Source organism: Phyllobates terribilis, unplaced genomic scaffold (genome assembly GCF_046119375.1).
Source record: "Phyllobates terribilis strain yellow unplaced genomic scaffold, ASM4611937v1 Scaffold_11__3_contigs__length_659146591, whole genome shotgun sequence".
In the NCBI taxonomy this organism is placed as follows: domain Eukaryota; kingdom Metazoa; phylum Chordata; class Amphibia; order Anura; family Dendrobatidae; genus Phyllobates; species Phyllobates terribilis.
Window position 1 is genome coordinate 346,835,159 of NW_027362771.1, and position 72,089 is coordinate 346,907,247.

The 72,089-nt window shown below is 43.6% G+C and overlaps 1 protein-coding gene across 2 annotated transcripts; it reads right to left on the minus strand.

The window, feature by feature from the left end:
* Window positions 1-8,466: 8,466 nt before the first annotated feature.
* On the minus strand, window positions 8,467-53,516 carry RBPMS2 (RNA binding protein, mRNA processing factor 2). 2 transcript variants are annotated; one of them, XM_073652857.1, is made up of 8 exons: window positions 53,139-53,516; window positions 28,252-28,329; window positions 27,185-27,223; window positions 27,047-27,109; window positions 26,228-26,378; window positions 25,445-25,593; window positions 9,863-9,939; window positions 8,467-9,687 (listed from the first exon to the last, which is right to left on the minus strand). In XM_073652857.1, exons 1-7 carry the CDS (start codon window positions 53,187-53,189, stop codon window positions 9,877-9,879), a joined length of 594 nt encoding a protein of 197 aa, XP_073508958.1. In that variant the 5' UTR covers window positions 53,190-53,516; the 3' UTR covers window positions 8,467-9,687; window positions 9,863-9,876. The 2 variants fall into 2 exon arrangements, with proteins under 2 accessions (XP_073508958.1, XP_073508959.1); XM_073652858.1 differs by lacking the exons at window positions 28,252-28,329; window positions 53,139-53,516 and adding an exon at window positions 27,591-27,713.
* Between the last annotated feature and the right edge of the window lie 18,573 nt (window positions 53,517-72,089).

The window sequence follows — 72,089 nt, forward strand, 5'->3', positions numbered from 1 at the left end:
AGGGAAGTCAATCAAATTGAGTGGGAGGCGACGCCTGTGACTGAACAGAAAATGAATCCCACCCCTATGACTAAACGAGCAGGTACTATATAAGTATATAAAGTGCTTTTTATACATCATTACAGCACCATTTTTTATGAAAATAACGTGTTAGTGATGCACATTGCACAAAATTCAGGGATGTCACTTGTCAAGCTGTGTGTGGTTTACTTATAGTGAAAGTTTTATCACTAGGACATTATCCACATACTGTACACATACTGGCTGGCGACCAGTCCATGTATTATTATTTATCCTATTTAGTATATCAAGGCCGCATTATACAAAATATGTACACTTTACCTTTTGTGTCTCCCCCATTTCCTCATAGACTGTAAGCTTGCGAGCAGGGCCCTCACTCCTTTCGATATGAGATATGCTTATTCTGTATTGTCTGTATAAGTCCCCCCTAAAATTGTAAAGTGCTGCAAAATATGTTGGCGCTATAAAAATAAAAATTATTATTATATAAATTATCATTGCTGTGACTAGCTGGCACATTCCTCCTGGTCCGACTCCTCCTGTGACAAATAGCTCAATGTAATAGACTATGTACATAGAGAGTCTGGTGTGGAAGAGGACAGCTTCCTCAGCTCTGCTCCATGCTGCATCTAAGAACTCTGATTGTACCACAACTGCTGAACCCAGTAAACTAAGTGATATATCATTGGATTCAGGGTCTCTTTTTCCTACATCATGCTGCTCTCAGATGGGGTAGCAAATAATCTGGTGACAGATTCCTTCTAAGGACAAGTTTAAAAATACTGGCCCATCCCAACATCAAATTTGTACCCTTTGGTAACATTAATTTCTTCAAAGTTTCAGATGGTAAACAGGAATTTGAAACTCATGTTGTTTAGACATTTCCTTTTTTTTTTCCAATCTCTTAATCTTTAACTAAACTAACTGTATTAGTAATTGAATAACTCGTCGCTATAGAAAATTCCATGTAGTCAAATGAACGGTCTTTACTTTTTTACCCAAGAAACTTTCTGGCATTTCAAATAACATTACACTCAAAAATGCTCTGTGAAAGATTACACAAGACTTGAAAATGGTCTTCAAATCACAACTTCTGACTTGGAGACTGCAAAATATGTATCAAATTCAATTATTAATTACAAAACACCATATTCCTTAGGCTAAAGGATGATTAACATGAGGCACATTGTTGGCTTTTAAAAAATATATATCAGAAAGTGGAGAAATTTTAATTGGTTAAATTGGCTCGTATATGGTTTTCAGGTGCATTACAACATATTAATTTCTAAATTCCTTCCAGTCTTATGATTTAAAGTGCAGTAGACTTCAAAATAATAGCAGTCTAACAGGACTAACCAGATTAATCACTGTTTTTGGTATAAATGATATTTCCACTTGTCAAACAATTTACCAGTTGGTGCAGTAGATTCTAAGAAAACCAACAGACCCAGCATTCATGATCGCCATGTTTTGAGTCTGTGTATTTGAATAATCAATTGATAGGGGGTGTGTTCAAAATAATAGCAGTGTGGAGTTCAATTAGTGAGGTCAATCATTCTGGGAAGAAACAGGTGTGAATCAGGTGGCCCTTATTTAAGGGTGAAGCCAGTACATGTTATACATGCATTTCTCCTTGAAAGCCTGAGAAATATTGGTTGTTCGAGACAGAACAGCATACTTTGATTAAAAAGTTGATTGGAGAGGGTAAAACTTCTAAAGCAGTGCAGGCAATGATAGGCTGTTCAGCTAAAATGATCTCCAATGCTTTAAAATGGAAATCAAAACCAGAGAGACGTGGAAGAAAAAAAAGACTACCATTTGCATGGATCGAAAAATAGCCAGAACGGCAAAAGCTCAGCCAACAATCAGCTCCAGGATGATCAAAGACAGTCTCACGTTACCTGTGAGTACTGTGACAGTTAGATGACGCCTGTGTGAAGCTCATCTCTTAGCCAGAAGCCCCTGCAAAATCCCAGTGTTAAAAACAAAAAAAACACATGTACTGAAGCAGATACAATTTGCCAAAAAACACAAACTGGCCTATAGAGAAATGGAGAAACATTTTGTAGACTGATGAAAGTAAAATTGTTCTTTTGGAGTTTAAGGGCCGCAGACAGTTTGTCAGATGACCAGGGATCATGGAACAGTTTGCATATATTAAAATACTTGAAGAGGTCATGTTGCCTTACGCTGAAGAGGATATGCACTTGAAATGGTTGTTTCAACAAGACGACCCTAAACACCAGTAAACTAGCAAAATCTTGTTTCTGGTCCAACAAAATTGAGGTTATGGAGTGGCTAGCCAAATCCCCCAGACCTTAATCAGATAGAAAACTTTTGGGGTGACATCAAAAATGCCGTTTGAGGCAAAGCCAACAAATGCCAAAAAAATTGTGGGATGGATATGGTCAAAGCATCCCAGGCTAGAATAACAGTTGCCAGAAGTTGATTGACTCTATGCAACATGGATGTGAAGCAGTTCTTATATGTACCGTATATAGAAAAAAACTGGGTCTGTTACTCAATATTAGGTTAGTGATTCACAGGAATGCTAATCCTCAAAAAAAAAAAAAAGTACATGCGAGTTTGTGAAGACAAATGCAAACGCTTTTTTTTTTTTTAAAGAACAGCCAAATGTTAATTTTTTATTTTCAGTAAAATAGTTAATTACACATTTCTCATGTTTTGAATTAGAAAACCGTGTGCTATGCTCCCAATGCATGGAAATAACTAGTATAAAGATTGTGCTTAACTCATGTGTTTTGAACTCTATTTTGAACACTATAGTGTGGAATGTATGCACCATCACTAGTAGGAACTAGCTGTAACGGCCATGTTTTGATATGAATTTGTACTGCAACCCCACAGACTGCAATCACAGAGCAGCAGCCTGTGCATTGTTTTTTTTTCTCCCTCTGCTGCCCTGCAAAATTGCATTTTGCAATTTGTCTTTTAATATTCCAGGTGAAACTGCTGCAATGATTTTGCAGCTTTCTCATCTGCAAGATCATGGGGAAAATTGTAAAATTTGACAGTGCAGTTGGGGGGATGGGTAGCAGAAAAAAAACAACACACTGCAGCACAGGGCTGCTAAGTGAACACAGCCTAAAGACAAGTGACAGTGGAATAAAACTATTACAGGGTGAGTTTTCATGGCAGACAATCTGTCATAGCACCAACTGCCATGCGTTTGTACCCAATAGCTTGCTAGGGGGTTAAAGGGTTGGTGCTGCACCCAAAATGTATTTTCTAAATATCTATCCTTACAAAAGTGGTTAGGGTGTAATTTGCTTTATTACACAACATGCTACACTTTCGTCTAGCTAATCCTTAACCCCTTTCTGGCCCAGAGCATACTAATATGTATCTATGCCCTGGGCCTTATGGGCCTGATACGTATTAGTACGCCCTGGCGATTTGGACCGCACACAAGCGGTGCGGGCGAGATCGCCGCCGGGCGTCAACTTGTTGTTACAGCTGACACCCGATGCTATGAGCAGGGAGCGGTCCCGCACCGCTCCCTGCACATTAATCCCCGAAATGCTGCGATCTAAATCAATCGCAGCATTCCAATCGTAAGAGGTGGTAAGCGCTATACTTACCTTCTCTATCGGCATCTGAGTCCAGTCCCGGATGTTGCCATGGTGACCCGATGTCATCATGACAACATCCGGGTCACCAGGAGGCAGGAAGCTACTTTGGTCATGCGCAGTGCACAACCAAAGTAACTTATCTCTGTGCAGCACTGACCGGCTGCAAAAAGTGAAAGTCCCATAGTGGGAGAAAGTGTAAAAGTAATAAAAATGAAGAAAAGAACGTGAAAAAAAAAATATATATATTGTACCCATAAATAATGTTATGAAAAAAACAAAAACAATAAAAAGTGCACATATTTGGTATCGCCGCATCCGTAACGACCTGACCTATAAAACGGTCCTGCTAGTTAACCTTTAGTGAACACTAAAAAAAAAAAAAAAAAAAAAGAAACAAAACGATATTTTATCATCATACCGCCAAACAAAAAATGGAATAAAACGCGATCAAAAAGACGAATAAATAAAAATGGTACCGCTGAAAACGTCATCTTGGCCCGCAAAAAAACAAGCCGCAATACAGCTCCATCACCCGAAAAATAACAGTTATAGCTCTCAGAATAAAGCGATGCAAAAACAATTATTTTTTCTCTAAAAGTTTTTATTGTGTAAAAGCGCAAAATATAAAAAAAAAATATATAAATGCGGTACCACTGTAAACGTACTGACCCGAAGAATAAAGCTACCTTATCAATTTTACCACACGCAGAACGACATAAAAAAACCAAAACAATTCCTGAATTGTTGGTTTTTGTTTATTCCGCCTTCTAAAAATCAGAATAGAAAGATCAAAAAATGTCACGCGCCCGAAAATGGTACCAATAAAAACGTCAACTTGTCCTGCAAAAAACAAGCCATCACATGACCCTGTCGGCTGAAATATAGAAAAATTATAGCTCTCAAAATATGGCGATGCAAAAACTAGTCTTTGAACAAAAAATGCGTCTTTTAGTGTGTGACAGCTGTTAATCATAAAAACCCAATATGAATCTGGCATCGCTGTAATTGCACCGACCCGAAGAATGAAGACGTCTAATCACTTATACAGCAAGAGGAATGGCGTAAAAAATAAACTTTAGGGTTGGATTTTTTTCGGAAGTGAAGAAAAAAAAAAAGACGATATGGCGACTAATGTTGAGCGCAAGTGCTCGCTACTTGAGTTTGCATCGAGTGCTCGGGTATGCACCGAGTATAGCGGGTGCTCGAGTGACATGCTTGAGACTCCGCCCCAAATGTTTTGCAGCTGTTATACAGCCAAAAAAAAACCTTGCGGGGATTGCCTGCCATGCACGAGCGATCCCCGCATGTTTTTTTTTTTTGGGTGTCTAATAACCGTGATACATGCGGGGCAGGGACTAGAGCATGTCACTTGAGCACCCGCGATACTTGGTGCATACCTGAGTACTCTATGCAAACTCAAGTAGCGAGCACTTGCACTCAAGACTAATGACAACTTATGCAATATGATGACCTAATGTTATCAAATTCTGTGTTGTACCTCTGGGTTCAAAATGTTCACTATGCCCCTTGATAAAATCCTGGAGAGGTGCAGTTTCCAAAATGGAGTCAGTAGGGGGGAATGGTTTCCACTGTTTAGACACATCAGGGGCTCCCCAAACGCAACATGGCTTCCACTAATTATTCAAGCAAATTTTACATTCAAAAAGTCAAACGGCACTCCTTCCCTTCCGAACCCTGCCGTGCGCCCAAACATTGGTTTTTCCTCACATATGGGGTATCTGTGTGCTCAGGGGAAATAGCACAACAAATTTTGGGGTCCATTTTTTTTCCTGTTACCCCTGTGAAATTAACATTTGGGTCTAAAATAACATTGTGAAAAAAAAAGTTAAGATGGTTTTCTTCCACATTCCAAAAATTCCTGTGAAGCACCTGAAGGGTTAATAAACTTCTTGAATGTGGTTTTGAGTGCCTTGAGGGGTGCAGTTTTCAGAATGGTGTCACTTGGGTATTTTCTGTCAAAGGCCCCTCAAAGTCGCATCAACACTGGTTTCTAAAAAAAAAAAAGTTGTAAATTGTTGTTAATATGAGAAATCGCCGGTCAACTTTTAACCCTAATAAAAAAAAATTTTGGTTCCAAAATTGTGCTGATGTAGAAAGTTGAAATGTGGGAAATGTTATTTATTTACCATTGTGTGACATCTGATTTAAGGGCATAAAAATTTTGAAAACTTGCCAAATTTCCGATTTTTTCACAAATAAATGCAAGTCATATCGAAGAAATTTTACCACTATCATGAAGTACATGTCACGAAAAAACTCAAAATCAGGGGGATCCGTTGAAGTGTTTGAGTAATTCCCTCATAAAGTGACTGATCAGAATTGTAAAAATTGGCCTGGTCATTAACATGCAAACCACCCTTGGGGTAAAGGGGTTAAATGTGCTTTACTGTACTTCCTGTGATGATTTGCTTGAAAGAAGACTTAAACATGACATCACAGGAGGCTGCGGCTGCACTCACTCCCTGCAGCGTCCATCAACCCCACAGGATGTCACAGGGAGCGGCGCTGCAGTTACTCACTCGTTTCTTGACACAGCAGCTATCACCCAGGGTTCAAGATGTTTTCAGATGGGGTGGTGTTTCTTTTTCATTTGGTTAATACATTTACAATAAGCTACATGTGCAAGGCACCGATTATATATCTCAAATACCCATCATCTAGTTACCCCCTCTGCTCATCTTTGTCAAGGTTAAGGTGTTAAATACCAGAATAAAAATTAGACATATGCAACACTTCTAAAACCTGTACTGGTGAAATCAGGATGTATGAAGGGGGGGGTTTAAGTAGAAGAGCTGTACCAGTTTGGGATGCAAATTAAAAAAAAAAAAAAAAAAAAAAAAAAGTGTATACCCTTTAGAGCATTACTCTTTATATGGTAGAATCCCCATCAGTGTTTGGTCAATATTTTTTCAGGAGTGGGAACCAAAACCAGGAGCAGGTGATAAATGCAGAATTGGTGCACTTGTTTCTATTATATCTGCTTTTCCTCACCTGGTTTTGGCTCCCACTCCTTAGAAAAAACCCCAAAACACTGAATATTGACCAAAATACTGATAGTGGGGTCATGGCCTAAAGAGCAAATCTGTAGCAGACAGAAGCTTAGCTTTAGGCTGCGTGCCCACTATGTGCTTCAAGTGTTTGACGCAGAATTTCGGCAGCAAAAGCACTTGGTAATACATGTCCCAAGGTCCCCAATGATAATCTGCATGTGTTGTGCACATGATAATCCGCAGCATGTCCATTTTTACAGAAATGTGGTGTAATTGCCACCATTGAATCACATAATATCTGCATGACATGTACAGATGTGGATAATAAGCAATTCAATGCACAGATGTTACCTGGGTCTGGAGAAGAGACTCTCCTCCAAACTCTGGTACCATAGTACCTGTAGTTTTAAAAAAAAAAAAAAAAAGTATATATCTTTTTAACTCGCCTTCTAATGGCCCCTGGTCTCCTATACAGTGCATCGGATGTCTTCAGTGGCTCGTGGTGTGAAAGGACCTTTCATGATGTCATTTAGTTGTGTGACCTATCACATGACTAAATGACATCATGGAAGGTCCTTTTACACCACCGCGAGCTGCTGCAGACACCAGACGCAATGGAGAAGGAAGGGGCCATCAGCAGGTGAGTTTTTTTTTTTAGTTACCATTTACTTTTAACTATTAACTTAGTCACACTATACAAATCCATGCCGGTTGCATGGATTTCTATAGTGTGACCAAGTTGTCAAGCACTTTTCCTAGTGATGCTAAAATGGCTTGGAAAAAGTGCTTGATAACCTGCATGCAGAAATGCATGCAAAAACGCTTGACAAACGCTTCTACCTGGCAGGAAAAACACATGTAAAATCTGCATGCGTTTTTTTCCTGCCAGGGTGATGCAGGAAAAAAAAAAAAAAAAAAAAAAAAACAACACAGCATTTCTACTTCGTGGGCACTTAACCTTAAACTTTTGCCAGGTCTAAACCCTTCTGGAAAAACTCCTCTACCTGCACTTAAATGCCATTACAGTACTAAAACTTTGAGTTGTTGCAGAGGCTCAGTTTTGTTTTTTTTATAGGGCTCACTCTTGTATAAGTCAGAATATTTAGTGTGTTAGTACTATAGTAATATCAAATTTATAGGTTTCCTATTGTGTCACCATAGCCTAAAAGCCATTACTTTTACAGCTCCATAAAAAGGAAAAAATATATCAGGGCTTGGTTTCTGTGGGATGAATTGGGAGTAGGAGGAGGGGGGGGGGTAGAGATAAAAACCTAGATGTGGCATGAGTATTGCTTTTTTTTCCATTTGACAGATTTTACAAGGAATGCCAACTTTATTAAAGAGGCATTCACCATATGGGTTAGATCATGTAAAACTTATCCATTTATGTAATTTGGTATTACAGATAAGGGGATGATTTTCTTTAGCCCCAGTGTGGGACTAAGTTAAATGAGCTAGACATGTACAGTATTGCAGTGTACCGTGTCAGTAGCCTGAGGGTTCACTAGGATGACATGTTTGTCACCCATTAGGCAATTTAGACTAGATCAGGCTCCTCCGCTAGTCACTTAAACGCAATGGTTAGTAGCAACTTCTAGCATGTAAAAAAAAATAAAGTTGTGAAATGATGTTGCCTGCACATATCTGCCTGAATGTGCACACAATGTGATTAGTTTGGTCTGTGAAGTCAAAAGATCAGCTTAATAGAAAAGCCATCTTAAAACAAGCCTTGCCCTTATGGTAGAATCACATCGAAGTTGCCATGTTTGACGAATCTTGGCAAAACCATAGAGTTTAAAACGGACGTTTACTTAGATTTTTCAAGAAACATGCTGTTGAGATTTGGTGCAGAAATGTTTTATTTGGCTGTCCCATTCTTCTGAATGGGAGGGTGTAAATATTGAAACCTTCTATGCCAAGCATATCTATTCAAGTGTGCAAAAGGCAGATGTGGCTGAATGATCAGAAGAATTAACCTTTCCATATACTTAAGTCATAAGTTTTTTTTTAACCAGATATTCCAGATAAGTCAAATCGTGAACACCAGTGTGAATTTTCCCCAAGAACTCACAGTATGAGCCTCTGGAGTGATTGAAACTGGCTTTGTTCTGCAGTCAGATGTGTGAAGTGCAGTTTCTAGTACACAACACTACAGTTTTTTTATTGCTTTAATTGATTTGAAATTCACACAATTCTTAAATATTTTATGTTTTATCCAGTATCACATTCTCAGAATCAGAGAAACAATTTCTCCATACAAGCAGGAGACCTTTCATAATACTGAACACAATACCAAGCAGAAGTCTGTAGCAAAACAAAATTGCACAATTGTTCATAGAGTACAGTAGACAGAACATACAGAATCTGAGCTCTTTTAACTGAACAATAATTTATGACAGATTAATATATTCTTTTAATTAATACCACACAAAAAAACAAACACATGATGCATAAATATTTCCTTATTAAACAAGTTACAAAAATACTGTTACTTTTGCTTCATTTCCCCATAAAGTTGCATTATTTGGCAAAAACAGACTTTCCAATGAAAATGTAGAAGTTGGAGACCAGGTTAGAAGACTGACTGCATTTGAGGTGGTGGAATGAGCAGCAGGTTAGACGCATGACTAGTTCATAAGGTCACAAGGCAGGCCTTCTGCAACTGGTACACAAGCAATAGATCTTTACCACACTTAATAGTAAATTCATGCCAGAAAAACGCAACATGCAATAAAAGGAAGTTTGTTAGCATTACACAAATTAACAAAGCATGGCCTGGCTTCAGCCATGCCTTGGCCTACCACAGTTTCAAGAGTCATTAGGTTGCTTCATTTTTACCAAGTTTATCAAAGTACCCAGCCAATTAGGATATTCCACAGAGACTTGTTAATGTAGGGGGATTAACTTGAAGACTTCATGTTGGGAGATCTGGACCAAATATTCAGAGGCATATGGAGAAATACAATGTTGAGTGAAAACCATTGTTCAGGTCTGGTACCACTTCATGGAGGAAAAAAAAAAAAAAAAAAAAAATGACAGAGTGGCTTGGTTGGGCTTTAATCCTAGGGATTAAAAAAAAAGTTTCAGCATGCTTTCATTAGACCATTTTCAAAGTTTAGTGCTTTTTACATACAGTATATAGTCCATATACAGTGAACATTTGTTCTCAAAAATATGCATAGAGTTTCCCAGAATTTGAGAGATTAGACTAAATAAAATTGTCCTATGCAGTATTACCTCCTAAACAGCCTTTAGCAGAACTGGCGAGACTTCCATCCTTGCTGGGTTGCTTCAGATGGTGGATACCAACGCATCTGAAAAGCAAAGATATGACTTTATGGAATGTACATGTGAGAGCAATGTCACTTATTCCACCACTATGAATACAGGCTCATCTCCATTACTCTGTAAAAGGGCTAAACTCCGATTCATTGTTTACAAGGCAGTAAACAAAACAGAAGTTAAAAGCACAATGGAATAAGTAAATTACAAGCGACAGTGGGACACAGCTAGCACATTTGTATACTACTTGTGAATCAACTGCAGTCTCCACAAGTCCATTAAACTTGGGAATACTGATGCTGACCCCCAGTGCATTTACTAATGGTGCAAAATTCACACCACTGGCAAGACTATTTCTTACTATAGTTGATGGAAGAAATTTAAACACCTTACCAGTTTAGTTTTAGATGTACATGGGTAGCACATTCTTAGTCTACATTATAGAACATAACATTTCATTCATTTATAAACTCAGACAAGGCTTACAACTAGTGTTAGCCAAGGCTGCATTTACACTGGCCATTAAACAAACTGTGCACAGGCACATGGAAGTGTGGCGATTGTCCAGTTTACATAGGATGCATCGTAAATCTTAGCCAGTATTTCCTGACCCACATTAGGCTTAGCCTTTTACATTTACCTGGACAGAAGAGGCATATAAGCATGTGCTTTACAGCTCTTGGCACAAAAGTGAACAACCTCTGATGACAAGATGGTCATTTTCTTCCTACCATTTGTCCAAGAGCAATAGCTTATTTTTACAACAGCCATACAATTTCATTAAGTGCTGAAAATGGGAAGAGAAAAAAATCAAAAGTAGTACTCCCACCCCCTCAAATATTAACCCCATTTACAACAAGGTTTTGAAGTTTAAAACTAGATGCTTATACCAGAAATGCAGTGAAGTGTACTTAAACTTGATTGCTTAACCATAGTGGCATCTATAAAAATTCGACAAAGCAGTATTAGTTTTACTCCTCTCCTCCCCACCTAGACTAGCAAGTCAACCAGTCATGGCCAAAAGTGTTGGCACCCTTGAAGTTGTTACACATAATTGCAGCAATTTTCTGGATTGATCAATAAATGGAGTATCTGTGCAGGTCCAGGTGAGCTAGAGGTACTAAAAGGAGGGACTGAGCGAGTGGATTAAATAAATAATTTTATTAGGTGGTTAAAAAAGAAGCACAAGTAAATGAGGCACATAAATAATGTTATTGGAATACAAAAAAACAGAAAACAATTGTTACACAAACCCCAAAAATGGGATGGACAAAACTGTCACCTCACCAAAATTGTGAGTAAACAACTTTGTTTCAAGCAAGTAATGCTCGTTCAAACTCTGGTGAGTAACAGGGGTGGTCAACATGGGGAAAAAAAAAAAGCTAGACTGCAGCATGCCAAGATGTATGCAGGTAAGCCAAAATCCTCCTGGGAAAGTCTTGTTGACAGAGGAGACCAAGATAGAGCCGTTTAGAATGATGGGCTTTACCACTGTTAGCCAAAAACAGAATGAGGCCTACAAAGAAAACTGAACCTCCACCATATTTGACTGTAGCTACTAAGAGGTTTTGGTGCCTTGAATATAGCAATCTTCAGATTTCATGTTGCAATGTAGTGAAAGGGTAATAAAGCTGGGTTTGAGTAAAGGGTCTTCCAGCAGCACAATGATTCCAAACATACTTCAAGAGGCAACCAGAAGTGGATGGAAACAAAGCGCTGGAGAATTCTGAAGCGTCCAATGAGTCTGGATCTAAGTCCCATTGAACACCTGTGGGGAAATCTTGCCGTTTGGAGAAGGCTCCCTTACAAATACTAGAGAGCTCAAGCAGTTTGCAAAAGAGTGGTCCAAAATTCCAGGTGAGAGGTGCAAGAAGCTTGTTGATCAGTTATTTTAAAAGGGTGTGCAACCAACTAGAACAATGTGGGAAGGGAAGCAAAAGGCCAGAAAAAGGCATACAGCTGACAAATACTATTGAGATCTCTGCTACTGGAAGTGGAAAAGAAGAACAAAGACAAAAAAATCTAAATAATAAAAATATGGGAGGAAGAGAAACCAAATCAAACTAAAATGTTTTTATACAAATGCACAAAGCATGGGCAACAAACAAGGAGAATTGGAACTACTAATGCAGGAAAAAGAATATGATGTCATTGGAATCACTGAAACTTGGTGGGACGATACACATGATTGGAATAAAAGGCTAAAAGGATACAACTTATTTGCAAGAAACAGACTTGATAAACGAGGAGGAGGTGTTGCATTGTATGTTAGAAAAGCGTATATCTGCACAGAGATTGAGGCTTCAGAGACTGGGAGTTCTGTGGAAACTGTTTGGGTAAGAATACAAGGAGAGAACAACGGAAAGGACACCATTGTAGGCATTTACTACAGGCCACCTGGGCAAGCTGAAGATATGGATGAACTCTTTATGTATCAAATGACCAAGTTCTCCAAAAAATATGACGTAGTGGTCATGGGAGATTTCAACTATCCAGACATTTGTTGGGAATCTCTCTCAAGTAAAACTAACAGGTCAAGCAAATTCTTATCCTCTCTTGCTGACAACTTTATCTTCCAAAAGGTAGGGGAGAAAACAAGGGGATCTGCTACTTTGGATCTAATCCTTATAAACAGGGAGGAAATGGTTGAGGAGGTAAAGGTGGCTGGGACCCTAGGAGGCAGCAATCATGCTATTATAGAATTTTGGATAACTAGAGGAGGAAGACATGTGAAGACTCAAACTTCAAGGTTACATTTTAGAAAGGCAGATTTTAAGAGACTCAGAAAGAGAATAGGAGGGATCCAATGGCTGGATGTCCTTAAGGACAAAAATGTTCAGGAAGGATGGGAAATTTTTAAAAATGAGATTCTCAAAGCACAATCGTTAACAATCCCAAAAAGTAGGAAGAATGGGAAGCATTTAAGGAAACCAGGATGGATGAACACAGAACTTAAACACATGCTAAAAAGAAAGAAAGAAATGTTTATTAAATGGAAAGAGGGAGGCATATCTAAAGAAGATTATAATGCAGTCTGCAGATCCTGCAGGGCACGTATCAGGTTAGCTAAAGCTGACAATGAATTAAGGCTTGCAAGAGATGTCAAAAGCAATAAAAAAGGATTTTGGGGGTATGTCAAAAGTAAAAGAAAAGTCAAAAAGATGCTATAGGATTTTTACAGGATGAAAATGGAGAAATGGTAAGAGGATGTTGAGAAGGCCGAACTTTTTAATTCCTATTTTGCATCTGTTTTCTCTCAGAAAGAAAATGTAACATCAACTGATCTTCACTGTCCTTTTAAAGGAATAGAGGAATCCAAGTTATCTGTAAACAGAAAGATTGTGAGGGAATATTTAGCTAACATAAATGAGTTCAAGTCTCCAGGTCCAGATGAATTACACCCCAGAGTACTGAAGGAGATCGTAGAAGAAAATTTTAGAACCACTCTCCATAATCTTTGAAAATTCTTGGAGAACAGGAGAAGTCCCAGAAGACTGGAGAAGAGCAAATGTTGTTCCTATCTTCAAAAAGGGGAAGAAGGTGGACCCAGGGAACTATAGGCCGGTGAGTCTGACTTCTATACCAGGAAAGATCTTTGAACAAATTATTAAACAACATGTATGTAAGTACATGGATAAGAATGAAGTGATTAACCAGAGTCAGCATGGGTTTGTAACTAACAAGTCATGTCAGACTAACTTAATTTCCTTCTATGACAGAATCACTGACTGGGTGGATCAGTGAAATGCTGTAGATATAGTATATCTTGACTTCAGCAAAGCATTTGACAAAGTATCTCACACCATCCTTATTGAAAAGATGACCAAGTATGCAATGGACCAGGCAACTGTTAGGTGGATTCATAACTGGCTTAGTGATCGGACTCAAAGGGTGGTTGTAAATGGCTTCACATCCAGCTGGATGAATGTCTCAAGTGGGGTACCACAGGGCTCCGTCCTGGGACCTGTATTGTTCAACATCTTTATTAATGATTTAGATGAAGGAATTGAGGGTAAACTGATTAAATTTGCTGATGACACAAAGCTAGGAGGGATAGCTAATACTAGAAGAGAGATTGAGGATTCAAAAAGACCTAAATAAACTGGAGCAGTGGGCAGCAACCAACACAATGGTTTTTAACAGGGAAAAATGCAAAGTACTACATCTGGGCAATAAAAATGAAAAAAGCATATACAGAATGGGAGGAATAGAGCTAAGCAACAGTACATGTGAAAAAGACTTAGGTATACTAATAGATCATAGACTGAACATGAGTCAACAGTGTGATGCAGCAGCAAAAAAGGCAAATACAATTCTGGGATGTATTAACAGAAGCATACAGTCTAGATCACATGAAGTCATTATCGGTCTTTACTCCTCTTTGGTCAGACCTCATCGGGAATACTGTGTACAGTTTTGGGCACCACATTTTAAAAAAGACAGACAATCTGGAGCAAGTTCAGAGAAGAGCGACCAGAATGGTGACTGGTCTGCAAACCATGTCCTATGAGGAACGGTTGCAGGATTTGGGAATGTTTAGCTTGCAAAAAAGAAGACAGAGGAGACTTAATAGCTGTCTACAAATATGTCAAGGGCTGTCACATTGTAGAAGGATCATCTTTATTCTCATTTGCACAAGGAAAGACTAGAAGCAATGGGATGAAACTAAATGGGAGGAGACACAGATTAGATATTAGAAAAAACTTTGACAGTTAGGGTGATTAATGAGTGGAACAGGCTGCCACGAGAGGTGGCGAGTTCCCCTTCAATGGACGTCTTCAAACAGAGGCTGGACAGACATCTGTCTGAGATGATCTAGTGAATCCTGCTTTGAGCAGGGGGTTGGACCAGATGACCCAGGAGGTCCCTTCCAACTCTACCATTCTATGAACTATTTGAGGGGTGCCAACAATTTTATCCAGCCCATTTCATGGGTTGTGTGAAATTATGTTCTTTGTATTCAGATATACACAAAGGAAACAAACATGTGGATAAAAATGCAATAATTCTGGGAGAGACTTCATTTTCTGTAACAATTTCAAGGGTGCCAACACTTTCAGCCATTACTGTACAATGTAATACAATAAAAAGGTGTTCAGTCTAAACTGGCCAATTTGGTCTTGGGATACATTTAATATATGCCCCACTAGCTTCCATATCACATGGAGACAATGTAGTGTAAAAGCAGCATTGCAAATTTTAATCAACTGTCAGCAAAAGGCTAGTGAGGTTTAAAAGTATTCGCAAATAACTAGTGTAGACATTTTAGATGCAAGTCAGCTAGCAGTAAGCATTCCATTTGTGTTTTATGGTGAGCAGTTTGCAGGTCCTGACAACTGGCTGGCTGCAAGAGGTTTGAGTAACTTTTTTTGCATTTGCTTGGCCACTCTTATTCCATATTCCCATGTATGCAATTGCTGTGTTTTTCCCTACAGTCAATTGTCCATACAAGACTACACAATAGCAATCTGCTTTGTTTGTTACATTTGTTTCTGAATTCCTTTATTAACTTAATGGGATGCTTTGTTTAGTTATGATAAAGAAAAAGATTTGGACTAGTATAACCCCAACCCTCACCACGGATTGACTGGAAGCAGCCAGTGTACACAGCTTCCAGCGCAGTACTGCATTTCTCAGACTAAGAGCACTCCCTCTCCCCACCCCCCCACACACACAAATTTAGGGGGAAAATTTAGTTGAGTCTTTAGACCAAATGTAACTTACCTGGTGGGTGGGGTGGAGATTCGACACTGCGCATGCCAGGGTGGTAAGAGGGGGTGTTGGACAGTCCTCAGGTGCAGGGGAGGGGGTGGGGGGACTGCGGGCATTTTATGAAATTTTGGAGCCCCTGCACTCTATGTTCTGTATGCGGTGGATGCCAGGAAAATGGCTGCCTCAGCACAGTCAAGCCAACACCTCCAGGTCTCTTACCATCCTGGGACATGCAGTGTCACACCACACATGCCCTCCTCCAAGCACAGGACCCACAGCATCGCCTGACTCCTGCCGCCAAGTAGACCTTCTTCCAGCCTGGGATGGGACTCCCAGCATCATCACGCAGCGTTTCACCTCCTGTGTCCCGCTCCACCACTCCTTGCCGGTAAGCTGAATTCAGGCCCCCATTTGATGTATTAAATCCCCCCCCATTTGCCTCCTGAAAATTTACAGTGCAACTTAGTCTGAAAAATACAGTATAGAGCCCAGCCAAGTCTGCAGCGGATAAAAGCTTTTATAAAAACTGCAGCAAGCAGCCCAGTAAGTGACATTACTAGAATCAGGGTCTCCATTTACATTATACTGCTCTCCGATGGGTAGCAAAAAAACATGGTGACAGATTCTCTAACAATGGCATGCGTTTCAGGCGTCAGACATTATGGAGGTTTAACCCCTTACCGACATTCTGTACATGCATGACCAAGTAGATAGTAGATTCATGGAGTGGGGTGATTAATATGGGGCAGACTCTCCAACAGAATGGCTGATACAGCAAAGACATGCAACCAACAGCTGTGAGTGGAGCAGAGTTCTGCCTGTTAAACTCTTAATGCCACTTTTATATTGATAATGGTGTTTAACAGAGCACTGGCATGTGGTCAGAGATGCGATTGTGGGTTGCCAATGGGTTGCTTTGATAGCCAGGGTTTAAGACCTCAGTGCCAGTCATCATGGTCCATGATGGAGAGACTTTGAAAGCCTGTGACTGCACTTCAAAGGAGACCATGATCTTTGCCATTTACAGCAATACTGTGGTATTGCTGTATTATAGTTCAAGCAGATCATTGCAGTACAACCATGTTCAGAAAAGTCAGATCAAAATATAAAAGATTAAACTTGGCGTTTTGAATCTTCTGCTTACATTTACCAAAATTTCAGTTTTTTGGCTGCTGCAGCATAGCAAAAGTATTGCAAGGAACAGTCAGAATGTCATTCCCATCCCAAATTACCATAAACTCACCCCACCAAAACACAACTTTGTTGGTAAAATAAGCAATTGAGGATATTACACAACTACTCATTAGCCATTTACAGACAGATGTTTTCTGTTCAGTCTGTTTGTGGCAATAGAAGGGGGAGGGAGCAGGAGATAACATTCCATTACTAAGCAACATCATTTTAGGAGCGAATCTACGTCAAGGGTGAAACTACAAATTTAGACAATGTTCTTGGAGAAAAACAACTAGGGAAAGATCATGCCAAAATCTAGATTTCAAGATAGAACGCTGCCTAAGTCAGTAAATAAGATATAAAGCTACATTTTATAGGCCAGAACTGCAAACTAGAGTTTTTGCTGAATTTTGAACACTTTCTATATTAAAGTTACTTTAGTCAATCCAATGACCTACAAGTTCTGACTACCTAGGGCCAACTGAGATTACAGTATTCATTTACACACTGAACCACCACATGTTTATGCAAAAGAGCAGAGAATGGAGTGCTATGCTCTCCTTTAAACTAGGGAATAGTGTCTGCACCCTGGCACATTTCTCCTGTCGCACAGCAGAATTGAAGAAATGGGCTTGAAGTGACAGGTACAGTCCAAAGGAAAGTTAGACTATGCAGTTGAGTGAGATTTTAGTATTTGTGGCAGCTGTTAAAATATTTTATGCAAGGGAAAGATTCAATACCCATTTTCAATCAAATTATGGGTGTTTTAAGAGACAGTGCCTAGCCACTAATTTCAGAGCAATAAACAAGTACTCAAATAGAAATAGCCTGTGATTTTGCAGAGTACTGATCAGGGAAAAACAAATGCAGGTTACTTTGAAAGAAATCCCTATACTGTCATGTAGAAGTTTAACCACCTGGGCCCACTATTCCCTAGTAAATTTACAATTCCACAGGAAAGGGAACAAAACACATTTCTGACCTCCAATGACACATCCAAGAGCTGAGTGAACCCTATGCATTCTGGCTGTGGTATATATGTAGGATGTAGACTTATTGCTCTCAATACCTAGGAGAGACTAACTTTGAATGGAGAGTCTCTAGAGCAAGCTTTATCCCAGCTATGGGGCCCATGTCTAACTTCCAATCACAGGATATCCTAGTACTGTCAGCCATTAGGAGAGCATTCACATACAAAGTCTGATTGTGGTTCCAATAGCACCCAGGTCAGGGAACTCCTGTAGGGCAGGAAGATCATTCAGGAACTGGGTGTGTAGGGCATGCCAGAGTAGCAGAAAATTTAAGCGCAAGCCAATTTTAACAGCAAACTCATCCTTCAAGGTGTGGAGGGATTTTAAAACCCTGGTTGCATAGAGCAGAGCTAGGTACACAAAACAGTTACAAGAAGGTCCCCCCACTGAAGATAAAGTAGTTCAGCAAGTCTTGTTGTGCCAAAGGTGAGTGATTGTGCCTGAAGAAATTGTGGACCACTGCCCAGACCAACTTTGGATCAAGGATCAGCCATGTACTCAAGAGAAGTGAACACACCAAAAACCCATGCAATTGGTGTGCAATCTCAGGGTTGGACAATAGCTATAAGAGCTCTCATGAAGTCCTCCCTATTCCACCTACATACTTTGTAGCTCAATTTCCCCATGTAATAGTTTAGAAGTCTAGAAAAACTGTCCTCCCATGTATATTGCAGTAACATCCTGGCTCTGAACTTGCCAAATGAAAAAAGGAGTAGATTTTGTTTAATATAAGTAAAAGTGTACATTGGAGACTTGGAATACATCATGCTTGTGGCATGATTAAGTAATCTAAGGCAAGCCATGACTGGGGACAGATACGCCTATTCTCTTAGCATGTACAAGTGAAACTTGTGTTCTATAAAGAAGTGACCCATTTCAAATGTAGACATGAAGTCTACAGGGAGCACAAAATTTGTTTTAGTTGAATTTTTTTTTTTTTTTATACACAAATTGAGGCTGTACTCCAATCACTGAATGCTGTTGGTTGGGACACTGGTTTCCTGCAGATGTGAGAATTGTCTGCATAGATGCAGAGTGTCATACATTAGGCTTTGAGTAAACCCTTGAATCACTGGTGTAGACCAGCTAAGGGCCAGTGGTTCCATTGCAATAGCATATCACTGGTGACAAGGAACATGGCTTTCCTTTGTGACAACCAGATGTAACCATTAAATGTGTGTAGTAGCTTTAACAATTTAACACTGGCTCAAAGCCAGACGCATGGTCACCCATAGAAAGACCACTCTGAAGGAATTATTGGCATCTAGTGAGAATATGTCCTGTCCCCATCACAGTCTGGAAGGCTGTAAAAATACAGGAGGGCTGTTGATTTTCTTGGTATGAAGACCGTTGTCATAATGTACAAGTTGTCAAAATTTTAGCCAAAATCTTGGCATAGTTTGCTCCAATATAATGTAAAATACATTAACTCCCTGACCTATACAAGTAAACATTCTGGCTTTGGAATGTAATTGACCCTTCTGATTGCCAGCCTGCCATGAATGCATCCTCAAAAGATATTTTAGGACAGGAGATAAGCCTTGCGTGTGCTGCTTTTAGATTTCCCCAGAAAATCAATTTGTTATTGGAGACCTCTGAAACAAGGTTTTGTTTCTTGCCTCCCAACTTTGGAAAGGATGATATGTCACAGCTAAAAATATTCCTTCAGGTCAGATTTTGTAGTACATGTGTAATAAGGATTACTAAAATTGACATTCTGAGAACATGTTTAGGGTCCCTTCAATGAAAGTTGGGGGTTCATACGCCACAGTCCTTGGAAACACCAAGGTTACTTACCGGTAGCCGGTTTTTCCTGAGCCCATGACAGCACACCTTGAGAGAGGATCCGCCCCACCAAGGACAGGAAACCGTCTGAAATAAAAGGGCGGTACCTCTCCCTCGCTTCAGTTGTTTACAGAGCATTGAGAGGACCTCCCTAAACAGGTTAGGCACATAACCAACACCACAATATACAAATACACACCACCCCACACAGTGCACACCAGGGTGTGAGAAAACATAGAAAAAATAAGGGGGGGAAACTACGGGTGCTGTCATGGGCTCAGGAAAAACCGGCTACCGGTAAGTAACCTTGGTGTTTTCCCCTCCCCCATGACAGCACACCTTGAGAGAATTTTGGAGAATTTATGAGCACCCTAGGGAGGGACCACCGCCTGAAGTACCCTTCTCCCAAAGGTGAGATCAGAAGAGGATAGATCCAACCGATAGTGCTTAAAGAAGGTGGATGGTGTAGACCAAGTAGCAGCCCTACATATCTGCTCGATCGAGACATCTGCTCTCTCTGCCCAGGAGGTTGCAACGGCTCTGGTGGAATGAGCCCTCACATTGTCCGGGGCTGGAACCCCTGTGGACGTATAGGCTAAGCAAATGGCCTCCCTGAGCCACCTAGAGATGGTACCCTTGGACACCCCATGACCTTTCCTACACCCTTGAAAGGCCAGGAACAGAGAACAGTCTTTCCTCCAAAGACTAGTCATGTGAATGTACTGTAGCAGGGACCTCCTAACATCTAGGCTATGGAACCTGACTTCCCCTGGGTTCTTGGGATTGCTGCAGAACGAGGGTAGCACAATCTCCTGACTACGGTGAAATCTAGATACCACCTTGGGAAGTATGCTGGATCTGGCCGCAAGGTGACCCTATCCTCAAAGATTTGTGTGTAAGGAGGATTAACCGAGAGGGCCTGCAGATCCCCCACCCTACGGGCTGATGTTAAGGCCACTAGAAGGATGGTCTTAAGGGTGAGAATTTTTGGAGAAACCTTGTGTAGGAGTTCGAATGGTTCACTAGTAAGAGCGTTCAAGACTAAATTCAGGTCCCAAGGAGGAACACCCATGGACCTAACCGGTCCAGCTCTGGCACAGGACTTGATAAGCCTCGAGATCCACCTATTCCCAGCCAGATTACAATTGTAGAGTGCTCCCAAAGCTGAAACTTGAACCTTAAGGGTCCCTGTAGCTAGACCCAGGTCCCGCCCCTTTTGCAGAAATTCCAGGATCCCTCTGATCGGAGGTTTGCTCGATAGCGGAATATCTATAACCTCTAGGAATTTACCCCAAACCCTGCTATAAATCTTAGTTGTAATCGGTTTTCTGCTCCCCAATAAAGTAGAAACTAAGCCTGGTGAAAACCCCTTGCTACTCAATAGCGACCTCTCAAATTCCATGCCGAAAGATGGAATCCCCTGGCCTGGGCATGGAATACTGGTCCCTGCATGAGAAGGTCCGGCCTCTGGTAGAATCCAGGGATCTGACACCGACATTAGCCGAAGCAGAGAGAACCAAGGCCTCTTGGGCCAAAAAGGGGCTATCAAAATCACCCTGGCGCCTTCCTCCCGGATCTTCCTCACCACTACTGGAATCATCACTAATGGCGGAAAGGCATAGGCCTTCCTGAACCCCCAAGGAATCTGGAGGGCATCTATGGCATGGGGATTTTCTGCCGGATTTAGGGAGCAAAATCTCTGCACCTTTCTGTTTGCCCTTGTGGCAAACAGGTCTATGTCTGGCTGCCCCCATAACTGGACAATCTGATGGAAGACCTCCGGGTTCAACCCCCACTCCCCCTGTCTTAGGGTATGGCGGCTTAGAAAATCTGCCTTCACGTTTTCTATCCCCTTTATGTGAAGGGCGCTGAGGGATAGGAGGTTTCGCTCTGCTAGACCAAGGATCCTGTCTGCCACCACCATCAGAGGGCGTGACCTTGTCCCTCCTTGGTGATTCACATAGGCTACTGCGGTCCGGTTGTCGGACCTGACCTGGACATGGTGATTTTGGATGTGAGGGAGGAAGCCCCTGAGGGATCTTTCTACTGCCCAAAGCTCCTTTAAGTTTGAGGATGATCCCCTCTCGTGGTAAGCCCAGTGACCCTGTATTGAGAGTTCTGCCAGATGACCCCCCCCATCCGGAACTGCTTGCGTCGGTCGTAACTACCCGATCTATCGATCTGGACCATTGAACGCCTGTGGTCAGATTTCCCCTGACTGTCCACCACGAAAGAGAATCTACTACTTCTGGGGAGAGAGAGAGCCTGCCTTCTAAACGCCCGTTGCAGGACCTCTGTGCTGACAGGACCTCCCACTGAAGCCGCCTCATATGCCCCTGGGCCCACATTACTGCTGGGAGACAGGCCGTCATAGAACCCAGGAGGGACATTGCCTCTCAGAGACATCTCTGGAGCTTGAATGGCCTTCGAGACTAATGCAATTAACCTGCAGATTTTGTCCTCTGGGAGGAAGCAGGTTTGACGACGAGAGTCTAGGATTAGACCCAGAAAGGTCTGAGTCCTGGAGGGGGTTAGTCTTGATTTTTGGAAATTTACTAACCACCCCAGCTGATGCAACACTTCCGTGACCACTAGGAGCTGACTGGAGCAGTGGGCTTCTGTTTTCCCTATTATCAAGAAGTCGTCTAAATATGGCACGATCACTACATTCTTGATCCGTAGGAAGGCTGTCACTTCTGCTATTAGTTTCGTAAATATTCTCGGGGCAATGGAGAGGCCAAAGGGTAGGGCAGCAAACTGAAAATGCCTCAGCTTCCCCTGAATAAACAGGGCTACTCTCAGATATTTCTGATACTCCGGATGGATTGGGACGTGATAATATGCGTCCTTCAAGTCTATTACAGCCATAAAGCAGTTGCGATGTAAGCTTCACTGCCGAGCCTACTGACTCCATTTTGAAAGTCTGGTTTTCTACTACTTGGTTCAGACTCCTGAGGTTGATGATGGTCCTTAAGGACCCGTTTGGTTTTTTTTATCATGAATAGTGGGGAATAGAACCCCCTCCCTCTCTGTGTTGCTGGTACTTCGAGAAGGACCTGCTTTCCTACTAACTCTAACACTTCTGTTTCCAGGGCTAATTGTTCTTCCTGGACCTTTCGTAGGGGGGTAACCACAAAGGTCCGCCAGGGGGTCTGGCTGAACTGGATCTTCAGGCCCCCACTGATAATTTTCAGAATCCATGGGTTTGTTGTTATCACGTCCCAAGCTGGAAAAAGTGGGAAAGCCTTCCACCCACTTCCAGCCTGGCGTCATTGGGAGGATCTCTTTGAACTCGAGGATGGTCCTCCAAACATGTAGCCCGATTCTTTTTTGGACTTGGCTTCCCATTTCTTTTTGTCTCCCGGAGGACGACCCCGGTTAAATTTTCTCCTCCGAAAACTAAATCTTCTTGGTTCCCCCGAAAATCCCGGGAACCCTTTGGTTTTATCGCCTGCTTTTTCTAACAGGTCCTCTAACTTTTGGCCAAACAGGAGTCTACCGTCACACGGGAGGGAGCACAGTTTCTGTTTCGAAGGTAGGTCGCCTGGGCAACCCTTGAGCCACAAGGCCCGCCTGGCTGCGTTGGATAGTCCCGCTGCCCTAGCTGACAGTCTGACCGAGTCAGCTGAAGAGTCGGCCAGGAAGGCCGATGCTGTTTGAATTAAAGGTAGCTCTGCAAGTATTGCCTGTCTGGAGACCTTTTTATCTTTAAGCTGGTCTTCCAGCTGTTGAAGCCACACCATCAAGGACCTCGCCACACAGGTGCTAGCCACCGCTGGTTTTAGGCCACCTGCTGCCGCCTCCCACGTGTGGCGCAGGAAGGAGTCAGCTCTTTTATCCAGGGCATCTTTTAGGACGCCAGAGTCCTCCAAGGGCAGGGAAGATCTTTGATGACCTTGCCACAGTCCCGTCCACCTTGGGGATCTTATCCCAAGGTTCTGCATCCTTCTCTTCGAAGGGGTACCTTCTTTTGGAGAAGGAGGGTAAAGCCCCTGATCTCTCAGGTCTCCTCCACTCCCGGTCAATGAGGCCCTGAATCTTACTGTTCACCGGAAATGAGCGTCTCTTCCGCTCTCCCAAGCCCGCAAACATGATGTCCTCCCGGGATTTAGATGCTCTCTCTTCCTCCAGACCCATGGTTGATCTTACTGCCCTAACCAGTCTGTCTGTATTCTCAATGGGGAAGCAGGGTCTACCGCCCCCCGATGAGGAAGAGGACGATGAATCCCACTGCTCCTCGGACTGGGAGGAATCAGAGACGGAGGAAACCTCTCTACGGGGCCTTTTCTTCCCTCTAAGGAACCCCTTCAGGGACCCCTGAACTTCTGCATGTACTATGGACTTTAAATTTGCAGCAAAATCCTGGGAATTCTCAGCTATGGTTTTGGTCACACAGCCCTGGCAAAGTGGTTTCTGCCACTCTACTGAGAGAGAAGCTTGGCAAAGGGCACACATCCTATGCTTTTGCTTGGCACTACTCTTCTTAGGCTCCTAAAAAAAAGGAAGCACATAAGAGACTTCCCGTTACTAATCAGTGACATTCACGAAGCTCACTCACCCTCGGAGGTCACAAACGGGTACCGGATTCGGAGGCTGACGCGGAACTGATGATTCCATTCTGGATGGTCCCGAGGCGCTCGAAGCCTTACTCCTGCGGCTGCCACTACGATTACTCGAGCGGCTGTCTGTATACGATGCATCCCTCTGCTTCTGTTGCCGAGGTGGGGGGGTAAGCTGCTGCTCCTGGCTATCTGGATCAGCCATGTCTCAGAAGCGCACCACGCTTCCAGGAAAGCTCCCCCCCCTTAAATATAGGGCCCTCCGGTCTGTGGGTCCTCCCCCTTCGCCAGGCCGGAGCTCCGTTGAAAAAAACCGGCCTGGGACGCTCCGATGGGCGCCGCCATCTTGGATCGGCGCCGCCTCCTGACGTCACCCAGCGCGCCGCTCCCAGCGTGCCCTGCGCCGTGACGTCAGGCGCGTCACACCCGGAAGCGTTCCACACTGCAGGGGGAGGACGGCGCCGCGGTCTCCGGGAGGACAGAGCCTGCCTCACCGCGTGCGCCCCGCTCGGCGCAGAGACCCCAGGGGAAGCTGCGGACGGCGCTTCTGGGATCCTGAACCCGGTGCACAGGCCAGTGCCCGCTCTTCCACACCGGGACAGCCCCAGGTAAGTCTTCTTTCTTCCAGACAGGTTCCCCATCAAGGACAGGAAGCCAACTGAAGCGAGGGAGAGGTACCGCCCTTTTATTTCAGACGGTTTCCTGTCCTTGGTGGGGCGGATCCTCTCTCAAGGTGTGCTGTCATGGGGGAGGGGAAAATGTAGCATCCCATGAGGGATCGGTTAAGTGCAGCATTGACAGAACATTTTGCTTATGAAAGTGGACATTTACAACTTGTGCCATGTTCACTGTACATTGAATACAATAACTATTGGTCGAATTGTATATTCAAGATTGACTCTTTATACCCATCTTCTGTGCCATCAATTTTAGTGTAAGGCCAGAGATTAATAGATGATTAAATAAACCTTAGGACTTAGACTTTCTTGTGAAATTGCTCCAAGCAATCTTGGGTTAGTAGGGGAATGTAATGTTTAACTATATAGAACAAATAGGTAAGCCATTTACCTTCATAAGCTTTCTGCTTCAAGTACATCAATGGCCAATTACTTAGAATTTCAACCCAGCTATGTTCACATAATATCTACTAACCTTTTCACACATTTAAAGAAATTTTTTAAAGATCCATGCACATGCCCCAAGTGTGGTTTCATTAAGGGGGTACATGTAACAGTTACACCATGAAACATTAGTTTAGACTTCTAGTTCAGAATTACCTGTGCATGTAGAGCTGCCGCTGCAGCAGCTGCTGCAGGATATGTAAATGCAGCATGAGGAATTGCTGGTGCCAGCTCTGTGGTGTACAGTGGATATGGAGACCAAGCTTCTGGTGAGGCTGGGATTAGTGCAGCACCCGTTAGGTCATCTATAGATTAAGAAAAGGTGTTGGAGGAGAAAAACCCAAAAGCATCAACAAGTTCAAACTAACTCAATGGATGAAAGACTGGTCTCATGGGACAATTCATTTTTAACTGTTTGCATTGTAAGGAAGTTGTGGAATTAGAAGGTTTAGTGTAGGGCATGTTAATTTTAGATTTTGCCCAATTGGTTTTTAAGCAACTTGTTTAAATTTGTTTGCCATCTTCACTAAAAACAAGTTGCCTTGCAGTCTAGTAGTTGAGGACTGGTCATGAAATCTGCTAGAGTCTCAGCTGGTTGAAAAATTTGGTTGCAAATTTAGTATTTGATTAATATCAGAACCAACACCACCTCATTCTCACAGGGAATGGCAGTGTGTAGCTAAGGCTCTGATCCAGAGAATATTGCCCAGACAGTATGGCATTTCTCCATGGGACCTGTACATGCATTGCTTTGTTTACATTTAAGTCTGATGTAAAAATGGTCAAGACAATGACTTTCAACATATCTTTAACACAGAAATTGTAGCTTTTATTAGAACGTTCTGGCATTTCAGTAATTAGTGCTTACTAAGAAAACAACTTCATTAAAATGTGGCAGTCCCTTAACAAGTTCCCTTTAGAAAATTAGTAAGAACTTACATGGATCTCGTGCAATGAAGTGTGCTCCAAGTGCAGGGTGCAGGTTTGTGGGGTTAGGTGTAGCCATTAATTTGTTCTTAGCCATCTTTGTGTTGGCCTTTGCGAACTCTAGTCTTAAGGTCTGTGGGTTCTCTGGATCAAAACGGATACCCTAAGGAGAGGAAAGTACCAATGGAAAGTCTTTCTGGACCTATTCAAAATAGCAACATTTAACTATGCACTTTATTATAGTTAGAAAAACACCATGCATCTTCAGAAATATACTAAAGACATGGAATATTTAGCTACTCTAAATACACAGTACCACATCTAGGTGAACAATGTTGGAAAAAGTGTTTGACCAGCAACCATGTTCACAAGTCCAAGATACAGCACAAGTTTAAGTTAAATTTTTTTTAAACCTCGGTCACCTGCTGAAAAATTCTGCGCAAAAATTAAAGAAACATGTCTTGATTTCAAATCTGCAGCATGCTCATGTGGATTTTCACCTTACTCAAAGCTTAGTGAATGAGTGGGCTAAAATATGCAACGAAAACATATGGATTTATAGCAAAATTGGAAATTTTCTGCAACTCATGAACAGAGCATTAAAGTGTTGTCAATTCATAAGGGGTTCTACTTGCTCAGCAATTTGCAGACATCACCAAGATGAGCCAGCTGCATGATAAAGCCCAGGTCAAGAAACAAGTCTCAGTATTTATGGCATATGCTGTGATCATGTGGCAATTGTGAATTAACTAAAAAGGTACAAGCAGATAGTGTTACATTCAGAAATGTAACATTCAGAAATGTAATTTAAGTGGAGAAAAGGCCACTTACGTTTAAGGCATTCTTTGCAGCTTCTGCACCAGCCCTATTATCAAAGGTGACAAATCCTACAGGCTAGAGAAACGAGAATGAGTAAAACATTGATGCAAGACAGTCAAGACTTCACTCCCACAGAGCTAAAAAGGTTACCTGTTTTGATGTTAGCTTGATCAGTGATCCTTCATAACCCTAAAAAATATAAAACAAATTAAAAGATTTGGCTTCAGAAAATGGAAAAAGCTTTGTGTCATTGCGGCATTGGGAAGTGATGTGCTGGACACTAGGAAAGGGTAGATCTGCAGGACTAATCAGGGACAGCAGTGACAAGCTGCAGAGGGAGTGTTTCTGCACCCTCTGCCATGAGGTGGTGCTGTGGTCCCAAGTAGCAGAATTGAAGTGGTACCCATAACTTCCCAGCAGTGCCTAAGGCTGTGCTCTGTCAGTGTGGAAATTTGTGCTTACGCTGTGCAATTTGACTGATGAGATTAGAAGAAATTGACAAGGCCATACAAAACTTTAAAATGCCATATTAGACACAAGTCTGAGTGTTACCCACAGTACTTTGTGTCAATGTAGCAACAATGAAGTCCATTTTAAAGTGTAAAATCCAAGTCAATCTTGCCCATCATTTGATTCATGTATAGTGGCAGAGTGGTGGAATCTGAAATGGTACCTTTCACTGTAGTAAGACCCCCAGTTCAGGCAAAAAAGGGAAGAGAAAAATAAACCAGTTACCTCTTTTAGAACTAAGGGATGGTAGCCATCGAGCATTAAATTCACCGGGAAACAACCCCATGTTGTATTATAGGTCTTTGACGTCTGATCAAATTTCAAGTTGTCCTTTTGTAAATTGGATAGGCAAAGCGCTGACAAGTAGCTTACTTTTCATTGATCTATTAAAGCTTATTTTATAATTTTCAAAGGAAACCTTTCAGCCAGAACACACCTGGTGTGAGGACATTCTTTCATAGCTCTGGAGAATCTAAGTGTAGGGATGCAATTGTCTCCAAGTCAATGAAAGTGTCCACCACTTCCCAGCTGACAGGCTTCCTTGTCTACAGAGTCACATTAACAATGTTACAATGCACTAGTCTAAATCAGCCTCAGATTTCATGCCAGCCTTTATGTAAAAAATAGTTATGAAAGCAAAGCTACTCATTGCTTATTTTTAATCATTTGCTATAATACCGTTCACCTTACAGTGGATCACTTCCTACCTTAAATGGACGGAATAGCAAGTAAAGTTCCCTGGGTTTGATATCTATTGGAAGGCCACTGACGAAGAGTGTTCGGACCTGTAGATTGGAAAGTGTAGGGAAAAAAAAAAAAAGTTACAAATACAAGTAGCCCATGTCACAATTGCCACTATTAAAAGGATCTGAACAGTCAAAAGTAACTAGTCTCTGCTCATTGTATTTGTTGTTTTCTGGATTTTATTTTGTCATTTGTAACTCTCCTATAAGAAACCAGAGTTATGTTTTTTGTTTTTTTAAATTGTCTTCAAGAAGCAACAGCTCACAGGGTAGCTGCAGAGCAGCCCAACACGTCCCCTGGAAACCCTGCCCTTTTCATAAAGACCATAAAAACAACCATGAAATAGAAGTCACGTATCCCTGCAGTTTTATGGTGGATTTTAATACCCCACAAAAAAGTTGGGAACTATAAGAGCAAATCATGGCCTCTGATGGGTTGTACATTAGAAACACTTTGGAAGTAAAGTGGTACAGCCAGTCTATGTTTGTGTGGAGCAGCCATGTTTCTGATCATATATAACCTATTTTGGGCATGAGCTGGAAAGCAACATAAGCATCTTAATCTAGTTTATATGGATACATGAGCCATAAAGATTTGGATTTTGAATAATTATTAAACAAGCATCACACCAGACTTCTCAAACAAACTGGCCTCACCAATGAAGTCCACTAGTTGCAGGAAAGGCAGATTTCACAAGTGACCTAATGTGTTACAGTTTATGGGTATAGTAATTTTTAACAAGTACAGAGCGAGTTAACTGCATTAAACTAAATGTTTGAGCTCAGGATACACAAGGAAATATTTGGATTGCCTTGCAATGCAGATGGTATGGCCCAGTCATTTTGGGCTGACTGAAGGCCACAGAAAGTTTGAGTAGCTGTACAGTTTTCACAACTTTAGTGCTTTCTAGACATCTTTGTTTAAAAACAAGAAAAAAAAATAACAAAACACATGATTAAGAGGGAATGTGTCACTTTAAAATGCATCTAACAGCAAAAAACTGATTTAAAAGTTAAAATTAAAGAATTTGTAGTTGTTTATAGATAAAAGTTTGTACTGTGTTAGCAAGTAGATAAGAAAATAAAAATTTGAGTCCTCAGTGGTTGATACCTTTTTAATGGCTTACTGAAAAGATGGTATCAACCACTGAGGACTTGCAAATTTGAATATTTTTCACACTCGTCTATGGGGCAATAGAGAACTCCTGATGCTGTTTTAGCCCCAGGCAACATTTATGATAAGACCATTCTTGTGTAAGGGGTTAAAAAGATAATTTGCTTATGAAAATAAAAGTGTACATCATATGCTGTCTCCCAGCCTTTGATGTGGGCTTGCAGGCTGAGCCTGCATCTTTGCCAGCAGACAGCTGTATTAACTGCCAATCTGTGCCAGTAGCATGTACAACATGTCAGCAGGTGGGCTCTGTTCTATGCACCCATCGGTGTGTCCATGACATGATTGTAAAGTGCTGATTGGTTGCCATGACAGGCAGGGGTCTAAAGATCCATATGCCTATACTTCTGTAAAAGCCAGTTTGTGGCTTTTGTTCATAGTATTGTTTTTCAAAAATCAGTCTATGAAATTCCTGTGTAGATTAGATGATCAAATCCCCACAAGATAACCAAATTAAATTTTCCAAGAACTGTACCATCTTCAATTTTTTTGGGATATGGAGTCAAGCAATTTTTTTAATCCCTTTCCAATGTGGTCAGTAATAGTATGCACCACGTTGGAAAGACCGGTTCAGCGGGGGCTCTGGCGCCGAGCTGGGCACATGTCAGCTTATTACAGCTAACATGTCGCCACAACAGCCACAGGTGGAACTGCGATCCACCTGCATCTGTTAACTTGTTAAATGCCACTGACAATCTCTTGACAGCGGCATTTAACAGCACTGCAAGCGTGTCACTTACCATGCCCATCGGTGACCCCATCATGTGATCGTGGGTCACCGATAGTGGGATGGCAGCCTGGGGTCTACAGCAGACCCCAGTGGTTGTCATGAAAAGATTGCCATGAGTGCCACCTAGTGGTCGGTGCTCATAGCACAGGAGCATCTGCTACATAGAGGTGATCTGCTCATCACCTCTATGTAGGAGAGGCGATCGGACAGTTGCTGCTTCTAGTCTATGGAGACTATTGTAGAAAGTGTAAAAAAAAAAAAAAAAAAAAAAAAAAAAAAAGTGTATAAAAGTTTGAATCACCCCCCTTTAAAATAAAAAAAAAGTCCACACATTTGGTATTGCCCGATCAATATAAAAAAAGAATTAATCCGATCGGTAAATTACATAGCGAGAAAAAAATTCCAAAATTATGTTTTGGTCACTGCAACACTGCAGTAAAATGCATTAACGGGCCGAACAAAACAGATTTATCCCAAAATGGTATCAAAAATGTCAGCTCTCAAAAAAAAAAAAATAAGCCCTCACCTCCAAAAAAATGGGGCCTTTTTAGCAAACTTTGAAATTTTTTCACCACTTAAAAAAAAAACCTGTACATGTTTAGTATCTACAAACTTGTAATGACCTGGAAAATAATGGCAGGTCAGTTTAAGTATTTAGTGAATGTGGTAAAACAAACAAAAAACCACAACTGTGCAATTGCATTTTTTTTTTTGCAATTACACTGCACTTAGAATTTTTTTTCCCATTTTCCAGTACATATGGTAAAACCAGTGACGGCGTTTAAAAGTACAACTCGTACGGGGGGGGGGGGGGGGGGGATTTAAAAAGCCCTCACATGGCCATATTAAATGAAAAAAAAAAATTGGGCTCTGGGAAGAAGGTGAAATTTTTATTCATAAGTTTAACAAAAACAAACTATGCATGTTTAGCATCTGTGTAATAATGGCCTGGAGAATCATACTGACAGGCCATTTTGAAATGAACAGAGCTGTGAAGTCAGCAAGCCAAACCTCCGACTCCTCCCTCATACATGGCTCATGTTTAAGTGATAAATTTACTGTAGGATTCATCTCAGTTAAAAGTCTAGACCAGTGTTTCCCAAACCCCATCCTCACAGCCCCCCCACAGGTCATGTTTTCAGGATCTCCTTAGTATTGCACAGATGAGAATTCCTGATGCCTTGATGATACTTCAATCACCTGTGTAATACTAAGGAGATCCAGAAAACATGACCTGTGGGGGGCCATGAGGATGAGGTTTGGGAAACACTGGTGTAGACCCTTTGATCAGGAATAGGACATTTCATAACATTCCCAAATTCTTATGAAAAAAATATTCCCCACAAACTGCATTGAACTATTGTACCCAATTTATTATATATTTTAGGAGTCGGTCCATTTTATACTGGTTCCACAGCCCTGGAAATGAATGCTGTAAATAAAACCAAAAGCAGTTGCAGAATTGTAGTTTCGACACTGGAATTACCCTGCTTGCCAGCAAATCACAGGATAGAATTTTGAATGACACCATCCCTTTTAACTTTCTGCAAAAAACAAACCCTCACAGCCATGTTTGAAAACTAAAGTTAGAGATTCTTGGAATGAGGGGAGAAAAAAATAAAGTGCAAAAAAACCAAACAGGTTAAAGAGTGAATCTAGTATTGGCCCTCCTCAGAGGAGGGACCTTATGCTAGATGGCAAGTTGGATATGCATCCAAGATGGACCTACCCCATTACTGATCAGAAGAGGTTTATGCAAGATGAGCTTTTTCAGATAAAACCATTGCAGGAGTTGAAAGACATTAGGCCAAGATTTACACTTCTTGGTACAGTAGTTTAGTAAAGAAAGTTAGGAGGGAATTGGAGTGGTGTTACAATGACATTTGTCACCCAAAACAATAGTTAATATAATAAAGCTGTCAGGTAACATATATAATGTTAAGTGCAATCAGTTCTGTAACAAATTAAGAATCCGGAAGCATTTTTTTTCCATAGACTACAAAACAAAGATGTATCCCTTACACATCTCAGTTGCCTTAATTTCCTTAAAATTACGTGCTAACAAGTCGAGGACTCCAGGGCAAGTTTACCTTTTCTGGGACAATACATGTGACGCGCCCCCTGGGCCAGTGTTGTTTGGGGGGATACCCGGAGCTGGATCAGATGGGGGTTGTAGTCTCCGAGTGGCGGTGACCTGGTCCGTGCCCAGGGTGTCAAGCTCAGTGTGTGGCAGTCCTACAGATGTTGCTGGATGTTCTTTAGTGTCGACTACACCACCCGTTGATTTGCGGTCAATACGGCCGCCGCTGCAGCAGGGTCCGCTGAGGCTGGTGGTGTGTGCAGCTTCTGGTAGTATAACCCCCAACGGGAGGGGTATAGCCTCAGGGGGTCAGTTGTAGAGGGTGGTGGTTGTGGTGCAGTGAGGGTGGTAATAAGACTCAGAGTCGGGCTGTGCAGTTCAGGGTTTTTACTTACTGCTGTTGTTCTGGTCACTCCGGCCTTGAGTGACCACCCGAGCCGTGCTGCGTCTACCAGGTCCTGGACTGCCAACCCCCAGGTGATTCTGGAGCGTGGTCCTGAGCTCCCTTTCTGACTTGTCCTTCTCTCTGGCCTCTCCCACCAGGGATCCACCTATGTCCGGCTCCCTCGGGCCTCTTGTTGGTAAAACCCTTGTCTCTGGGTTCCCTGACCCTATTCTTGGTTTGCCTTCCGGGTGGATTTAGTGGGTGGTCGTGGCAGATCCTGCCCACGACCTCCGGTCTCTGGCTAAGGATTAGTGCCCTCCACCAGCTTGGGATCCGGTACCCTTGTGCCAACTCTTCACCCTCTGGTCTAATTTTGGGTTCTTGGAGTTCCCTCTTCTCCCCCTCTGGGTCCTTCTTTCTCCTCTCACTTGGCCTTGGAGCTGGCTGATCTTCTCTGCTCTGCTCCTCAGGTTACACTCTGACAGACTGCCCAAACCTCTACAAAAAGACCCTGTTCTAAGATGGTTCCCACCTTATATACTCCCTCTATGTGTGAGCTCAGGTGACCAGCACCCAATGAGCTCCTAGCATTACCCAGACTGCTCCCCCTATCCTACTGGGATGTTCCACCCCCCTCCCACTCCAGCCAGGGACAGACACTGTCGTACCTGCACATTTCTCTAGTGGGAGTACCATTGGTCTGTCCCCTGGAAATGGGATGCATGTAGTGCATGCAGCCTACTGAGCTCAGCTCCACACTCCATCCTTACCCGGGAGTGGAATATCACACCTCAGGCTGAGGTGCAATACCCCTGTAGCAGCCGAATCCTCAGGGTGCTACACATGCATCCATCTTCTAGTCATCGATTAGAAGATTTTAGTATTTAGTTGCAGCACCTTAGATTACTAGCTGAACAAGCATTTGTGCAAGAGTCTGGAGAGAGCTGCTAGCCAGATGAACTCTTAGCCAGGCCAAGTATATAGGGAGCCTTTAGGATATGTGCACACGATCCTTTCTGGCAGCGTTTTGAACACAGTATACTTTATGCTGCGTCCAAAGTGCTGCACGCAAGTGAATCCGCATGTGTTCATTGAACACATGCAGATTCACCGCATCCTATACATTGCACTGAGAATGTCTCTGCAAGAGAAGTTGACATGCTGCGGTCTGTGAAGATTGGCAGAAACACAGACAGTGGGCATGGGATTTCTTGAAATCCCATCCACTATGCTCTAACATCTGGCCATTGTGGATTGTACACAGCACAAGTGTGCTGTGTCCAATCCGCAGCCATTCCTGACCGTGTGCACATACTCTTAGTGTGACGTCAGTGGTTTCATAAAGCTGTAGTATAACGCCATGTTAACATGTTGTGTTTTGCTGCGTTTATGCAAATTTTAAGCTGTGTTTTACAGTACCAGCAAAAGCTATGAGATTTCAGAAACCTCATGTCTAAGGGGTAGCGTTTCTCCTTATGGAGAGTGACACCAGCTCTGGCACGTCAAGGTAAGGAGGCTTATTTGCCATGCAATGCTCCTCTGGGAAATGTAATATGCAAATTGCCTCTTCAGCCAAATCAGTTCTCATACTTTGCACTGATGAGGGCCAACAGCCTGAAACACCATGTCTGCAAATTGAGATTCTGATTTGGCTTTTATCCCAAGTCATATTGCACGACTCGTTAAAGGGCTGATTGTGACTTGTAGGAGTACTACTTTCAATAGGTGGCGCTATAGAGTATAAGTCCTCTTTCTCTGAAGAGGCAATTTGCATAGAAATTGCATGCACACATTGTTTTTTTCCCAGACCGATTTGGAAAACTGCTGCATCTTTTGCAAACTGCAGCATGTCATATTCAGCGCTTTTTCACCTATAGAAAGCAATAAATTAGTGCAAAAAACAAACAAACGCAGGCATCAGGTTTTGCATCATTTTTTTTTGGGGGGGGGGGGGCACTAACCAGCATGCATAAGAGAAATGTGTGAACATAGCCTTATTGCTGGGCTCAATAGGAAGTTAGTATTGGACTGAGTGCCCACTACACGTCCCATGGTCCCTAATGATAATCCGCATGTGCTGTGCACATGCTGCGGAGATTTCCGCTGCGGATCATTGCGGAAAGATATGCAGCATGTTCATTAATTTTGCTGACACGCAGCGCAATTGCTGCCATTGAATCACTTAATATCTGCATCACTACATGTGCACATGCAGATATTATGAGATTCTATGTGCAGATGGTACCCAGGTTTGTAGACCAGGAGACTCCTCCAGACCTGGGTACCACAGAACCTGTTAAAAAAAGAATTTAAATTAAATAAAGATTATACTTACCTTCCGAAGGCCCCTGGCCTCCTCAGCAATGCGTCAGTGTTGGGCGGCTCTATTGTCTAAAAGGACCTTCCATGATGTCGTTTAGTTGTGACAGGTCATGTGACCGCTGACGTCGGCGGTCACATGAGTAAATGAAGCCATGGCAGGTCCTTTCACACCACCGCAAGCCGTGCAAGAGACCGGATGCAGGGGAGAAAAGACCGAGGGCCATCGGAAGGCAAGTATAATATTTATCTTACCATTTAATATTTTTTTTTTTTTTTTTTTTTTTAAACTATTACTTGTCATTATATAAATCCAAGCCGGTTGCATGGATTTATATAGTGTGACCAAGTTGACAAGCACTTTTCAAGTGATGCTAGAGAAAAAAAAAAAAAAAAAAAAAAAATAGTATGGCCATCAGCTGCACTTGCTTCTTCCCATCTGTCATATGCGCTTACTTCCATCCATGTTAGCAGCTCACTTAAGCCACCAGGGAGGTTTTCTGTGCAAGCAGTGACAAGCCACTACATCAGACCCAAATGCTCCTAGAACCTTTAAAATATTTACTAGTTATGTCTATCATGTCTCCAGGGGTGGATTAAGAGCAGCAAGGGCCCCGGGCAGTTTAGAAGGTGTGGGCTCCCCCCCCCCTCCACACACACCTGATTTATCACATGACATGTCACATGATCCCATGTGATAGTTCACATGAAATTAATTTGGCACAATATTAATTTTTTTTTTTTTTTTTAGGCTGTGTGCCCACTATGCGTTTAAGTGTTTGCACAGCGGCAAATCCGCTGCAGAAACGCTTAAAAAACGCATGGTAGAAGGTCTGCCATGTTCCAATGATAATCTGCATGTGCTGTGCACATGCTGCGGAAATTCCTGCTGCGGATCATTGCAGAAAAATCCGCAGCACTACCAATTATTTTGCGGAAGCGCGGAGTTTGCCACCATTGTCACGCATGTAATCCGCATCACTGCATCTGTACATGCGGATTCCATGCGTTTCAATGTGTGGATGGTACCCAGGTTTGGAGAAGAGGAGACTCCTCTGGACCCGGGTACCATAGAACCTGTAAAAAGCGAATAAAATAAAATTATACTTGCCTTCTGATGGCCCCTGATGTCTTTATCCGATGCGTCCTGGCTTGCCAGCAGCTCGTGATGGTCTGAAAAGGACCTGCCGTGACGTCATTTAGTCATGTGATGGGTCACGCGACTGCTAACGTCGGCAGGCCATCAGAAGGTAATTATATATTTTTATTTTTTACCATTCTTTTACAGTCACACTATAAATCCATGCTGGTTGCATGGATTTATATAGCGTGACTAAGTTGTCAAGCACTTTCCAAGTGATGCTAAAATTGCTTGGAAAGCACTTGTCAACCCACATGTGGAAATGCATGTGAAGAACGCTTCACATCCACATGTCCCTGGCAGGAAAAACGCATGTAAAATCCGCATGTGTTTTCTGCCAGGGGAGAAGCAGAAACACTCAAAAAAACAAGAGCATTTCTGCATCGTGGACACAGCCTTACATTAATTGTATGACTCAATATTGAGCGCATGTCACCATCTATACTCAGCGGGAGAACAGAGACACAAACCCCTGGCTCTGCTCCAGTCCTCCTGCTCTTCTCTGGTGCAGCACTGCAGGCCGGGTGCGCACTGCGTGACGTCACAGCTAGGAGACACGGCCGCGCACAGGGCCGTGTCTCCTAGCAGTGACGCGGCTGGGCCAGCACAGGGAAGTTAACTGCTGCAGTACTGGCCCAGCCGAAGTAGTAGCGGCCATGCGCCGCTGCTGGGGGAGCGGTCCGGGGCACCCCCGCCACTGTCTGCCAATATGTGCCGCACATATGAGGGCAATCTGGCCATAGACACCCTGGAGCCCCAGGCCCCCTGGAGGCAGCCCAGATTGCCCTCATTATAATCCACCTATGCATGTCTCACATGCACTGGTAGGCATCATAGTGGGATGATTTGGGTTTAAAAGTGGATCTGGCTTCTTATGTGACGCGCCCCCTGGGCCAGTGCTGTTTGGGGATTACCCGGAGCCGGATCAGATGGGGGTTGTAGTCTCCGAGTGGCGGTGACCCGGTCCGTGCCCAGGGTGTCAAACTCAGTGTGTGGCAGTCTTTACAGATGTTGTTAAAGGTCCTTAATGTCGACTACGCCACCTGTTGATTTGCGGTCACAAGGCCGCCGCTGCAGAAGGGTCCGCTGAGGCTGGTGGTGTGTGTGCAGCTCTGGTAGTATAACCCCCAACGGGAGGGGTATAGCCTCAGGGGGTCAGGTGTAGAGGATGGTGGTTGTGAAGGTGCAGGATGAATCAGCAAGAAGACTCAGAGTCGGGCTGTACAGTTCAGGGGTTTTTTACTTACGGGTGTTCTTACGGTCACTCTGGCCTGAAGCGACCACCCGAGCCATGCTGCGTCCACCAGGTCCTGGACTCGGCCAACCCCCAAGTAATTCTGGAGCGTGGTCCTGAGCTCCTGTCTGACTTTCCCTCTCTTCTGGCCGTTCTCACCAGGGATCCACCTATGTCCGGCTCCCTCGGGTCTCTTGGTGGGTACACCTCTTCTGGGTTCCCTGACCCTATACTTGGTCTGCCTTCCTGGTGGATTTGGTGAGGGTCATGGCAGATCCTGCCCACGACCTCCGGTCTCTGGCTAAGGTGTGCTTTTCTCTCTGCCAGCTTGGGATCCGGTACCCTAGGTGCCAACCCTTCACCCTGTTGCTTGTATTCTGGGGTCTTGGGGTTCCTTCTCCTCTCTGGGTCCTTCTGACTCCCCTCTCAGTCTTGGCCTTGGAGCTGGGCCCAGCCGGAACCACAACTCCCCGTCAGCCCTTCTGGCTGAGCTTCTCTGCTCCTCTGACTCTACAAAAGACCCTGTCCTAAGATGGTGCCCACCTTATATACTCCCTCTATGTGTGAGCTCAGGTGACCAGCACCCAATGAGCTCCTAGCCTTACCCAGACTGCTCCCCCTATCTGCCCCTACACTACTGGGATGTTCCACCCCCCTCCCACTCCAGCCAGGGACAGACACTGTCGTACCTGCACATATACTGGTGGGAGTACCGTTGATCTGTCCCCCGGAAATGGGATGTATGTAGTGCATGCAGCCTACTGAGCTCAGTTCCACACTCCATCCTTACCCGGGAGTGGAATATCACACCTCTGGTTTGAGGTGTAATACCCCTGTAGCAGCCGAATCCTCAGGGTGCTACATTCCCCCCTGGTAAATCACAGCACGTCCTCGGGCTGTAAGAGAATAAACATCCAAAACATACAAATTTTTTTTTTTCATAAAACATAAACATCATATATACTATCAGCATAAAACTTTCATATAAACATTTTTCATAAATAACACTCTTGTTCCTCCGGCCACGGTGCAACTTGTGACCGGGTAAAGTGCGACAGTCTCTTCTAGTAAAAATAACAGTTTCCTATAAAACCGGTAGGGGGCACTTTAGAAAGCGCAACTATATACAAGGGAAGGTATGGCCGCTCTCAGTCCTCGGCCAGGTATAAGGAAGGAATGACTGCTCTCAGTCCTTGGTCAGTGGGATTAAGGGACATACGGGTAACAGTTTACACTTGTCCCAACGGGGACATATTTAAAGCAGCAACAGTTCACTGTACCCCGACGGGTAACTATTTACAGACTCTTTACCGTACTTTAACGACGGCGTCCTCCTGCTCCTCCTTCAGACCCGTCCGGATCCTCTTGCTCCTCTTCACACTGTAGCTCCTCCTCCGTCAGGCGATGCACATGGAGGGCGTAGGGTCCTTTGGCACACTTGTGCCGGGTGAACGTGACCTCGTCCCCTACATACAGGTCACGACCTCTGTGTCCCTCCGGCAGATGGCTTTCTACGTCTCTGCGGGTTACAAAGACGTCGCCGGGGGTATGATGGTCTCTTATGAAGCCCCACCCATGCTGCAGGTTGAATTTAATCACAGTCCCGGTGGTATGGGGACCATGAGCTGCACGGGGGTTCCTCCTGGTCCGGCTCTTCTGCCCTGCGCTCTGTTCCTGCAGCCGCTGCTCACGGATCCGCCTCTTTCCGCTCTTGCTCGAAGGCTGACAACTGCTGGCGGCAGCACTCCACTCGCTCTGCTGCAGCTGCCCGCGTTTGAGTGAACCCCATGAGGTCTCCTCCGGTGGGGTCCCACTCAAATTGTGCTTCTTCTAGCGGGAGCGGGGTTCTCCTGACGGGCTTCGGAGCCGGAATCAGGGGCTCGCACAGGGGCCTTGCTCTTTGGAGTTCCAGTTGGTAGTACTCCTGGGGCCATACAAAGGGCTGCCCATCCGGGCACGTGTGCTGGGCAAATAGATCTTCGCCCAGGTGCGGCACTCGAGATGTTGAGGGCGCGTTGATGGTAGCGGCGCCCAGGTTGACCAGGCCTTGCGACCAGGCTTGGGGCACCCTAAAGGTAAAGGGCACCGTAAGGATGGCGGCGCCCGGGGTTACTCGGCCCTGCGACCAGGCCGGTGGCTCCGCGGAGGTAGGGGGCGCTGTTGGAATTGCGGCGCCCGGAGGTACTAGACCTTGCGACCAGGCCGATGGTATTTCCTGCTTCGCCGCGCTCAGGGTTGAGGCGCGTGACGTCACAGGGGTCGCGGCCGCGGCTTCTGCTTGAGGCCTTGTCTGGAGCAGTGACGATGCAGCGACGGGCACGGCAGGGGGAATTTCGGGCTCTGCGACGGGGAGCTGGGGCAGGCACGCGGTTTCTCGGCTCGGGGTAGTGACGTCCCCTTTACCTGCCTCCATCTGTTCAGCTCCCTCTTCGGCGCCGTCTCCGGCCTTCACTCCTCCTGCACCATCCTCAGAGGCGGTCCGTCTCCTCGTCTCGGGTGGCGTGCTTCGCTGGCGGGTTCTTGCCTGCAGGGCCATCTCTCGGCTCCACTCAGTCAGCGTCTCTCGCTGCACCTGGGCCATCCTCCATGCGAGGTGCTCCAGCTCGGTCTGCGCACACTCCCGGTCTCGGGGGAGCTGTGCCAGGATCTCCACTAAGCCTAGTGGGGTTGTTGCTTGCAGCAGGCTCCTGACCACAGGGTCGGTGCTGCCTGACTCTCCTTCCATCTCCGGGTACGACTTCTCCGGAGTCCTCTCCAGACTTCTTGTCTCCGGGTGCGCTCTCTCCAGACTCCTCCAGGCTGCACCCATCTTCGTTCTCTTGTTCTGTCTCCGCCCACATTGAAGGTGGTCCCGGGGCCACTTTGTGATTGTCAGTTCCAGGGGCAGTTCTCTCACGCTGATGGACATATCAATCATCACAGTCTCTGCTGGTGGGGGCGGTTTCCACTTTTGGTGCCATTCCTTGACCTGGCCCACGATGGGAGGTGACCTCTTGCCACCCTCTGGCACGCCCATAATGGCGTCCGCTCTTCCAAGGCGGGAAATCTTCTGGAAATGGCAGGAATCGTCTCCCAGTGGCGGCAAACTCCGTGGATGGCGGGAAAAAGCTGCAGATGGCGGGCAACCGGCGGGAAACGATCCGTGATGGTGTCCCATGGCGGGGACCCTCTGGAACCGGTGGGAGACTTCTTTTTGAGGTAAATGTGAACTTTCTTCAGGCACGCAGTACCCGGTGGTTGCGGGCACGTAATCCTGCCGACTACGCCAAAGTTGACGCGCCCCCTGGGCCAGTGCTGTTTGGGGATTACCCGGAGCCGGATCAGATGGGGGTTGTAGTCTCCGAGTGGCGGTGACCCGGTCTGTGCCCAGGGTGTCAAACTCAGTGTGTGGCAGTCTTTACAGATGTTAAAGGTCCTTAATGTCGACTACGCCACCTGTTGATTTGCGGTCACAAGGCCGCCGCTGCAGAAGGGTCCGCTGAGGCTGGTGGTGTGTGTGCAGCTCTGGTAGTATAACCCCCAACGGGAGGGGTATAGCCTCAGGGGGTCAGGTGTAGAGGATGGTGGTTGTGAAGGTGCAGGATGAATCAGCAAGAAGACTCAGAGTCGGGCTGTACAGTTCAGGGGTTTTTTTACTTACGGGTGTTCTTACGGTCACTCTGGCCTGAAGCGACCACCCGAGCCATGCTGCGTCCACCAGGTCCTGGACTCGGCCAACCCCCAAGTAATTCTGGAGCGTGGTCCTGAGCTCCTGTCTGACTTTCCCTCTCTTCTGGCCGTTCTCACCAGGGATCCACCTATGTCCGGCTCCCTCGGGTCTCTTGGTGGGTACACCTCTTCTGGGTTCCCTGACCCTATACTTGGTCTGCCTTCCTGGTGGATTTGGTGAGGGTCATGGCAGATCCTGCCCACGACCTCCGGTCTCTGGCTAAGGTGTGCTTTTCTCTCTGCCAGCTTGGGATCCGGTACCCTAGGTGCCAACCCTTCACCCTGTTGCTTGTATTCTGGGGTCTTGGGGTTCCTTCTCCTTCTCTCTGGGTCCTTCTGACTCCCCTCTCAGTCTTGGCCTTGGAGCTGGGCCCAGCCGGAACCACAACTCCCCGTCAGCCCTTCTGGCTGAGCTTCTCTGCTCCTCTGACTCTACAAAAGACCCTGTCCTAAGATGGTGCCCACCTTATATACTCCCTCTATGTGTGAGCTCAGGTGACCAGCACCCAATGAGCTCCTAGCCTTACCCAGACTGCTCCCCCTATCTGCCCCTACACTACTGGGATGTTCCACCCCCCTCCCACTCCAGCCAGGGACAGACACTGTCGTACCTGCACATATACTGGTGGGAGTACCGTTGATCTGTCCCCCGGAAATGGGATGTATGTAGTGCATGCAGCCTACTGAGCTCAGTTCCACTCCATCCTTACCTGGGAGTGGAATATCACACCTCTGGTTTGAGGTGTAATACCCTTGTAGCAGCCGAATCCTCAGGGTGCTACATATGCATCCATCCTGGGATTGCCTATAAACAGGAGGAAGGCTAAATATTACCCTTTACAGGGAATCTGTCAAAACGTTTGACCTACCTAAACTATTAATATGGGTATACAGGTTATAGACTACTGAGTGATACCTGTCTCATATCAGATTCCTTGTTAAGAAATCATATTTTATCACTTTATGTAAATGACCTCTTCCAGGCTATGGGGAGGACGCTGCCTGGAAGATACTCAGCCTCCAGAGATCATTTTAAATAGAGTGGGGAGTTACCAGTGGGAGACATTTAAGTCTTGAAAACACTTCTGCAGCTCTGCCAGTGATCGGGAAGCTGAGGAGATCCTGCAGATGTCAGGTATCAAAAATAGTTCACCAAGTACCCTATATTTATTATGCAACTTTGCTATATATATATATATTATATATATATATATATATATATATATATATATATATATATATATATATATATATATATATATATATATATATATATATATATATATATATATATAATGATGGTAGGGTATGAGATATATTTTTGTCTTTTGTAGGTTTTGCTTCTTTTTGCTAGTGTGAACATGCTCCTATTTCTTGCATGTCTACCATCTTAGACCTCAGTTCACATTGCTTGGTTAGATGTCAGGTATAATCACACAGCTTTGCAGTGAGATCAGAGGGTAACCACCTCCCCATAGCCTGGAAGAGGTCATTTACATGAAGTGATATCAGATGCTTTGTTAAGAAATCATATTTTATGAGACATACAGGGATGACTTTACAGCAGTCTATAACCTGTATGCCCATATTAATTTAGATGGGTCAAATGAGGTGACAGATGTCAAGTAAAATCCTATGTCTTAAATAAGTATGGGCTGGATACCGATTCTTTAATTTTGGAAATAAGATTGAAGGCTGTGGACACCTTTAGGGCAATATTATTATTTTTTTTAACCACATGTCTATACATGTTTTTTTCTGCATTAGAGGGGTTGTCACTCTGCAGTTAGGCACTGTGGATTCGCTGGTATGAGACCTGGTAACGGAGGGTATGTGTTATACATACCCCTGGCCATTCAGAGCCGCCTGGCGCAATACAGTTGTATGGAGCAAGGCCACACCCAGTCTAGGTGACTGGCCAGTTGCTGCATTCAGCTAGAAGGCGTGGCCTTGTGCAATACAAGTGTATGGAGAGTGAGGCCATGCCCACTGGCCAGGAGTATGTAAAACTTTCATAACCTCCATTACCAGGTCTCATACTGGCAAATCCCTGCAGCGCACAGTGCCTATGCTGGGGGTTTCATAAGTCTACAGTCACAGTGACTGCAGACTTCACTTTTGACCAGACAACCCATTTAAAGGGACAGATTGTAGTTTGGTGCTGAGAGACTGTAAATAATCATTGTAGACAAGTTATTTAAAAAAAAAAAAAAAGAACCCTGCCATTTGTAGCTGAATGCAGTGGCAGAGTTTAGAACCTGCAGTTGGTAAATGATAGCTTTTTAGTTAAAGTCTACCAAACTGAAGATATTTTCTGACAATCTACCCTATAGGATAGCAGTCAGCCAAATGCTATTAGTGGGGGGCATTTATAATCCATAGGCCTTTTGAACCTCTGCTCAACCAGCAAGCTGTTCAGTAATGTTATTGGTAGCAACACATCCAGAGTAAAAATTAAAGCATTCCCATCAAAGTTTATTCTTATATATTGTAATTATATGGCACTGTACTTCCAATTGCTCATTTTAACTTTCTATCCAGCCAATTATCTTCTCTGCTGTGTATAGAAGTTGTCTCTTCAGAGGGGGAAGAGAACTAGAACTCCTGCCACCTATAGGAAGTAGCAATCCTAAAAGTCAATATTGACCCTTTAAGGAGCCTTGTCATATGACTTATGATAAGCTCTATGAAGAAACATGAAGTCTCTGCATTTATCATTTCCCCCCCTCTTCAACTCCTGACCCAGCTGCTCATTCCCCTTGCTAGAAACTTTTGCAGCAGCTTGACTCATGCAGGGAAAATTGACCTCCTGTTTTTACATAGAGCTTAGGATTCAGCTAGTCATTTTTTTAATCACGTGATAGCCCTAATGGAAAAAGAAAACAAATTCTGGGTAGGAGAGCAAAATAAGCAATTGTAAGTACAGTGCCATATAATATTGATAGCAATATAATGGGAATGCTTCTTTAATACTCCCCTCAAATACAGAGATAAAACACACAGAAAGCTGTGTATACAAGTAATGCACACTTGGCAACACATCACCATACTGTTACTATAATTATATGCCCTTGCTTCAATCCCTGCTGTACTGTCTGTATTCTCTCGCTTCCTCCCCTGCCCAGGAGCTGTGGTATGATCAGACCATGTTCAGTACATGGACACAGCCATTGATTAAAATGAACTTTTATTCATGGGAAAGCCCCTTTAAGCACTGCTGTACCTCCATATACATAAAATAACCCACCTTCTGTCAGTGCTACCTGCAACCAGTCTTTGGCTTATTCAAGCAAAACCTGGAGCCAATGACTGCCACTTCTTTCAATAGTATCCATGTTCTGGAGGATGTTGACACTTAAAAATAATGTAGGCCCACTGATTCTTTTAAGTTGTATTTGTGGCCTGGTGACACAGTATGTATTTTCCAGACCGGGGGGGGCAGGTGCATCTTATGGTCTGAACGTGACTTACCAGATAGTTGTGGTGGAGTGGGATTGCAGGGCCCTCCATTCCCTCGAACCCGGTGGCAGCAGAAGTGAGATGCTCCGGTGAGGCAGAGTGGCTGCGGTCATCTTCCTGAAGCTGTGATCTACAGGAAAATGGCCACCTAAAATGGCACATGCGCAGACTGAGCTCAGGCAGCCATTTCCCTGCAGATCACAGCTTCAGGAAAAGGCCACCCACCTCTTCTGCTGCAGTTGCTGGGTTCGTGAGGGAGGGAACAGAGGGCCCTGTGATCCTGCTCCACCACCACTGAAATTCCCCAGCCACCTGAGTAAAGGGAATCTTACTAGATTTGTGTTGCCTCAACTGAAAGCACAATATAGGTGAAAAGAAAAAAAATCCAACGATTTGTCACTGGGTGCTGCAGTTACATCTTAGATGTAAAGTGCAGCACAGCTGAGAAGGCTTCCCTACTACCCCCCCCCCCCCCCAGGTGATATCAGACCTCTACGCAGCCAGAGGGAAACAAAGCGTGCTCCATGGGAGCAGGCGGTGAGGCAGAGCAGGGCACATCACAGGAATATGATAATTTAGCATAGAGGCAGCGATTTAGGGCAATAGTAAGCAAATAGGAGGGGTTTTGCTTAGGTTCACCTAGATGCCAAGTCTCTGGAAAACACTTTATAAAACCAGATTTCTCTGTAGTCAAACCTCTGCTATGGGCCATACAGGCAAGTATAGAGTTACTTTTCTATCACCTGTATGCCCATAGCAGAGGTCTGATATCACAGGGGTGACACATTCCCTTTAAGTATTGATATTGCTGTAAAAATACTGACCTGTATTTTATTTACTATAAATTGTGTAGTTTAAGAAACATGTCATGCAAAATAATGCTATTAACCTGCAGAAGTGGGGTTAATATGTAGGTTAGAGTTCTGACACTGCAGCAGCGGCACTGAGCCCCGCTGCCGGGAGGAAGTTAACCCCCACCCTTTCCAGACAGCATTCAACTTCCAATCATGGGGTGGTGTCGCTTTACATGACAGGTTCCCTTTAATTATTCCATCAATGGGACTATATGAGGGCTTGCTTTTTGCATGGCAAGCTGTAATTTTATTGGTACCATTTTAAGATCTTTTGACCCCCTACTGCTTTTGAGTAAAAGGGAAGCCTATATTAAAGTAGATTTTTTAGTTGAATGTTTTCAGATATGGCAATACTAAAGACTTCCTTTACTTCATTAATGCATTGAGAGAAGGGCAATTCAGGTTCTCATGGAAACTTAGCAATTATATTTTTAGTCCACCTAGGAGACATGAAGTTGCAATATTAGTGTTCTTGACATATTTCTCTTCCCATGAAGCTTCAAGGCCTTCAGTAGATCCCAGCTGCCATGGGAAATCAGCTCCCTGCAGTCATGTTCTGGTGGGAGAAGGGGGCCCATGGGCACTGGTATAGACACCCTAGTTTAAGAGAATCTCTCACCCCCTGGAATGTTTTTACTTAATATAGGCACACCGGTAATAGAATAGTGGAACCAATCATACCTGTATGCCAATATCTGCAGTCTTCATGTGCAGAAATAATTTCAGGTTCCAGGACCTGGAAGAAGTGCCCACCTCCTCCCCTGCATATCAGTGCCCTCAATATGTGGTATGACCACCCTAATTCTTCTAGGTACATTTGCAGAGTGATTTCAGATTATAGTTTGGTATACGAGTAACCAACGATACTAAACAGGTAGTCATCATTTTCATATGTAGGAGGGCTTAACCCTAGAACGCATGACCATAAAAATCTACACTTTCACATACCTGGGACCTTTTAGGCCCGTGTGCAAATAACATAGAATAACTCAGACAAACAACTATATACATGAAGAATACCTAGAGTTTCAAAATTCTAACTAAAGTAATCTTGCAGAAAATAGAAAACAATTAACAGGGCGGGCCTGCGAGGCCCCAGGTATGCGTTCTAGGGTTAAAAGGAGTTGTCTACCAATTTCACATTGATGCCCTATCCAAAGGAATTATCGTCCAGGGTCCTGCACGCTGCACCCCCGCCGATCAGCCGTTATCAACGTCCGGAGGTCCTTATCTGTGGTGCTTGGCTGTCAAGTTGTAGTGGCTGGCACTTATTACTGTACATCTGCCTCCTATTTGAATGGGAGATGAATATGTAGTACCCTGCTGTGGCCACTACAGATGGATGGCCAAGCACTGCAGGATAAGGCATCAATGTGAAAGTAGTGGACAACTCCTTTAAGACCGTATGAGGAACAGCTAAACTGCTACAAAAGATGACGCTGAGGAAAAGTTTCAAGTCAGAGGTCATGCACCATGGCAAAACTAAGCATAGTAATGAGACAAGGTAGTTCTACAGCATCAGCAAAATCTTTCCCAAGCAAAGACACATGCAGACTGGGGTTTCAAGATATGCAGTTCAATAACTTTTGAAGCACAGAAAAAAATGCCCAACAATCAGGACAGTTGATGCAGTGGTTGGCCAAGGAAACTGCAGCAGATGACATTATGCTAACATCCCTTCAAAGTTAGACCATGTTCAGCAGTGCCATCAGTTCAAAACTGGCAGCAACCAGTGGGACCAAGCTACACCCATCTACTTTTCAGGGAAGTCTGGCCAGAAGTGGCCTTCAGAGAGGAATTGTGGTCAAAAATCCATACCTTTGACACAGGAATAAAGCCAAGTGGATGAACCATGTATGAAAACAGGAATTTTGTTGCAGAAAATGGTAGATGCTCTGGACTGATGAGTCAAAATATCAAAATATGAAATATTTGGCTGTAAATTGAAGGAAGTTTTCTTAAAGGGCCGAAGGCTGGAACAATAAGGTTTGTCTGCAGGCAGCGATGCATGGTGGTGGATCATTGCATGCTTGGGGCAGCATGCCAGCAAATGGCATTAGGGATTTGGACTAGATTAATGGCATCAATGCTGAGAAACACAGGCAGAAACTTAATCATGCAATATAAGGGAGGCATCAGTCTTCCTGCAGAAGCTTGGAACCAAAAATGCTATATACACACACAGCCAATATCATTAAGTGCCATTTATTTATTTTGTTTATATAGCACCATCATATTCTGCAGCACTTAATATATGTCATTGCTGTCCCCATTGGGGTGCAGCGTATATTCCTTATCAGTATGCATTTGGAGTGTGGGAAGAAACCAGAGTACTCCAATGCAAACATCGGGAGAACGTACAAACTCCTTGCAGAGGTTGTCCTGGTAAAATTTGAACCTAGGAGAAGCCAGGGCTGCAAGTCAACAATGCTAACCACTGACGCACCATGCTGTGCATCTTTAGCGTAAAGGAGTCCTGGAAGTGTTAATACAGCACACCCTATTAAACTCAATAGGGGGTGATGTGCAGTAGCCAGCCACAACCACTCTTCAGGAGCCATGGGCTCTTAAAATTGCCTTACCTGGACAGTCAACGCAGATTCTGAAAAAAATTACAGTATTTACACTACATGGAACAAGATTGCACAGATTTATTTTTTGCTACTTCAGGCTATCAGATCCAAGGATATTTCATGGTACCCCCTAGAAGCTTTCCCCCAAAAAACTAAATTTCTTTAGTTTGGAGGCAGCAAGCCACATTATATGTCACCAAGATACAGCAGAAACTGACAAGTCAGATGGAATGTTATGATGCATTTATACAAGAACACAGTACTTATAAGGCTCTAAGCATCATGTACGACATGCGTTGTAAAGCTCTTCCATTAAGCCACTTACAATAATACTTCCACTGATTGTGGGGATACATATGGAATACATCATGTTGATTATTCTATTTAGATTGAGAAAGCCCATGTAAAGCTTTTTCTGTGATTAATAGTCAAGAATATATCAATGGTTTTGGGTTCTATTTACTCAAGCCAGTGTAAATCTTGCAGTGCAGCTCTTTTGCCTTTATGCATTACAATTATGGTTTTTAGTCATTTAGTTTTATGTTTTTTGTAGTTATCAAAAAAATTACATGTTTACCTAAGATATAGCTATAGGCACTTAAATGCAGCAGTCTTTAATATGCCCTGTTTAAGTTGAATTATTTTTCAGAGTCACTACAGGTCTGAAAGCACTTCAGGTGGCACAATACTGTGCACCAGATATTTTCTTAGAGTCTATGGCAGACCAGGGATGCACAATTTTCTCTTGTCTGAGGGCCATGAGTATATGCCATAAGTGTCTAAGATGCAAGGTCCACAACTGGAAAATTGGAATCTCCCTTAATGAGTACTCTGAATGCCTGTAACCCTCAACATTCACATATGCCTGGTGAACCCATGTCTATTTACAGTGGTTGGTTTTTGCCAATCCCTGCAGCTAATCAACAAGTTACTCACTTCTGTCAGATGTTACTTTATACAGAAAGTTGGGGGCAGTTGCACAAGATATGGTGGGCACATGTGGCCCCCAGGTTGTGCACCCTTGACAGTGTGAAAATAACTATAGCGTTCATTGAAGCTTAACTACAAGTGGACGTAGAGGGTATGCCGAGTAGTTTTGTGTTATCTAACTCAGTTATCTACTATATAATTGTCTTATCCCGTCTGTCCAGGAAATCCCACGTCGCTGATTTGCTTGGCCACGGCCGGACCAGATGGTGGCTGTTAGCGGCTCAACTGCCACATGGGGGTCGGCTGCGACGCAGCCGGGAGATGACGCGGCCAATCAGCGATATTGGCGTGAACTTTAAAACACCGCTGTCCTGATTGGCGCAGCCCGGCCGCGAAATGGCGCCGGATTTGAAACACGCAGGCCACCATCGGGAAATGACTGGTGCTAGCCGGTCATCTCCCGGCTGCTCGCAGCAGAAGTACCCCGACCGGCGGCCTCGCTCACTGGTCCTCCCTTCACACTTGCCGTCGGGAGATCAGCGGCCCTAGCCGCTGATCTCCCAACAGTAGCCGCATGGAGGTCAGCGGCGATGCAGCCGGGGATAACCCTGCCCACAGCACGTCATTTACCGTGGTACGCGGAACAGGAGACCCTTGGCTGCAGCCACAAATAGCGGAAGCAAGAGCCGGCTGCAGGAATAAGGATGTTGTCACAAGCAGTATTGACAAGATGTAATTACATAATTCATTAGGGGCCCCGGGGGGGGTTAATTTAAAGTAGTGCACAACCCATTTAAACACCGCTTCGCTGATTAGTCGCGCCCGGTCACCCGCATACATAATCTAGAATACCCGATGCGTTAGAATAAGGCCACCATCTAGTATTTACATATTTGCAGTCCACCACCAGTGCTGTGAATGAAACCAATAATGAATTGTGTTGTTTTTTAACAAGTTCCAGGCACCACCAGAAATTTATTCCAGTCAGGGACTGGAGTAAATTTGACAATTCCTGCCACAAAAGTAGAGTAAACATGCCTATTCTGGTCAAGTTGGTCATGTCAAAAAGTGGTAACATATCTGCTCAACTTGATGTTGAGGGTTTTTCCTCTTAGATTGTGCATATTTACCTCATTTAAAGATTTATTTTAGTATGTAACAAGTTTAATAGGTGCCATCAGAAGAGAACCAGTGTTACATTTTTTTGTCATCTAGTTTGTTGATTTATGGTGCCTGTCTGCCTACCAGGCACTAGAACATAAGTAGGTCTTAAAGACCAGCACAATGTTGTGTAGATACAAACTGGAACAATACTGTACACTGTTCAGATAAGGGAAGTGAAGCACTGCAATTCTGAATGGAATTTTTCTGCTATTAGTATTTATATAGGTATTGCAACTGTCAGGCCACTCATGGTATGCTAAGTTTTACATGGATTTTGGAGAAAATTCTGCTGTAGAATCCACCTTCATAGTCCAAATAAGCTTTCCTATAGGTATTGTTTATTGCCATGAGTCTTTCCAGCAGGGGAGGGGAAAATGCAACATGTCAATCCTTGGCCTTTTTGCTTAAAGAGTTTTGCATTTCACAACCACCATCAATAAAAGGAAAAATATATATCATACATACAGCACATTTAAAGCTTGTTATTAAGAGTAACATAGAGCGTGTGGAGGTAGTCTTAGTTTGAAATAACTCATGATCTTACAAAAAGTGAGATGCCTGTAGCAGCATCAGTTAATATATAGCTATACACACTATCCAATTCACAACCATTATGGCTCTACAATTTTGAAGTGGCGAGGCCACATATGCCGCATTGAGAGAACACAAAGCACAACATAACCCTCCTCTGGATACAAGCAGTGACAGAGCAACTTAGACAAAGTTAATGCGGAAGTTTTTTTTTTTTTTTGGGGGGGGGGGGGGGGTCATTATGTTTGTTACACTACAAAACCAGCAACATAGTACCATTACAGGAGATATTACTTGTTCCATTCCCAGTGATAAGCAACTGAGGGTTTACAGAGACAATTGTTTTTATAGCAACAGCTCAAACATTAGTAGGTCTGGTTGCTGGGACTGTTTATTCTAAAATAGCTGAACACCTGAAATGTTGATATTACAAAGGGGAAGGAGATTTACATCTTGAAGAAACAAGTTGCCAATACTAGTTTTCTGGAGGGGCATCTTATTCAATTCATGAATTATCCATCTCCCAGCACAATAAAATTACAATTCTAATCAAATTGAGATATATAGCAAGCAACTCTGCCAGCATAGAATAAAAAAAAAAAAAGTTTGGATTTCTTGTGCAAAAAACCACCACCACCTACAACTTGACCATATGAACAGCAAAGTGGATTAACTTTGAAATGAACAGGAAGAGTGTCAAGTGCATCTGCATGTGAACAAAGCCCATGATAGGGTATGTGCAACAGAATTTTCTGAACCAAGAACACTGCAGTTTCCCCATTACCAAAATGAGACTTCTAAAATCTCACGCTGCTTATTTTTTCCTTGCAAATGTGAAGCATCAAGACTGCAGCATGTTAATTCTCAGCGTTTTCCCACTTATTCAAATGAACACGTCAAAAGTGCACATATTTCACGCAGCTTTTTTATTCCTGTCGAGGTTATTTGCAGCAGAAATTTCTGCACCAAAAAGATTTACGTGAGCACATACCCATTTATGGTGCAGAATGCCTGCTGCAAATGATAGTGATAACTACACAATTGACAGGGCAACAGTTAAAATGATACCACATTTAGAGGCCCTTACAGGCAGTGTGCGTGCAGCTGTGAATTTAGTTTATACCCCCCAATATATGCAAAACTGATCGGAATTAAATAGCTTTATCGCCCCCCCCAAAAAAACAAAAAAAAACAAACATGTTTAAACAAAAGCCCTAATACTAGTTGTAGTGAAAGATATTGGCTGTGAATTTAAACTCCTTACTAGAGTAGAAAAACCCATACCCTTATATTTATGTTACACATACTTCTGTATCAGCAAGCTCTGTCATAGTTTATATAACTTGTTACAGAGGTACAGGAATGTAAAGAATATAAATATTACATCCTCCTTTTCATAATATTTAACACTTAATAGACAAGAAAGTGTAAACAGGTGAACATGTTTAGCCAGCACCATTGATATCCACTGTGTTACAACAACCAAATGCCAGTTATTTCAAGTATGAATTTTAGCCGTGTTTTCCATGGATAAGACGCATACCCATCATGGTCTATTTACAGGTCTTTTAGCAGAATGAGTAGTATGCACCAAAACAGACATACGATTTTGACCAGAATCACAAATGAATCTTGTCACAAAACTGTAGGACTAAAACAGTTTCAAACCTATATAACGTGCCATCACAAGTCTATGGGTAAGAAAATAAACCTATATCTTTGCAATGACAGGTTTGATCCCAATATGAAAAAATAAAATTGATATCCCATTTATCCACACTGGTATTAAAAGCCTTTTTTTCTAACCTATAAGGGTGCGCTCCCATGTTCAGGATTTGCTGCGTGTTTATGCAGCATCAAAACCGCAGCGGCCAGATGTTACAGCATAGTGGATGGATTTCTAGAAATCCTATGTCCACCATGCATCTGCCCATCACCTGTGCAAACTGATATGCATTGCGGCAATTGCTCTTGCGAGTATGTATGTGAATTTTCCCAATACATTTAGATGGAGGGGGGGGGGGGCAAACAAAAACAGGTTGTGCATAAGAGATAAAATTTCCCCCCCCAAAAAAAAAAAAAAAAAAAAAAAACACCCCACACACACATGACATCTGAATGAGCCCCAAGACACAGATTGCTCACCTAGAGACATGGCTTACTTCAGTGGACAGCATTGGGACTGCCTGGTGTAAGGGCATGACATTAGGCAAAGCCAGAAGGATACAGTTTACACAGAACTAATCTCTAGCGTCTGTACAGCATCTTAAAAGGGTACACTGGAGGTCACAGAAACTTTCATACAACAGCACAAGCCTTATAAGTGATTTTACATGGGGCTGCAAGCAAGGGCAATACTCAGGAATCACATTGCACACTATATTATACCCATTGCAGCTGTAGGAAATGTAGTTGAGCAACTGATTAACAAGAAAACTAAAAAGTTGCTGAAGATACAACAAGTCAGAACTGAGAAAGTCATCAAAGAGAAGATGAAAGGCAGAAGGAATATGAGCGGTTTTACAATGGGAGAAGCAGCCATGGAGGATGAGGGGGAGGCAGCACTCACCTCTTCCTCCAGGTTGCTGTTGTGCTCAGTGTCAGACTTTAGGGTACTCATGGCGTACAGACCGACAGCGGATTCCTCTGCAGAGTCCACGGTTGCTGGTGGTGGGGTCCCCTGCTATACTAGAGAATGTGCCCCCTTCTTGCCCCTGTGCTGCACAACTTGTGGTGCCCGCAGCTTCAGTTGGGAGAGCTTGTGCCCAACTTTCATGTGGTGCGGAGGTGCCCGGTGCGGGTGCCAGGTATGTCTGCGGTGGAGCGGTGTCTGTGAGTGCTGAGGTGGAGAGTGCAGAAGAAGTGAGGCGGAGTGGGCGCTCTTTATACCGGCCCTTCCTGAAGTGAAAGCTTCATTAAGGAGGGGGAGTGAGCTCCAGGACGAGCATGGAGGTTCATCAATTAAAGTTCCACAGGCTGGGAGGGGAGGAGGAGGAGGAGGAGGAGGAGGGCTGTGCCCAGTGATGCACGGAGTGGGATCAGCTGCTTGTCCTCCATGAGGGAGCAGCCAATAATCTCCTTCTCATCACCCTCTGGGCTGCTGTGGTGGTTTTTTTTTTTACACAAAAAAAGAGAAAGTAAAAACTTTATATGGAACTTTTGGTAAACTTGTACCATTGTTTAGGAAGAAGGGAAGAACTCTATGCCGGCACACAATGGGTTACTAGCCTGTATGAAGAGTGGTGAGCTGATGGCACCGGGGGAGTTAATGATCAGTGACCACAGTCAGTCATGGGAATATGTGTGTGGTGAGGGAGAAAACACCAGTGACTGGCGCGTGCTCTGTGTGGGTCCTCCGGGGACAGGCCTTCAGCCCGCTGGTGGCTGTGAAGCATGAGGAGATTTACTTCAGACAGCACCTATGAAACCTGCACGTCCTGCTGCTCACATTTCCGAGCATTCCTGTTTGGCCACGTTCACACGTTCAGTATTTGGTCAGTATTTTACCTCAGTATTTGTAACCAGGAGAGGAACAATCAGAGGAAGAAACACGTCACCACTTCTGTATTTATCACCCACTCCTGGTTTTGGCTTACAAATACTGAGGTAAAAAATTGAATGTGTCCTTTCCCTGAGGTTAAGTTCACACAAGTATATACAATCCTTGTGGCATCCATATGTCTGTTTTTTACATAAGTATGACATCCATATTTATACATAATCAGCTATTAAAATTAATAAGACCAGTTTCCTATGTTGAGAACAATAGGCCCGATTCATTAAAGTTTAGACCCTGCTTTGAAAAGTCGCAACATTTTAGAACAACTTGAGGCTGCGCTATATTTTTTTAATACTTTTGGCATTATCACGCCATTTTCACCCAGCTCAAAGAATTGTGGCAAAACAGATGCCACTCGTCAGACGATCCTTATTTATTAAGAGGTGTATACCTCCTAATGAATCAGAAGCCTCACTCTCCACGCCACCCCCTCACCAAGACTGACGTGACGTTCACCAGTCATGATGAACTGTATCCATAAAAATCGGATACTATACGATAGGCAGATGTGGGATTCATTTTTGTCTGCGCACCCATAGACTTGAATGGGTGAGTCGCTTCCGAAATATGGAGAAGATTACTCTCAGACCAGTCGGAAATCAATTCAGACACGAGTGGGTCTATGTACCGGTCCATGCACACACCAAAAATAAAACGCTTATGGGCACTAGCAGGATGACTAACACGGGTCAGTGCACTGTTCACTTGCAGTCCAGCCCCAACACTGGCCACACTCACACGACCAATATAAGGGCATGAGGTCGCGTTACTAACCTCAGGGTACTACAACAACAAGCATGAGGCAAAAAGTCACTTATATTGCAGTGCAATGTAACAGTGAAACAAAGCAAACTTTGGCCGTGTTCCGGGAGTTCTGGCCAAAGTCGCCGTCTAGCCCCAAACCTAAATAGGAGCTAATCTGCAATTCTCAGCAGTGGACGCTACACTGTGAATGGAGTTGCGCTGCTCAGCTCTATTTTAGGCCGAGTTCAGATGAGGGTATGCAAACGTGTCCATTTTCATCCTGAAAAAAACATAATTTTTCATCCCTATGCCATCTGTATGTCTTCTTTTGACATCTGTATAACATCCGTTTTTTTCATCAACAATTATAAGGCCAAATACTGTTTTCTATGGTAATTGTAATGGATCCATAAAAATCAGATGCCATACGGATGGTGATCACTATGTGATCTGTTTTTTTGCGCACTCATTGACTTATAAGGGGTAAGTCTTATCCGAAAGAAGGATCAATGCAGTGCATGCTGTGATTTAGATTTTCTTTTTACATGCAGACAAATAGTTCATGTCTAAAAACATTTAATAACCACATTGACTTGCATTGGTCAGTGTGCTGCCCATATGACATCTTTTTTGCATATAGACAGCACATAGAGCTCAACAAGCCCTAATAGTCTGAACAATGCCACAGGCTGGGGCTACATGACGACTTAGACTGCGACATAGATCACAGGTCAAAGATCACTATATACCGCTGTAGCATCCCAGCGTAATGCAGGTGATTGGTGTCTCATCACAACTCTTATGGTACTACAACAAGCAAGTCGCAAAAAGTTGCACCCAGTCAGAATCTTTGCAACCTGCTTGTCATAGTTGTATCCTAAGGCTACGTTTCTACAATGAGCTTTTGGTGAGTTTATGGCGCTGTAGAATTTCTGCACCATTTCTGCACCTATTATTTAAATTAGGTTACTTGCGGTTTTTCATTGCGTTTTTGTGTGCGTTTTTTTAGCATGAATTTTTAACGCTGCATTTTTTGTCTCTGTTTGGTGTGCCATGCTTTAAATGTTATGCATGTTTGTTTCTGATACTTTATGGTATTTGGCTTTGACAAAACATTATTGATATCCTTAGGTGCGGATTACACGTGTTTCGACACAGAAACGCACTAAAACCGCATGTGCGTTTGATACCTGCAGAATTTGTGCTCTTAATGCAAGTCTGAAAACTCAAGAGAAATTGACATGCTGCGGATTTGAAACATACTCCGCAGGTCAGTTTATGCTGGATAATAAAGAAGCACAGTGGGCAGGAGATTTCTAGAAATCCCATCCACTTTGCTGGAACTGCAAGATGCTGCGCTTTTGACAGAGCAAAAATACGCAGCGTTAAAAATTCACCAAAAGCACATTGTGGGCACGTAACCTTAGGGTCGCAATGCAGCCTCACTCACATTTACTACATTGGGATGTAGCACAGGACAATCTTTTTGGCCATGCAACCTTTGTTGTGGCTAAAATTGCTGTGTAGCCCCAGCCTAAAGTTTCCATCTAAATAAGTGGGGCTGGGTCTCAGTCCCCCACCAATCTGACATTGATGACCTCTGGATAGGTCATTAATATTATCTGCCTAGACAAACCATTTAACCCCTCTGGATTAGCATGCATATTTTATAATAATCTATTTGAAGTTAAAAGAATTTATATTCACATTGCATAAAGTCGTGATTGCACAATATCACATGTGATTTTAATAGAATCCCCGGGGTAAAAATGCATTGTATTAATAATTGTAGTTGCATAAAATTACATGTATACACAGGGATAAATAACAGACGGCCGTATAAATCGGAGCCCTAAGGTTGTGTGAAGCCGATCTGTTTCGTTGCAGTAGAGCTTGGGGTTAGCCAGCATTTACATTTTTTTTAGGCATGGGCTCCTGTCGCCCACTTGTAACACATGCAGGACCCAGAAGCAATGACTGGCCCATCTGGTTGTGACTGGACAGCTAACACATGTGATTGACTGCAGCGGTCAGATTACTTGAACAGTCATTGGATGTCTCAGTCATCTGACCTCTGCAGCTAATCACAGGCTTCAGTGGTGCTGGGATATGTGGATGGCGCAGTCATTGCCAGGGCCGGCTCCAGGTTTTCGTCTGACCCGGTTGAAAGAGTCTCAGAGGGCCCCTTTAACGCTTACCACGATTCATGATGCACAGATACAGTGGAGAAATATAGGTATACAACACAGGGCCCAGGCTGCCCCCTTATCCTTCACATATGCAGACACGCACGGTACGCAGACATGCACACACGGTACGCAGACACGCACGCACACATGCACGGTAGACAGATATGCACACATACGTTACGCAGACACGCACATACACAAACATATAGACAGATACGTGCACATACAGACACACATACATATTTGAACATAAATCCTTAGAAACACATATAAAACAGACATAAATATATATACATAGTTATACACATCATACATTCACTTCATACATGCACACAAACACATTAGAAATATATTTAATATGGAGTTTAGGGAAGCTAGCAACAAGCCTCACTTACCTGCCCCCGGCCTGTGTCCCGTCCAGCTGTGCAGGGCCACGGGCGTGTCTTTGGCCATCACACACATGGCCCTAGACCATCAGGGGGGGCCCACTTGCCGTCGTGGCCTGGGCCACTCCCCCAGGCTCTCTGCAGGACTTCTCTTCGGCGCTGTTGCTTGATTGCTGGCACTTCACCAGACATAGTCGCGCGCAGTGCGCTGTGCGGCTGTGTCTGCTAGTAATGACGTGGCAGGGGCGACACACAAGCACAATTAAAGGTGCAGTGTCGCCCCTGTAGTGTCATTACTACCAGACACAGCCGCACAGCGCACTGCGCGCGGCCATGTCTGGTGAAGTGCCGGCAATCAAGCAACAGCGCTGGAGAGAGGTCCTGCAGAGATCCTGGGGGAGAAGCCCGGGCCCCAATAGTGAGTGGGCCACCCTGATGGTCCAAGGACCGAGCACTTGCCCGGGTACACCGGGTGCTGAAGCCGGCCCTGGTCATTGCTTCTGGAGCCGGAACCATTCAGCGGAGTGGCCAGCACTGGTTTCCCAGGGGTGACAGGAGAATAGTATGTCTCCATTTGTTATTTCAGCACTGCCAATGCCTAAAAGAAAACAATTTTGGCATGCAACTTACAGCAATTGTTACATGATTCACCATAATTCTGAATCTGCGAGCTTTATCGATAAGTCGCACACTTTGACACTGTAGAACCTGTCTGCGATCTGTTTGTCTATTTAAAGCCCCATCACACCTCTGAAATAGCCACGCAACATCAAGTTACCGACAAACTGATTACATTTTTTTTAATTCACTTGAGACTTGGTGTCATGGGAGTAAAGTCGCCATATAGCCATAGATTTATGCTGGCTCTTCTGAGCAATCTGTTTGCATACAGACAAGCATCTTTATGGCAAGTTCACACAGTGGTTGCCTCAAACTTGGCAGCAAATTTTGGCATAAATTGTTGACTTTAGTTTTAAAAATATTTGTGTTTTAAACACTGCAGCTTAGGCCTCATTTAGACTTTTTTTTGTATGTATGTATTCATGGATAGAACATGTAGTTATTACAGTGGGGAAAAAAAGTATTTAGTCAGCCTCCAATTGTGCATGTTCTCCCACTTAAAAAGATGAGAGAGGCCTGTAATTGACATCCTAGGTAGACCTCAACTGTGAGAGACAAAATGAGAAAACAAATCATGAAAATCACATTGTCTGATTTGGAAAGAAATTTTTTTTAAATTCTGGTGGAAAATAAGTATTTGGTCAATTACAAAAGTTCATCTCAATACTTTGTTATATATCCTTTGTTGGCAATGACAGAGGTCAAAAGTTTTCTGTAAGTCTTCACAAGGTTGGCAAACACTGTTGCTGGTATGTTGGCCCTTTCCTCCATGCAGACCTCCTCTAGAGCAGTGATGTTTTGGGGCTGCCGCTGGGCAACACGGACTTTCAACTCCCTCCAAAGGTTTTCTATAGGGTTTAGATCTGCAGACTGGCTAGGCCACTCCAGGACCTTGAAATGCTTCTTACGAAGCCACTCCTTCGTTGCCCTGGCGGTGTGCTTGGATCATTGTCGTGCTGAAAGACCCAGCCACGTTTCATCTTCAATGCCCTTGCTGATGGAAGGAGGTTTGCACTTAAAATCTCACGATACATGGCCCCATTCATTCTTTCATGTACACGGATCAGTCGTCCTGGTCTCTTGGCAGAGAAACCGCCCCAAAGCATGATGTTGCCACCCCCATGCTTCACAGTAGGTATGGTGTTCTTTGGATGCAACTCAGCATTCTTTCTCCTCCAAACACGACAAGTTGTGTTTCTACCAAACAGTTCTACTTTGATTTCATCTGACCATATGACATTCTCCAAATACTCTTCTGGATCATCCAAATGCTCTCTAGCAAACTTCAGACGGGCCTGGACATGTAATGGCTTAAGCAGGGGGACACGTCTGGCACTGCAGGATCTGAGTCCCTGGCGGCGTAGTGTGTTTCTGATGGTAGCCTGTGTAACGTTGGTCCCAGCTCTCTGCAGGTCATTCACTAGGTTTCCCCTTGTGGTTCTGGGATTTTTGCTCACCGTTCTTGAGATCATTTTGACCCCACGAGGTGAGATCTTGTGTGGAGCCCCAGATCGAGGGTGATTATAAGTTTTCTTGTATGTCTTCCATTTTCTAATTATTGCTCCCACAGTTGATTTCTTCACACCAAGCTGCTTGCCTGTTGCAGATTCAGTCTTTCCAGCCTGGTGCAGGGCTACAATTTTGTTTCTGGTGTCCTTCAACAGCTCTTTGGTCTTCACCATAGTGGAGTTTGGAGTGTGACTGTTTGAGGTTGCGGATAGGTGTCTTTTATAGTGTATGGTAATGAGTGGAGGACAGAAGAGCCTCTTAAAGAAGAAGTTACAGGGCTGTGAGAGCCAGAAATCTTGCTTGTTTGTAAATGACCAAATACTTATTTTCCATCAAAATTTGAAAAAAATTCTTTCCAAATCAGACAATGTGATATTCAGGATTTGTTTTCTCATTTTGTCTCTCATAGTTGAGGTCTACCTATGATGTCAATTATAGGCCTCTCTCATCTTTTTAAGTGGGAGAACTTGCACAATTGGTGGCTGACTACTTTTTTTCCCACTGTATAAGCAATGTGTAACAGCCATGTCTGAACCCACTCTTACTAACTCTGTTTTCTAGGCAGGCAGTATCGCACTGATTCTGCAGATGCCACTGGGTGACAGTAGCATGCATCAGTGTAAGTTTCAGATAGCTGCGACTTGTTGTACTTCATCCAGTTTGTGTATGATTTGAAGCTAAGGGCTGGAAATCAGTGAAGCTCTCTGATAGGAGCCAAGTGTAGGACTCAGGGCTCCTCCCTGTTTAAATCTCCAGTAATCGGTGTTTGCCTGCCAGTTTTAGGTTATACTTACTCTCGTTCAACTCTACTTCTCTGACTCAGCCTGTTTATTCCCATTCTTAACCTCAGCTTGTGTTTTGATTAGCCAACTACTCTTGATTTTATTCCTGACCCATACCTCCTAGTTCTGATTGAAAATTCTGACTATTCTCTGCCACCCTCCTCCACCGGCCAACAGTGACCCTCTTGGACGCAACCCAGAAGGTCCAGTGTATGTCCTGATCCCTGTATATGGATTAAAGGGTGAAGGCCAGGGCTTTCCTGGGACCTGCAGGAGGGAGTGGCTTGTGCAAAGGCTATACATGGTAGCCTTTTTTGGAGCTGCCAACCTAACAGTGCTCCACTATGCAACACTATGTTGCTGTTCACAGGTCCAAAATTCTTGAACACATTTCCAGTTTTGTCTCAAATCAAAGTCACCCATATAAGTCTATGGTTCAGTGAAAATCAGACAAGTAACAGATGCCATTTGTGTGCAATCCATGTCCTGTCTGTTTTAAACATTTCAAGGGGCAAGAGAAGCATTTTTTGGACATGTCTCCGTTTTTACTTGTGGACCAAAACTTCCATGTAAAAAGACTCAACAAATATAATAGCCTTCGTTTGTCTATGTAAAACCCAAATAAAGCACGTATAGAATCCATTTTACATACAGACTAAAACTAAATATACTATAGACTCCAGAGTACAATTTATATACAGACCCCATAACATTGTGTAAGTAGGCTCATTGCCATCATCATGATTACGGGTGCTGTGACACCTGAACGTCGTAGATGCCATCGTTATGTTAACGCCAATTCAATAGCTTCCCGGACGTTCTCTGTATCAATTTCATCTAAATAAAGAAGAACCTGTTCGTTGAGTTTGATTCCTCTTCCATTTATTCATGTACAAAATAGCACACAGGAGCAAATGATCAGAGTAACCAGGTCTAGCTGAACTAAATAGCTGGCAGCTAGAGACTGTCTGCTGGGGTTTATATACAGTAGTAAGGAGTCCCACCTATGGCTCCCAGCAGATAGCTAATTATATACCATCTCACTGCAGCAAAACACAGGTGGACGAGAAAAGTATAAGTAGTCTCAGCAATCTAAATCTAAACTAGCACACGTTGCTGACGCCCAGCTTTAACCGTAGTATTAGCGCAGCGCCGCCTAGCGACCAGGGCAGTGGTTGCAGAAGTATCTTCAGACATGGATGTGACACAGTTCTTTTTAATCTCTTTATTAAATACCTTAGGAAGAGGATTAAATGTGAAGTGTCAATCTTTGCTGATGGCAGAAAACTTTTTAAGATAATAAAAATTTCAGAAAGACAGCTGGCCGCATGTGCAAGAACATGGCACATGAATTTTAATGTTGATTCAAGGGAAACTGACAGCAAGATTTTACTCCTCAAACTATTTATATGTGTATATATCTCTTTCAAAGACAAGTCTAACAATACTTTTACATGGCCAGTCCCTTACTCCATTTCTAAGAAATCAGAGTTTAAATCGATGTGCAAATGAATCTGAATGTCTATGCTAGATCTGAAGCCTCTGTCACTCCAGCTCTATCCCCCTTCCAGTGCTGCTGCCTCTTACTTGACTGACAGCTCCTTTGCTTGAAGTCACACAGCAAACAGGATATCAGTTAAGCAGGAGAAGGCGGGGCTGGGTCGGGAATAGAGCTGGAGCGGCAAAGTCTTCCGATCTACGTCTTCACTTACATATCAATTCAAATGCTGATTTCTCAGTAAAGGAGGAACAGACTGGCCATGTAAAGGTATTGTTGGACTTGTCTTTGAAAGCACAAGATACATATATAGTTTGGGGGTGAAATCCTGCTGACAAATTCCCTTTAATGTAAAGCAATGCTCCTAAGCCATAGTAATTGCTACATATACATTAAATGTAAATGTTGTAGGGATTAAGTAGAGAAATAAAAACCCATGAACCCAATGTATTATTAATAGTGGTGAGCGAGCATTCTCGTTACTCGAGATTTACGAGCATGCTCTGGTGTTTTCCGAGTATCTACGGCGTGCTCAAATGTTATGTTTGAGTCACTGTGTGTGTGCGATTTGCGACTGTTTGACAACTTTAATACATGCGAGGAATGCCTGTTTGTTAGGCATTCCTCACATGTATTAAAACTGTCAAATAGTCGCAAATCATGCACACACAGTGACTTAAACATAACATTTGAGCACACCTCAAATACTCAGTGAGCACCTGAGCATTCTCACCAAAAGGGTTAACAGAACACGCTTGCTCATCACTAATTATTAACCCTTTCAAAATCCTTTGAATGTGGGATCCAGTTTTCGGCTTGACGTTCTATAAAAAATAGTGGAAAGTTAGAGTCAGTTCAAAGATAAGCAACTAGATTAATATATGAAATGGAAGGTTTTTCTAATAATGAGAAGTTAGATAAATTGGGCTTGTTTAGCTTAGAAAAAAAGTTACCACAATGGTAATCTCATTTCTACCTATAAATACATGTGTGGTCAATTCAAAGAATTGGCACATAACTTATTCTTTCCCATGACCTTACAAAGGAATATGGAACTTTCATTATGTGTGGATGAATGAATGGCATTCAAATAGGAAAGGGTTCTTTACAGTTAGAGCAGCCAGACTGTGGAATGCCCTACCCCAGGAGGTAGTAATGCTATTCTCATAACACCTGGCTGTGAGGGTTATAAATCTAGCAATAGATATTGCATAATTGATTGAGAAAGGTTGAAATTGATGGACCTGAGTATTTTTGCAACCCATGTAAATATTTACAAGAAATTACCAAAAGTAAAGCTACAGAAAGATATAATAAAACAAATTCATGAAATGTATTCAATAATAATAAAGTCAATATCTAATCCATGGATAAGAAATATTGTGTGCCCAGAAAAAAACAATATATAAATATATAACCACCAAAATGTATTTATTTTACTCACTTATATAGCGCCATTAATTCCACAGCGCTTTACAGACATTATCGGCACTGTCCCCATTGGGGCTCACAATCTAAACTCAGTATGTCTTTGGAATGTGGGAAGAAACCGGAGAACCCAGAGGAAACCCACGTAAATGCGGGGAAAACATGCAAACTCCTTGCAGATATTGTCCTTGGTGGGATTAGAACCCAGGACCCCAGTGCTGCAAGGCTGCCACCACGCTGCCCAAAATAATACAGGGTCTCACCTGCATTCCATAATTTTCCTTTGGCTGCCAACTGACAGCTAGGATCAGTATTTTTTTTTCGATTGCAAAAGATGTACTGAAAAAAATATCAGAAAAAACAGCATTTTTTCTAAAAACATTGACCCCGACTCATTAAGAGTGTAGTTTTTCACTCTAGTCTTAATAAAGGCAACATTGGAGTAAGATGTTTCTAATTCATTAAGAGGCTTCCGTCTCTCAATTAATTGGGCACATCTTACAACTGCGTTGTGCCTCCTTCATAAATGTTACTCCACATCAAGGGTCCCCAACCTGTGGCTTGTGAGCCAAATGTGGCTTGCGGGCCCATGATTTGAAGAGAAGGTCTCCAGATGGTGACCAGGTATGAAGAGAAGGTCTCCAGATGGTGACCAGCTATGAAGAGAAGGTCTCCAGATGGTAACCAGCTAAGAAGGGAAGATCTCCAGATGGTGACCAGCTATGAAGAGAAGGTCTCCCGATGGTGACTTTTGTGAGTAACCCCACACAGAAGAGCAGAATTGGTTGCCAATATTCTGGCAGGGGAAAGAGGGCTATAGGTTAATACTGCCAATTAGTGGATTGCTTAATGCTAAATGCAATAGTATGGTGAGTGTGCTTGATGCGAGAATACTGAATGGGGCAGGTGGAAACCCCTGGATGTAAGTACCGTATATTCCGGCGTATAAGACGACTTTTGAAGACTGAAAAATCTTCTGTCTAGTCTGGGGTCGTCTTATACGCCGGTAATGCTTTTAAACTTTCAGAAATTGACATGCGGGGATACTCTGGGGGTGTTAATAAGCTGCCGTGGCCGTATCCCTGCCATGTCGGAGTTAATATAAGGTGGAGGGAGTTAAAATACGGCGGCGGTAGGTCCAGACAGTCAGCGCTTCTGTGCTGAAACTGACACATCGCTGCGTATTCCCAGCTCCGGACACAGCGCAGGGCTTCTGTGCCGACAGCTTTCACTTGTCACAGAAGCGCTGCGCTGTGTCCGGAGCTGGGAAGTTCGCATCGCTTCTGTGACAATATATGAAAAGCCGGCAATTCAGCAGCGGCAATTTAGAATAGAAAGAATAGAGCTTCACACATAGATTAGATAGATAGAAACATGTCAGTCACATATATATGAAGTACAGTGACAGTATTGCTTACTGTACTTGTCATTTAGTGTAAAGGATTTATTAAAACAAATAATAGTGTTTTCATGCACCGTCTCTTTAAAAAAGCCGGCCGGCAATTCAGCAGCGGTACCCGACAATTTATAACAGACAGAATAGAGCTTCACACATAGATTAGATAGATAGAAACATGTCAGTCACATATATATGAAGTACAGTGATAGTGTTGGTTACTGTACTTGTCATTTAGTATTAAAATAAAGGATTTATTATTAAAAAAATTGGCGTGGGGTTCCCCGTAATTTTAGTCTCTAGCGGAGGTTAAGCAGACAGCTGGGGCAGATGTTTGAAGCCTGGGAAGGGGGTAATACCCACGGAGCTTCCCAGGCTACTAATATCAGCCCCCAGCTGAATACATAGCCTTTACTAGCTATTAAAATGGAGGACCCCCCCCAAAAAAATGACGTGGGGTCCCCCCTAATTTAATAGCTAGCAAAGGCTAGGCAGACAGCTGGGGGCTGATATTAATAGCCCAGGAAGGGAGCCATGAATATTGGCCCCCTCCCAGGCTAGAAACACCAGCCGTCAGCCGCCCCAGAAATGGCGCATCCATAGGATGCGCCAATTCTGGCACTTAGCCTCGCTCTTCCACGCTGCCCTGGTGCGGTGGCAGGGGGTAATAGGGTTGGGGTTGATGTCAGCTTATAATGCCAGCTGACATCAAGCCCAGGTTAGTAATGGAGAGGCGTCTATAAGACACCCCCATTACTAACCCCATAGTCAAAGTTAAAAAAAACACAAACACCCAGAATAAAGTCCTTTAATTGAAATAAAGACACAATCCTTTATTGTTCTAAATTAAACCATACTTACCATCACGCCCATTCCAGCTGAAGCCAACGATCTCCTGCAATAAAAGAAAAATAATAAACCAACCTCATCCTTACCTCTCCATGGTTCCCAGGACAGCTCCAGCTCTGCTACATCGAGATGACAGGCTGGACCGCAGCAGAACGCCGCCATCCAGCCTCTCATCGCGCAGACACTGAGAAGCGCAGGCATGCTTGCGCTCCTCAGTGTCTCGCTGTGACGGCATCCAGATGAGCCGACAATGAACTCAGCTCACCTCCTGGACGTCCGTCACTGACAGCGTGGGAAACTTCTACTGCGCATGCGGGGAGCAGGAGAATTTTCCCACGCTGTCAGTGACGTGCATGAGGTGAGCCGAGTTCATTGGACATGATCTCGGCTCATCTGGATGCCGTCACAGTCAGACACTGAGGAGCACAAGCATGCCTGCGCTTCTCAGTGTCTGCCGCATGGCAAGCTGAACGGCAGCGTTCTGCTGCGGTGCAGCCTGTCATGTGAATGTAGCAGAGCTGGACCGGTCCTGGGAACCATGGAAAGGTAAGGATGAGGTTGCTTTATTATTTTTCTTTTATTGCAGGAGATCGTTGGCTTCAGCTGGAATGGGCGTGACGGTAAGTATGGTTTAATTTAGAACATTAAAAAATTGTGTCTTTATTTCAATTAAAGGACTTTTTTCTGGGTGTTTGTGTTTTTTTTAAATACTTTACTAGAAATTCATGGTGGTCATGTCTAATATGGGCGTGACCCCATGAATTTCGGGCTTAGGGCCAGCTGATAATGCCAAGCTGGCCCTAACCCCTTTATTACCCAGTGAGCCACCGCACCAGGGCCCTGGATGAGTTGGGTACAGCGCCAGAAGATGGCGCTTCTATGAACGCGCCATTTTCCGGGGTGGCTGCGGACTGCAATTTGCAGCGGGGGGGGCCCAGAAAGCTTGGGTCTCCCTGCGTTGCAGATTCCAGCCCCCAGCTGCCTAGTTGTACCTGGCTGGACACAAAAATAGGGCGAAGCCCCACGTCTTTTTTTTTTAATTATTTCATGAAATAATTAAAAAAAAAAGGGCTTCCCTATATTGTTGTGTCCGGCCAGGTACAAATAGGCAGCTGGTGGTTGGGGGCAGCCCGTTCCTGCCTGCTGTACCTGGCTGGACACAAAAATATGGCGAAGCCCACGTCAACATTTTTGGGAAAAATTAATTACAAAATTAATAATAATTTAGGGACTGCATCTTTATTAACCCCTCAATTGTCATTTAGTGTTAAAATAAAGGATTTTTTAAAAAGAAAATTGGCGTGGGATCCACCATCATTATAGTCTCTAGCGGAGGTTAAGCAGACGGCTGGGGCAGATGTTTGAAGTCTGGGAAGGGGGTAATACCCACGGAGCTTCCCAGGCTACTAATATCAGCCCCCAGCTGAATACCTAGCCTTTACTAGCTATTAGAATGGGGGACCCCCCCAAAAAATGACGTGGGGTCCCCCCTATTTTAATATGTTTATGAGTGACAGTTTTCCTGCTATATACCTGCATGTCATAAGAATTTAAATTAAAAAAGGACCATGTTAAATTCAAATCTGTTTTTTTTTAATTTTTACCGGTGTTTGGTATGCGTTGGAAAAGGGGTAGTCTTATACGGTGAATATATCCTAAACTCTATATTTTAACAGGAAAGTAGGGGGGTCGTCTTATACACCAGGTCGTCTTATACGCCGGAATATACGGTACATTGCATATAAGTGAGAGGGACACAAGATTTTGATGTGCTTTCTGTGGGAAAGCTTTGCCTGTTATCGTAATGATAATGGGGGGGCTCAGGGTGTCACTACTTGATGTGGCTGGAGACCAGCTCTGAAAGCTTAATGTGGCTCTCAAGGTAAGAAAGGTTAGGGACCACTGCTCCACACACTAGTGGCAAAAATGATGATAAATTTGACGTAGTGTCAAACTACAAATAATGGCTCTGAGACACCAGAAACACATCACTGAATTTTCAGACCATGTCATGTGGATTTTAATCCTGTTTTCTATTTCTTATGGATAAATCAATAAAGAGGTAACATTTTTTAAGGAAATTTGTGGATGTGCCATTTTCCTTCAGTCCTCAAAAAAATTTACCTAGTGGAAAGTCCAGAACAGGCACCCACTAATATGGAAAAGATGTGTGAAAATACAGACATGGTAGGCTCATATATGACTTTCTTATGTAAATTCGGTGGCTCCAATATCCTCAATGAATATCTGTAGCTTAAATTAATAATGTGGGTCAATTTCTGCTTCAGGTTTACCCTGCTATGTGTTGATGACTTTTTGTAAAGTGTGATCCACAAGGCTGGTACTATAATACACTGCAAATGTTCTGTTTGGAAAATTCAGATATAACATCTGACTCATGTGAACATGTCCTTTGTCATTCCTTGTTGTAGCTTTGGACAGTATATCTTGCAAAATGTCTTATTTTCATGCCTGTGACAAATCTGTATGTGATCTCTGACAGGCAATAGGGTTAGAGTGAAAATGCTTCATTCCAGCGCATGTTTCATTATACGCCCTTGCAAATTGTAAAAATTACCTTTTCACAAGGGCTTCATACAAGTTGCTGATGCTGATTGTAGACTCATGGTTTTAACATGATTGGAAAAAAGAAATCACTTTTTTTTTTCATTTTTTCCCCAAATATCTGAGTAGAGTGTGTATACCTGTATTGACTGTTGTAGTTGCTGCAATAGAAATACTGAACTGTGAGCTCTGGATATAGAAAGCATACATTGCTGACATTGAGTTTACTATCAACCTACAGAAAAGAAAATCATGAGGTTTTAGCAAAGTCAAATGTTCAAGATAACGATGCAGACTACCAATAAAACAGTACGCTTCTGGTCTCAGTAGGGTCCCAAACACGAGGTATAGGAATTCTTATGATGGACTGAATACTCCAGAGGAGGTATGGATAGAGTTAGTTAGAGAAAGGAATATTGGGAGCGTGAGAGAAGGAAAGACGTGTGTGGGAGACAAGCCATGGGGTCTGGGAAAGGAAGGGCAGAATTTGGAAAGAGGCACAGGGAGGGGAATGTGAAGATAATACAGGAAACCATACAGAACTGTTGTGATCTATCCCAGTCACTGTCACCTAATTTTTATTGTTATTTAATCTTTTCAGTATACAGAGTAAGTGACTTCCCTCTCTCCTTTACTTGGTATAGATGGATAAATCTATAGCTTCAGTAACTTTGGTTCATGTATTTAAACTATTTAATTTTGAGAAGACACAAAGAGAATCTGTCATAGATACATGAGGAGACTTAGCTGGTATTTACAATAGTAGCCACTGACTGCCCCCTGATCCTCGCTGGAATAAGTAAAACTAGTGAGTACTATATGTCCTATATGTCAGTTTTGGCTGATCAGCGGGGAGTGGGGAAGGGGGATTGTTTTTACACGGTAACTTGCTGACACCTAATTAGGGCTGTTTTGCATGTACAATTACACGCAGGTTCAGAAATGTTTTGGCTTCTTGTAGATGTCCTTATATAAAAAAAAAAGTCTCAATGCCAGTTTTTCTTTAAGAATAAATTACAAAATTAGATTTAAAGATCAGTTTCCTGATAATCACCTTATTAGTCTGTAGTATGGAGCACATTATGAGTTTGCAGAAGGGCTTATTTTCTGTCCGAGTGCCATCTGACAAAACATTGGATCGCATTCAGACCAATGTTATGCTATGGGGCCGTGCACATGTCTTCATCGCAGCATGCCCGAGTTGGATACGATATTGTGATCACACTCAGCCAATCAAGTCATTGAGTCCGTGGAAACCATCGGACTGCACTCGGATAACTTCTGAGCACAAAAATCTCTGGGGTTTCCGCTACCGGGGGTAGCTGAGACCCTGGAGAACATGATCAGGGCTGGATTTTCTGGTCCTCGTTCATGTGATCGCCGTTATTCAATGAATATCGAGTAAAAATAAAAGTGTGCCCGCTGTTACAGTCGTTTCTCTTCTGACATGAGATACATGATACAGGAGAGAGAAATTAGGCCCCCACCCCTCCACCCCCGGGCCCTCCTTCTCCGTCCCCAGACCTTGGCGTCATCTTCTTAAAAAAAAACAAAAAACGACGGGTGCATGCGTAGTGTACCCGCCGAGATCTGCCGGCCGGTACCCTGCAACAGTAGATCATTTTTTCTATTGGTTCCTTTTGATCACTGTGATAGACACTATCACAGTGATCAAAAGCCAATAATTAGTTAATCAAATCCCCCTTTGTCATCCCCTTAGTCATATAAAAATTCTAATAAAAAATAAATATTTTTTTTTACAATGTTATGGTTAGGGTTTTGTTAGGGTTAGGGTAGGGCTGGGGTTAGAGTTGCATTATTGATGGAGCCGTGATGCTGGATGCCGAGAGATGAGGGAGACTGTGTCAGTTGCCTGCAGGAAGACGTCTGCATTACCCTGGAGTCTGAAAGCGACTTGAGTGGAGCTGGTATATGTCATGGGAGTTGAAGATGACGGCGACTCCAGAGAAAAGGCAGAGGTAGAACTCACATCCAGTGCACAGATTGATGTTGGAGACATTAAGCTGATGCAGTTGAAGGAGGTACCGCGTACCAGAGTGTCACCCCCTGTTCTGGACTGCTGTGGGGCTGGAAAGAACTGAGGCCTGCAGCCTGATGCTGAAGTGCGGTCAGGTGGCCTGGTGGGAGAAGGTCACTGAGCCAATGGAGAAGAGCCAGAGGTTGAACTTCCACATGAGGTACATGAAGTTCTGAGTACTCCTGACAAGACACCTCAAGAGGGGCCTCGAAGAACTCGGCGTGTCTACGCTGGCATCCCGCCCACAAGATATGCACAGGATAATGATAATAATAATTTTTATTTATATAGCGCCAACATATTCCGCAGCAAATGGGACGTATACAGACAATATATACAATACAATGTATCACATTTTAACTGTTACAGGAGGATTGAGGGCCCTGCTCGCAAGTTTACAATCTATATGGAAATAGGGGGACACAATAGGTAGAACATGGTCATCAGCCAGTATCTGTCTAAGTACAGTTACTGTGTGCTATTTGGTGCGTGGAGGATGTGCAGACAGATGAATAGGCAGGAGCAGATTAAGATTAACATTTAGGAGGGAACAAGGGAGAGTTAGGTTAGTGAGTTGAGGTGATAGGCTTGCCTAAACAGATGTGTTTTTAAAGCAAGGGGCTTGATATTAGTCAAATCGTTTGAGGTAGTGCATTCCAGAAAACTGGCGCAGCACAAGAGAAGTCTTGGAGACGGAGGTGTGAGGTTCGGGTAAGGAGGATGTCAGTCTTAGATCAGCTGCAGAACAGAGGGCACAGGAAGGGTGATAGACAGAAATGAGGGGTGAGATATAGGGCGGTGCCAAACTATGGAGAGCTTTGTGGGTGAGAAAGATGAGTTTGTATTGTATTCTGTAGTAAAGGAAAGTAAAGTACAGGATGATTTCCTCTGGCAATGCGTAGTGCAAGACATGCAGGAATGGGCGCGACAACTGTGGAAATCTGAACCGCCTTTAAAGAACATTAAGGGTACAAAGACTCTTCTTGCCCGAAGATTGGCGAGTTTAAAAAGAGAGGAATGTAAGGAAGATGACAGTTGAAGTTGATGCCTAGCTAAGTAATTGCAAGTGAACACCGCCATCTGCTGGTCAAAGGCAAAAGTGAAAGTAAAGAAATAATTACAGTAGTAGGATCCTTTTAGTGGGAACCTAGATTCCCAGAGGAACAGTTTAAAGATGAGACAAGGTAATGTGACACCTGTGTCACAGTGACTACTTATAAAAGGCCTGGCCGAGCTGAGAAGAGGCAGTTGGCGCCAGAACCTGGACCGGTCTTGTGGCTCCTAGGTGGGCTTACAGCCACTATCACCACAGAAGAGCCCGGTAGTGATCAGATGCCAGAGAAGGCCTGAGCTGAGAAGAAGATTGGTAATCTGAGCTGATAGGAAGATCCGTGACCGTAAACAGTGCCAGTAGAAGATCCGCACCCCGCGCCAGTAGAAGATTTGTACCCCCTGCCAGTAGAAGACCATGACCAGATACGAACCAAGCTCGGGAGACAATCTTGCTGTAGCATAGGACCGTTCCTGTGGGCTGTTACTTCCAGCGCAGACATACGGTACAAGGTGTGGGCTGGGGCCGTGCTTCAGGGAGCGTAGAAGGCCATTGTGACAAGCACACTGTATTATACCAAGTGACTCGCATATCAAGAACTTGCGGCCAAGCGGGAAACACCGGTGACCCCTGCTAGGGCCAGTGTAACGATCAGAGGTGTTTAAAGAGACTACGACGGGGACGGGCTTAGTGCTGAGAGTGACGCCTATGTAGTTGAGATATAAAGGCATTAACAGTCATTTAACTGCTAGATAACAAGAACAGTGTATGTAATAGAATGTTGCCTACTGTAGATATTGCATTTAGTCTCATTGCTGTGTCATAATATACTGTATTGAGCCTGTTACAGTAACCCGCCATATAGTGCTTACTTATATCTTATACATAACGCTGGATGCGGCCTT

Bases quoted from the DNA above. Each gene is read 5' to 3' on its own strand.
- RBPMS2 (XM_073652857.1), bottom strand. From the start codon at position 53,189: ATGAGTACCCTAAAGTCTGACACTGAGCACAACAGCAACCTGGAGGAA. The intron at 27,110-27,184 runs GTAACCTTTTTA...TCGTTTCTCTAG, and splicing joins TCAAGCTAACATCAAAACAG to CCTGTAGGATTTGTCACCTT. The intron at 26,379-27,046 runs GTAAGTGGCCTT...TCCTCTCCTTAG, and splicing joins CTGCAAAGAATGCCTTAAAC to GGTATCCGTTTTGATCCAGA.